Below are 52,517 nucleotides of genomic sequence, written 5' to 3' on the forward strand. Positions count from 1 at the left end.
GCAACTAATCCGTAGTTTGTTCGGAGAGCCCATTGTGAGCACACCACTGTATCCGGCACTTGGAAGAGTATAATGGAGAGAGAAGAAACACCCTCTCCCCTCAAGGGGCTCGCAAATCTCAGGGGACAATCCCAAGATGCCGGTTTGACACCCGGGTGGGGCATACGGAGAAGAGATGAGGAGCAGGAGATAAGGTGACCCCAGAGTTGCCAAGGTGAACTCTGAGGAGGGGGGCAGTATCACTTGGCCCCCATATTGTTTCTTCCTGACTACAATCACCGTTATATTACCTGACCCTCAGCTCTGGATTTGCATGAAGAAAAGTAGTCAAAATCAAATCCTCAAAGGAAAATTTTCTCTCAAAAAACTCATCTTTGGACAACAGTTTCATCAAGGACACACACACCACTGACTAGAAATATTTCCCGAAGCAAAACGATGTCAAAAGATTTTATTCTGGCTTCATTCTCAAGGCATGTTTTCCTCAAGATAGAAAAGGCAACTTTGCCGTGTTACAAAAATAGGAAAACAAGCGAAATAGACATTTCAAGTGTGAATATGGAGTGACACAAAGCCTAAATGAGTGTATTTTTGGAGGAGTTCAAGAAGCAATATTGGACATGATTTTTGAAAATGCAAATGATATAAGTGTAAGTGGTAAATGCATGGCAAAAGTATGGCTACCGATCGCAAGTCATACAATTCTCGATTAATTATCTTAATACGTGGTACACCAAACTTAGAAGAGTGCAATTTTCACAGCTAAACCACCAGAGACTCTAGTTACCGAATCCTTCAATATAAACAATTTCCTGGTTTGCCAGGTTTACCCCTTTTTGTTTCTAGTTAAGGTACCCTATGGATCCCATCAAAAAAAAAAAAACTTGGAAAAGGGCAAATCTTCATCAAGCAGAGTTGCAGTTCTACTAGCGGAGCGTCATTTCACACATCAGGGTGCCAAGTGAACTGCCTGATACCCCTTAAGAAGGGTTTCAGAGATAACACTACTTTAAGTGTCGCCACAGTAAATTTAATAATGTCAGGGATGACCCCCCAATTTTATAAACGAGAAATGGGAGGCCCCAAATCCAGGGACTGATAACAGGGCTGGAGAACCTCCAAGTCTGCTGACAATTTTAAGAGGATACAAACTCAGAAACCAAGGAGGTACCCAAGGAGGCAATCAAATCAAGATAAAGGGGGCATGAAGAGATTACGCACTTCAGTGGCCATTGGTGACAAGCCAGGAGAGTTACGGGGTCATCAGAAGGAAATGAGCCCATTAGTTCTCCAAATTCGGAGCGGGGGAGAGTAACTTCTCACCCCCGGAACGTTGGAGAGTGCAAAAGACGAGGACAATAACCTTTCATAACCACCCCATGGGAGGAGGAAAGGGTTTTGAAAAAAACCACCATTGATTCTAACAGCAAACAACCCTTTGTTCTAGCCTCCTTCACAGCCAGAAGAGTTTACCGAAGTGTCGGTTGGTGCTTTATTTCCCGGAACCTAATTCTTTCACGAACACACTTTCAGGGGTGGTGAACTGCGTCTATGAAACCGAAGAGCAATTTAAATTAGACCTTTGGGGTCAATCTTAAGAAAACGCCACGATAACGTGAATCTCGTTCCGGTGGGCCTCTTCACGGAACTGGAGTGTTCCGGCATTCGCTACAAGAGAAGCGGCAGCAGTTACTGGTAATATTTCTAAATCAAATAAGTCATCCGGACGGCCAGTCCCTCCCCGGGACAGGAAGAAGCACAGGGCGGAAAGGGCTAGTCTCCATACTGTATTTCTGCTTTAAGCTCGCGTGAGAGATAATTTACTACGACCGCTGCCAATTTCTGCTGAAGGGCGCTGTTGCCCATTACCAGGGCAGTCAACTGCACAGCGTCCATCCAGTCTAAGTTTCTGACAACGGCAAAGGCCTCGTTATAGAGCTTCTGTTGCTCCGAGGGGGGCAGTTCCATGATGATCTGAGGAATTGGCTTAAATTGTCCACTAGTCATCCAAGCACCAAGCAGGCCACCGACTGTCCCCCCTAGAAAACAAGTAAAGATTTCATTAGTCAAGTTCAGCTCATAAATACCATACACACGGAACAGCCGGGAGTTGTCAGAGTGAACATCTGCATTTTGCAGCCCAATTTCTACTTGATGCTTGACTTTCTATGCAAAAGAGGAGAGGGAAGCGTTTTTTTGTCTGTCTGTTTGATGATACTCGTGAGGTGCGTACCATCGGTCAAACGCTGTTCTAAGCCTTGGGGTAGGTATGAGTTAATTAGATCGGACACAGTCCCCGTCCCGCGTGGGGCTACGTACGAGAGAGAACAGGTATCGAATCCCCATTTTACAGTTGAGGAAACTGGGGCACAGAGAAGGGAAGTGACTCAAACAGCGAGCAACTGGCAGAGGAATCGGCAGAGCCGGGATTAGAACCCAGGTTCCCTGAATCCCAGGCCAGTGCTCTTTCCACTAGGTCACGCTGCTTCGCACACCGGGCTCAGGTCTCCTGTGTTTTAGTTGAAGAATCCACAGCTCTGCTCCTCTAGCCGTAGTTCCCTACTACTCTTATTTGTTTCTACCTCATGGCCTAGTGGAAAGAGCACGGGCTTGGAAGTCAGAGGGCGTGGGTTCTAATCCCGGCTCCGTCGCTTGTCGGCTGAGTGACTTTGGGTAAGTCACTTAATTTCTCTGGGCCTCATTTACCTCATCTGTAAAATGGGGCTTAAGACTGTGAGCCCCACGTGGGACAATCTGATAACTCTGTATTTACCCCAGTGCTTAGAACAGTGCTTGGCACGTAGTAAGTGCTTAACAAATACCATCGTTAGTATTATTATTATTTTTCTTGGTGCGTACTTGTCCTTGTCTTATATTGTTGTTGTGTTTTTATTAGATTGGAAGCTCCTTGAGGACCAAGGACCGTGTACACCCCCTAAGTACTCTTTCCCAGTGCTTAATGCAGTGTTTTGCACACAGAGGAAGCGGAGAGATCTTTACTACTACATTTAGTCCCCACTCTGCTAATGGCCTGAGCGAGTCCCTTAACTTTATTTGTGGTATTTATTAGGCGCTTACTATGTGCCAGGTACTGTTCTAAACACTGGGGCAGATACAAGGTAATGAGGTTGAACACAGTCTGCGTCCCACATGGGGTTTAGAGTCTTCAACCCCATTTTACAGTCGAGGTCACTGAGGCACCGAGAAGTTAAGTGACTCGTCGAAGGTCACCCAGCAGACATGTGGCGGAGCCAGGATTAGAACCTAGGTCCTTCTGACTCCCAACCCAGTGCTCTCTCCACTGGGTCACTCTGCAGCTCAATACTTGATTCTGTTTAGTTACCCTTGATTCTATTTAGTTACCATTGTTTTTACGAGACGTTCTTCCCCTTGACTCTATTTATTGCCATTGTTCTCGTCTGTCCGTCTCCCCCGATTAGACCGTAAGCCCGTCAAAGGGCAGGGACCGTCTCTATCTGTTGCCGACTTGTTCATTCCAAGCGCTTAGTACAGTGCTCTGCCCATAGTAAGCGCTCAATAAATACTATTGAATGAATGAATGAATGAATAATGTAGTCTGTAAAACGGGGATGACGATACCTGCCTCTCCTTACTTCACAGGGATGTCGGGAAGATAAAATCAGACAACGGATGTAAAAGTACTTTGAAAAAAATGAAAGCCCTCTAGTTTCAGTTTTTTATACAAGCTGAATTGACTCCTGAAAGGAAGTTTGGCTACAATTTTATGTACCTCCTTAAATCTGTACAATAACAAGAAACTCATTTACTAGTTGCCTTTTCCAGTCTCCTCCACCCTTTTCCCATTACTATGGAATATTTTAAGGGCAAAATATAATTGTCAAGCTGATATAAACGGTTTAGGGAATTCTAGGAATCTGAGGTGGAAAGACTATGTATATCAAAGGTGTAATTCAAGAAGGCTGGGGGAGGGAGGGGATGGATGAGGGGGGGGAGCGGGAAACTGAGTCAATTTGGGGTACACCACCGAACTGGGGACACCTTGCCATCTGCTCTCTGAGCCATGAGAGGAACCGCTCTCTTCAAACCTGGAGGGATACGGCATCCAAAGGCCACCTGCCGCTCCAGAGGGATAGGAGAGAGGCAGTGTGGTCTAGTGGATAGAGCCTGGGCCTGGGAGTCTGGGGATCTGGGTTCTAATCCTGGCTCTGCCACCTCTCTGCTGTGTGACCTTGGGCAAGTCACTTCACTTCTCTGTGCTTCGGTTTCCTCATCTGTAAAATGGGAATTAAATCTTACCGCCTCTTACCGAGGCTCTGGGACCCATGTGGGACAGGGACTGTGGCCTTCCTGATTACCTTGTATCTGAACCCGTGTTTATAGTGGTGCGTGGTACATATGAAGTGCTTAACAAAATATTATTTAAAAGAGAGAGGAGAGAATGAGTGAGTCATCCCCTCTTCACCCAACAGCATAACAGGCTAATTTACAAGGTTTACTGAACTTCTCCCCAGATGAAATATTTAAAGCTGACAAGAGTCGCCCTCCTCTGTATTAGACCTTCATGAGAACATCAGTATTTGATGTGGAGCAACACTTAATACAAAAAAGAGTAGAATTATTGATCAGTGAGTTGCTAGCTCTTTGAGGAAGAGAAAAATGCTTTTCTTTTCACATTCGAGTTAACCCCCTACCTGAAGTAGCTAATCCTTCCGCCGAGCATTTTACCGGTTTTCACCTATTCTCATCAGAGTTGCGAACAACCTTGGCTTTCCAAGGGAAATGTGAGCACAAGTCTGAAAAATTCACACTTTGGATGGACTTCAATAAAATAACAGGGATGAGGGCAGGCCGTTCCAGGATGTTATTTAGAAGAAAAGACCATTCCTCTTCACCCTTTATCAATGGCTACGTTTGGAAAGCAGCGAGTCAGAGTGTACCAGTAGGGAAGCGACGTGGAATAGGAACCAACAAGGACGACAAAATTCCCACCCGATATTTTCCTTTACTCTTTTTGACCGCTGCCCTCCAAATGAAAGCGAGTTTCGGAGACCAGCGTGATCCAACTCCACTTCTACTATGAATGTCCCGGGCAGCCTACTGGAAACCATTCTTCCTCACTCGACCTCAGTTTCTCCACCTGTAGAATGGGAGGAGAAACAACTAACATCTTCCTCAAAGGTTCGGGGACAATTCTGCAGCTAATTAAAGGGACTAAGTAGCCACGATAAATTCCACGAAAACGGATTGAAGAATGGAGAGCAAGAGTAGTGATGGTACCTCTTAGGGTGTCTTACCTAGGCCCACTCACTTACGTTTGCAATTGGAATCTGACTGGCATTTTGACTGCTTTTCTTATTTCCTCAGAGCCTGCGGTTTTGGCTCCAACTGAGTTTCCGACAAACCGACCTTCCACTGCCGCGGTATATCCTTCCACTGACTGGTATTTTCTCAAATCATCCATCTCCAAGCCTAAGAAATAAGCTCAGATTTGCCTTTAAGGAATGATGACAATTTCCAGCCGAGACTCGCCGTATCTATGAACGACTAGCCAAAGTAATATTAACTCACCACTCGATTCCTAGAAATCTTACCAATTCCCAAAAATGATGTGAAATACACGGAGGCGTGTGTGGCTTTCCCAAAATCGAAATCGAAACCCACATCAGACAATCCAGTTGCCCCAGGTTTACCCACGCTCTCTATGTGACCCAGAGGATCATTTTATTTTTTAAAGAAAGCCCCTTCACTAGAAGACTTTGGGGCCCAAGATGCAGTCAATTTTCACTCTTCTCCATGATAAAGGGAAGGAGATAAAGGCATTAACATATGTCCACTTTGGAGGTCAACTGGTAATAGCAGAGGGACAGACAACCCATGGAGGCTCTGATCCTGCTGGAAGCCATTTCTGTTGACCTCTGTTACTTGACAAAATACACCTCTGATCAATCAATCAATGGTGATATTTTTGAGCACTCACTCTTTGCAGAGTCAGTCGGCCAGTCGTACTGATTGAGCGCTTACTGTGTTCTTGGAAGAGTACAATATAACATTCCCTGCCCACAGAGAGTTTACAGTCTAGACGGGGAGACAGATGTTAATATACAGTGCTTGGCACATAGTAAGCGCTTAACAAATACCCTATTATTATTATTATAAATAAACCTACAGATATGGACATGAGTGCTGTGGGGCTGGGAGGGGGCTATGAATAAAGGGAGCAAGCCCGCCGCAGAAGGGAGTGGAAGGAGAGGAAATGAGCGTTTAGTCAGGGGAGGCCTCTTGGAGAAGATGTGCTTTCAAAAAGGCTTTGAAGGTGGGGAGAGTAATCGTCTGTCAGATATGAAGAGGGAGGGCGTTGCAGGCCAGAGGCAGGATGTGGCCGAGAGGTCGGCGGCGAGATAGAGGAGATGGGGTTACGGTGAGTAGATTAGCATCAGAGGAGCAAAGTGCACGGGCTGGGCCTCGGGAGGAGAATAGCAAAGTGAGGTAGGAGCGGGGCAGGTGACTTGAGTGCACTGAACTAGCACTTGGGAGAGTTCAATGCAACAGAATTAGCACACGCATTCCCCGCCCGTAAGGAGTTTATTCAGTGGAAGTCACAGAATACCAATCTTATCTCATAACCTCAAGACTAGACCTCTGTTACTTCCTACACAGTGGCATCTGTGGATTCAAATACGCTCACAGTGGGCAGGGAACGTGTCAACCGACTCTTTTATATTTTAGTCTCCCAAACGCTTAATGCAGGGCTCTGCACACAGTAAGCACTCAGTAAACACGATCGATTGATATGAACCAAGCATGGACAAAAAGGTATATTTTTTTCAAAAAAGATCTGCTTTGTTATCTTCTCAGTCTGAGTTACAAAGGGGCTATTCTGGCTTATCTCCTGCCAGAGTCTCGGTCTGAAGGGGAGAGGGGGATAGAAAGGACTCATTTACTTTCCTGGGGAAGAATCCATCAGGTTGGAAAATGAGACCAAAGCCTTCCCACCTTTCCCTGTTGCCCAGATTCTGATTCATTCAATAGTATCTATTGCACGCTTATTATGTGCAGAGTACTGTACTAAGCGCTTGGAATGTACAATTCGGCAACAGATAGAGACAATCCCTGCCCAGTGACGGGAAAGGTATGTTAAAAATACAAGCGCCAACTGGGGATGCCAATGCAACCTGGCCCAGTGGAAAGAACTAGGCCCTGGGTTCTAATTCTGGGTCGGCCACTTACTTGCTGTGTGTGATCTACATCTTTGCCCCTGTTCTCTCCCCCTCCCTTCAGGCTCATATCTCCTCCTGCCTCCAGGACGTCTCTACCTGGATGTCTGCCCGCCACCTAAAACTCAACATGTCCAAAACTGAGCTCCTTATCTTCCCTCCCAAGTCCTGTCCCCTCCCTGACGTCCCCGTCGCCGTGGACGGTACGACCGTCCTTCCCGTCTCTCAAGCCCACAACCTCGGTGTCGTCCTTGACTCGGCTCTCTCGTTCACCCCGCACGTCCGATACGTCGCCGAGGCCTGCCGGTCTCACCTTTATAATATCTCCAAGATCCGCCCTTTCTACCCCATCCAAACGGCTACCGTACTGGTACCGGCTCTCGTAATATCCCGGCTACATTATTGTGTCCGCCTTCTCTCCGATCTCCCTTCCTCCTGTCTCTCCCCGTTCCAGACTATTCTTCATTCCGCTGCCCGGCTCATCTTCCTGCAGAAACGCTCTGGGCATGTCACGCCCCTCCTTAAAAACGTCCAGTGGTTGCCTATCAACCTCCGCACGAAACAAAAACTTCTCACTCTAGGCTTCGAGGGTCTCCATCACCTTGCCCCCTCCTACCTCTCCTCCCTTCTCTCTTTCCACTGCCCACCCCTCACGATCCACTCCTCCGCCGCCCACCTCCTCACCGTCCCCCGTTCTCGCCTATCCCACCGCTGACCCCTGGCCCACGTCCTCCCGCGGTCCTGGAACGCCCTCCCTCCTCACCTCTGCCAAACTAACTCTCATTCGCTCTTCAAAGCCTTATTGAGAGCTCACCTCCTCCAAGAGGCCTTCCCAGACTGAGCTTCCCGTTTTCCCTCTGCTCCCTCTGCTGCCTCTCTGCCCCCCCCCACCTCCCCTCAGCTAAGTCCCCTTTGCCCCCCTTTCCCTCTGCTCCTCCCCCTCTCCCTTCCCCTCCCCTCAGCACTGTGCTCGTCCGCTCATTTGTATATATTTTTATTACCCTATTTATTTTGTTAATTAGATGTCCATCCTCTTGATTCCATTTATTGCTATTGTTTTTGTCCGTCTGTCTCCCCCGATTGGACTGTGAGCCCGTCATTGGGCAGGGATGGTCTCATCAAGGCTCAGTGGAAAGAGCCTGGGCTTCGGAGTCAGAGGTCATGGGTTCAACTCCGGGCTCTGCCACTCGTCAGCTGTGTGACTGTGGGCAAGTCACTTCACTTCTCTGTGCCTCAGTTACCTCATCTGTATCGCCAAGATCCGCCCTTTCCTCTCCACCCAAACGGCTACCTTACTATTACGGGCTCTCGTTATATCCCGGCTAGACTACTGTGTCAGCCCTTCCTCCTCTCTCGCCCCGCTCCGGTCTATTCTTCACTCCACTGCCCGGCTCATCTTCCTGCAGAAACGATCTGGGCATGTCACTCCCCTTCTTAAACAACTCCAGTGGTTGCCTATCGACCTCCGCTCCAGACAAAAACTCCTCACTCTAGGCTTCGAGGCTCTACATCACCTTGCCCCTTCCTACCTCTCCTCCCTTCTCTCTTTCTACCGCCCACCCCGCACGCTCCGCTCCTCCGCCGCCCACCTCCTCACCGTCCCTCGGTCTCGCCTATCCCGCTGTCGACCCCCGGGCCACGTCCTCCCGCGGTCCCGGAACGCCCTCCCTCCCTCCTCACCGCCGCCAAACTGATTCTCTTCCCCTCTTCGAAACCCTACTTAAAACTCACCTCCTCCAAGAGGCGTTCCCAGACCGAGCTCCTCTTCCCCCTCTACTCCCTCTGCCATCCCCCCTTTACCTCTCCGCAGCTAAAGCCTCATTTTCCCCTTTTCCCTCTGCTCCTCCCCCTCTCCCTTCCCATCCCCACAGCACTGTACTCGTCCGCTCGACTGTATATATTTTCGTTACCCTATTTATTTTGTTAATGAATTGTACATCGCCTTGATTCTATTTAGTTGCCATCGGTTTTTACGAGATGTTCTTCCCCTTGACGCTGTTTAGTGCCATCGTTCTCGTCTGTCCGTCTCCCCCGATTAGACCGTAAGCCCGTCAAACGGCAGGGACCGTCTCTATCTGTTGCCGACTTGTTCATCCCAAGCGCTTAGTACAGTGCTCTGCACATAGTAAGCGCTCAATAAATACTATTGAATGAATGAATGAATAAAATGGGGATTAACTGTGAGCCTCACGTGGGACAAGCTGATTACCCTGTATCTATCCCAGTGCTTAGAACAGTGCTCTGCACATAGTAAGCGCTTAACAAATACCAACATTATTATTATGATTATTATCTGTTGCCGAACTGTACATTCCAAGCGCTTAATACAGTGCTCTGCACATAGTAAGCACTCAATAAATACTACTGAATGAATGAATGAAAGTCACTGCGCCTCAGTTCCCTCTTCTGCAAAGTGAGGATTCAATACCTGTTCTCCCTCCTACTTAGACTATGAGCTCCATGTGGCACCTGATGGTTTTGTATCGACTTAAACGCTTGGCACATAGCAAGCGCTTAACGAATACCACGGTCGTTATCGTACCATTCCATCTCAAACACTGATATAGGAAATGTGTTGGGGGTTTTTTTAATGGACCTAGGATAAGCATTGCAGAATACTACAACTACCATTACTATTAATAATGATAATAACTGTGGCATTTTTTAGGCAGTTACTAGGTGCCAGGGACCCAACTAAGCCCTGGGGTAGGTACAAGGTAATCGGGTTAGACACTGCACGGGGCTCACGATCTTAATCCCCATTTTCCAGATGAGGGAACTGAGGCACCGGGAAGTGAGGTGGCTCGCCTGAGGTCACACAGCAGACAGGTGCCAGAGCCAGGATTAGAATCCAGGCCCGGGCTCTTTCCACCGGGCCACGCTCCTTCAAGAAGTGCCGCGAAGCTCCGTCAAGTCATTCCCGTCGGTCCATCTGTTCTCTCTCTCGCCTTAACGTCCACACGCCCCGAACGTGCCGGGTAAATGAAGAGAACTTACCTACGGCTATTCCGGGTGGACCTCCCACCAAACCACCAAGGAAAGCGGCCGCCCCGGCCATCACGGCACCTTTTCCAGAATGCTTCACTGCCGCTTTCATTTTCCTCTCCTCTGAAATACAGCACAGCAGGTTCATGATGTCCTCCACCATGACGGGCATTTTGACGAGTTGAGGGGGCCCCTGCAAACAATATTGTCAAGGGAGAGTTGTAGTGAATACCCAGTCTCTCTCCACCTGAAGGAACCAAACAGACCCTGAGGGGGATAAAGGCAGTTGCTGACGTTTGAACACAAGAGTCATCTCCTAGGAAAACAGCTCTTCCTCTTGAAACAGAGGAACAGAGTGTAGCCAAGAAACAAACAGAATAAGGGGAGAGGTTAAAAGTATTCCTTGCTCCCAAACAGGCTTTGGATTTATTTCCAGCCTAATGAAGCAGTTGCTGCCATAAGTTTCAGGATTTCATCATACAAATACCTAAACTCTGTCCTCTCTTGGATCATATTCTTTCCCACTGGCTCTGACAAACCTTTAGTTTTCCCCTACAACACATCAATCGTTCAACAGATCAAACTTCCTCTTGTGTGCACAGCACTGTGCTAAGAACATGACTAAGAGAATAATAAAATCCCAGGTCTGTAAATCTGTTTATTGAGTGCTTACTGTGTGCAGAGCCCCGAACTAAGCGTTTGGGAGAGTAAAATATAACAGAGTCGGTCGACACGTTCCCTGCCCACTGTGAGCGTATCTGAATACACAAATGCCACTGTGTAGGAAGTAACAGAGGTCAACACAAATGACTTTCATTTTTACGTGCTTTTACAGTTTGTCGGCTTATTGTCGTATTGTAGTCTCCCAAGCGCTCAGTACAGTGCTCTGCACACAGTAAACTCTCAACAGATAAGACTGACTCAACAAACACGACTGACAAATTCTTTAATGGGTTGGTTTATTTTTGAATGTTCTTTGACGACCCTGCCAGCTTGTTTCTTGACAGATGTCATAATAACCCCACTGTTAAAGATCCGGAAAGTCCAAAGGCATTGATAACTGAAATAGTTCTTTCTCTCCAGTGTTTTAAAAGTTATTTCAGAAGTGTATCAAAGACCACTTTGCTTCAGATGCCTTGAGGACCCCCCACACACACGGGCGGAAACGAAGAAAAACGGTCCATCCAATAACCTACACATTTTACTGCTCCTCTATTTAAAATTACCCTTACAAAAATTTTCTTTGCGGAAGATCCACTCAACGAATCGCTTAATTGTGGAATATGTTAAGCCCTTACTACGGGTCAAGCGCTATTAAGCCCCGGAGTACATACTTCCAGACTTTCAATTGACAGTAAGCTATATTACAAAATATCAATATTATTAACTATTTTAAAGAGCATTCTGAGGAATGAAACAATGAATCCAGTTGCACAAAGTTTTTAGTTAAACGTACTGCTGTATTTCTAGCATTGTTTGGTCCAAGCAGCGGCAGTTTTCAAGGTTTCCCACAGGTTCTCTTGACTCCCAGGCCTGTTAACCTTGTAAAAGGGAGATACGTTGGAAACCGGTACAGGAGAGCAACTGAGAAGAAATGCTTTGTTGTTTAGAAAAGGGTCCCAAATTGACAATCTAAGTAATCCTCCTTGAGGAGAAAGGTCGACAGATTCTGCAAGTCAAACCCCTAATTAAATCAAAGGTGCCTGCCTTCTCTAATAATTTTTTTTACAAGGCACCTACATCAAAATACCAGAAATATTATTCCTGAATATTCAGGGTATTGTCATTTATGTTTGTTTCCTTAAACAATTTATTTGCTACAGATATTCTGAGAAAGCTGAAGAGAAAATCTGCTTACTTCACTTCGAGGGTAGGGTCAACTTGGAAGTCAACCAAAGGCTTGGGAACACTGAAGAAGAAAAACTATCATCGACTGATTTAAAGCAAGTTGTTGTTTTTTCTTTTTAAATTGGCCTACGTACAGTACTCTTCCCTTCTCACCTTGGTTTCGACTCTAATCTAATGCTGAATCCATGGATGGTATTTAGGGAGAGCTTACGGACTTACAGTAGAGTTCGTAGACAAGATCAAGCGCTAAGTACAGTGCTGTGCACATAGTAAGTGCTCAATAAATATCGCTGATGATTGATGACGATCCCTTCCACAAGGCAATTACAGACTTTAACCTAAATGAAAGTGGGAATTTTGTAAAGCTGCTGAGAACGACAGGGTGGAGATGACGTGTATACTTCAAAACAGACTCATCTGTCGACAGACACTTCTCAATCAGTAAAATGAACCAGAGAACAATTCTTAACTTTTATCCCTGAAAATAATCTGCCCTATCCTTAACATCCCATTAATCTTCCCAGATCCACGCTGGGGTTTGGCTACTCCCAGACACAGAACAAGCTATTAATAGCAGCTAATTCTAACTGTGGCATTTGTTAAGCGCTTACTGTCGGTCAAAGCCCTGGGGTAGATACAACCTGATCGGACACAAACCCTGTCCCACGTGGGGCTCACGGTCTAAAAGGGAGGGCGAATTGGTATCTGATAGATATTTAATCCCCATTTTACAGACGACTAAACTGAAACGCAGAGAAGTAAAATGACCGCCTGAGATCACATGGCAGACAAGTGGCACGGCTGGGATTAAAACCCAGGTCTCCTGACTTCCAGCCCTGGGTTCTTTCCTCTAGGCTCCGAAGACGTTGCAGAAAAGGTTATTTCATCCTTCATTCAATCGTACTTCATTCAGTCCTATTTATTGAGTGCTTCCTATGTGCAGAGCACTGTATTAAGCGCTTGGGAGAGTACAACAATATAACAGACACAAACCCTGCCCACCACGAGCTTACAGTGGAGAGGGAGTTTTCGATACAATCCTGCCTAAATCTGGAAGGGGAAGATCCAGTAACAATAATAATAATTATTGTTATTCTAAGCGCTGGGGGGAGATACGGGGGTCATCAGGTGGTCCCACGTGAGGCTCACAGTTAATCCCCATTTTACAGACCAGGTCACTGAGGCACAGAGAGGTTAGGTGACTTGCCCATAGTCACACAGCTGACAAGTGGCAGAGCCGGGATTCGAACCCATAACTTCTGACTCCCAAGCTCGGGTTCTTTCCACTGAGCCACACTGCTTCTCTGACTGTATCCCACTCCTTAAGAAACTCTCCTTTCTTTCCCTTCTCTATCACAGGAGTGTTTGGAGTAAACAGCCCTTACATGCACACCTGTAATTTTATTTACTTGTATCGATGTCCGTCTCCTCGCCTCTAGACTGTGAGCTCGTTAGGAGCAGGGACCGTCTCTATTTATTGTTGTACTTTCCCAAGTGCTTAGCCCAGTGCTCTGCGCACAGTAAGTACTCAATAAATACGACTGAATGAATGAATGCTAACCGAAATAAGCCCCATCAATCCCGTCTCCGATCCCACCCTAGGATTCTGCTTAACAGGGCATATTTTTGACCCGGCCCAGACATTAGCCTCTGCTGGGAGTTCAGACCTTACTAATTATCCTCATGACGGGAAATTCAAGGAGACGACCCCATATCGAACACCTTCTCAGTTGATGAACTTCCCTCCGCCATTCCGCTGTGTCTACGCATAGATCTGCCTTCTTTTAGGCCCCCGGGCACAGGTGTGTCTGCCGGAAACCATATCCTAGCCAACCCTTCAAAAATCACCATCTGGCTAAAGGAACCTGGTCTACGAAGGCGGAAATGAGGCAAGTAACTAGTACAGACTCTGAGCTCCTGGTGGGCAGGGCACATGTCTACAACCCTGTTGTACTGGACTTTCCCAAGCGCTTAGCACGGTGCTCTGAAGACAGCAAGTGCTCAATAAATATGATCGATTAATCTCGCTCCAAAGTATGTGTCAAACGGCGTAGCCTGGTGGAAAGAGCGCGAGCCTGGGAAATAGAGGACCTGGCTTCGCCGCTAGTCTGCTGGGCGAACGTGAGCCAGTCCCTTTATTCTCTGTGCCTCAGTTCCCTCATCTGTCAGAAGGGGATTAAGACTGTAAACCCCACGGGGGACAGAGACTGCGGCCAACCCGACTGTCTTATATCTGCGCCGAGGCTTAGTACGTGCCTGACACATAGTAAGCACTTAATAAATACCATAAAAAAATTAAAAAACCAAAAAACCCTAATTTATGGTACCAACCTATGAATCCGACAGAACCATCGTGCCCTAAATAGGAACCTCTGTGCCTGACTCATCCCTACATGCCCGATAGTTTGACCCTCTAGGAAGCTGCATGGCCTAGTGGAAAGTGCAGGAGCCAAAAATCTGGATGCTAATCTTGGCTCTAACACTGGTCTGCTCTGTGACCTTGGGCAAGTCGCTTCACTTCTCTGGGCCTCAGTTTGCTCCTGTGTAAAATGGGGATTAGATCCTACTCCCTCCTACTTAGACTGTGAGCCCCTCAGGGACAGGGACTGTGCCCAACGTTAATTGTTATCAGTGCCACCACCTACCTCTCTGGCCTCACCATGTCCTTCCACCCACCCCCCCATCTGCCCCTCCCAATCCTCTCCTTCCCCTTTCCCTCTCTCGCCCAGCTCTTTCCCGCTCTCTCCTCTGCCTCCTCCCCTCCCCCGCCCTAGAACCCCACTTTACCAGTGCCACCCCTCTTCCCCCTCCCCCTACGCTCCTCTCCATCAGACCTCCCTCCTCCCATCCTCTCCCCTTTCCTCTTCCCCACCCACGCCCCATCCTTGTCCTCCTGTCCCACCACCACCCCTCCACCCCATCTCCCCGTCAAAGGCCCTGCCGCCTCGTTCCCATCCAAACCCTCCCCTCCCCTCGCTCTCCCCCTTCTCCCCCCCTTGCACCCACAGCTACTTTCAAGTGTGGCCTCTGGAACCCCCGCTCCATTACAGGTAAACTACCTCTCACCCTTGACTTTTTCCTTTCCAGCTCTCTACTCCTCCTCGCCCTTACGGAGACCTGGCTCACTCCCGAAGATACGGTCTCCGCCGCCGCTCTCTCCGGCGGAGGCCTCTCCTTCTCCCACTCCCCCAGACTCACCAGAAAGGGAGGAGGCGTCGGTTTCCTCCTCTCACCCCGCTGCCGCTTCCGCACTATCCCTCCTCCCCCTTCCCTCTCCTTCCCCCTTTGAAGCCCACATCATTCGCCTCTACCACCCCCTCCAGATACGTGTAGCCGTCATCTACCGCCCTCCCGGTCCCACCACCGACTTCTTCAACCACCTAGACCCCTTTCTCACCTTCCTTCTCTCCTTCTCTCTGCCTACTCTGATCCTCGGAGACTCCAACATCCACGTGGATGTACCCGGTGACTCCTCTGCCACCCGCCTGCTATCGCTCCTCGACTCTGCCGACCTGCTCCGCCATACCTCACCCACTCGCCGCCTCGGTCAAACCCTCGATCTCGTCATCTCCTACCGCTGCACTATCTCCTCCCTCACTGACTCTGAAATCCCTCTCTCAGACCATAACCTTCTCACCAGCCTCCTCTCTCACACTCTCTCTCCCTGAGAATCTATACTGCTCCCCGACAGAGAGCGCCGCTCTCTTGATGCCATCCATCTCTCCAAAAGCATCTCTCCCCACCTCGCCCCCATCCTCTCTTCCCACTCTCGATGATCCGGTTACCGCTCTCAACTCCACCCTCTCTACTCATCTCAACTCTCTTTCCCTCCACCGCTCTCGCTCCACTAACCCACAGCGCCGGGCCACCGCCTCTGTCCGCCTCCTACGCTTCTACGCTCGAGCTGCTGAGCGCCGCTGGAGAAGGTCCAAGAACCGAGCCGAACTTATCCATTGAAAGTTTATCCTTTCCTGCCTTAACTCTGCCCTCTCCTCCAACAGGCAAAACTTCTTTTTTCCGCTCATCGACACCCATGCCCGTCGCCCCCGCCGATTGTTCCGGACCTTTAATTCTCTTCTCAGGCTCCCCGTTCCTCCCCATCCCCCATCCCTCACCCCCAATGATCTGGCCACCTACTTCATCACAAAAATCAACACAATCAGGTCTGAGTTCCCCAAAGTCACCTCTCCCCCTCCTGCCTCGCCCCCCCCAACCCTCTCCCCTATTATCCAATCCTTCCCTGCGGTATCCTCAGAGGAGATCTCCTCCCTCCTCGCAGGTGTCACCCCGTCCACCTGGGCCTCGGACCCCATTCCCGCTCACCTTATAAAAACCATCGCCCCTGCCCTCCTCCCCTCCTTAACTTCTATCTTTAACCTCTCACTCTCCAATGGCTTCTTCCCCTCTGCCTTCAAACATGCCCACGTCTCCCCCATCCTAAAAAAACCCTCTCTCGACCCCACTTCCCCTTCTAGTTATCGCCCTATCTCCCTACTACCCTTCCTCTCCAAGTTCCTAGAATGAGTCGTCTACACTCGCCGCCTAGAATTCCTAAACTCCCATTCTCTCCTGGACCCCCTCCGATATGGCTTCCGTCTCCTCCGCTCTACCGAGACTGCTCTCTCTAAGGTCACCCACGACCACCTTCTTGCCAGATCCAATGGCTCATACTCTATCCTAATCCTCCTTGACCTCTCAGCTCCCTTTAACACTGTCGACCATCCCCTTCTCCTCCACACCTTATCTCACTTTGGTTTCACGGACTCCGTCCTCTCCCGGTTCTCCTCTCATCTCTCTGGCCGTTCATTCTCGGTTTCCTTCGCGGGCTCCTTCCCCCCCTCCCATCCTCTAACTGTTGGGGTTCCTCAAGGGTCAGTTCTTGGCCCTCTTCTGTTCTCCATCTACACTCACTCCCTCGGCGAACTCACCCGCTCTCACGGCTTCGACTATCATCTCTATGCAGATGACACACAGATCTACATCTCTGCCCCTGTCCTCTCCCCCTCCCTTCAGGCTCGTATCTCCTCCTGCCTCCAAGACGTCTCTACCCGGATGTCGGCCCCCCACCTAAAACTCAACATGTCCAAAACTGAGCTCCTCATCTTCCCTCCCAAGCCCTGTCCTCTTCCTGACTTCCCTATCACCGTGGATGGTACGACCATCCTTCCCGTCTCTCGGGCCCGCAATCTCGGTGTCATCTTGGACTCGGCTCTCTCGTTCACCCCACACATCCGATCCGTCACCGAGACCTGCCGGTCTCACCTTTATAATATAGCCAAGATCCGCCCTTTCCTCTCCACCCAGACGGCTACCTTACTGTTACAGGCTCTCGTAATATCCCGGCTAGACTACCGTGTCAGCCTGCTCTCTGATCTCCCTTCCTTCTGTCTCTCCCCGCTCCAATCTATTCTTCACTACGCTGCCCGGCTCATCTTCCTGCAGAAACGCTCTGGGCGTGTCACTCCCCTTCTTAAAAACCTCCAGGGGTTGCCTATCGACCCCCTCAGAAAACTTCTCACTCTAGGCTTCGAGGCTCTCCATCCCCTTGCCCCCTCCTGCCTCTCCTCCCTTCTCTCTTTCCACTGCCCACCCCGCACGCTCCGCTCCTCTGCCGCCCACCTCCTCACCGTCCCCCACTCTCGCCTATCTCACCGTCGACCCCTGGGCCACGTCCTCCCGTGGTCCCGAAACGCCCTCCCCCCTCACCTCCGCCAAACTCATTCTCTTCCCCTCTTCAAAACCCTACTTAAAGCTCACCTCCTCCAAGAGGCCTTCCCAGACTGAGCTCCCCTTTTCCCTCTGCTCCCCCTCTACCCACCCCTTCATGTCTCCTCAGCTAAGCCCTCTTCTCCCCCCTTTCCCTCTGCTCCTCCCCCTCTCCCTTCCCCTCCCCTCGGCACTGTACTCCTCTGCTCAACTGTCTATATTTTCATCACCCTATTCATTTTGTTAATGAGATGTACATCGCCTTGATTCTATTTATTTGCTATTGTTTTAATGAGATGTTCATCCCCTCGATTCTGTTTATTGCTATTGTTCTTGTCCGTCCGTCTCCCCCGATTAGACCGTAAGCCCATCAAAGGGCAGGGACCGTTTCTATCTGTTACCGATTTGTATATTCCAAGCGCTTAGTACAGTGCTCTGCACATAGTAAGCGCTCAATAAATACTATTGAATGAATGAATGAACTTGTACCTCTCCCAGCACTTGACTCTCGGTATGCCCATTCACAAGTACCATAACTACGATGACCTGGCCTCTGTAACTTGGCCCTTATCTGGCCATTGCCTGGATCACATGACCATCTTGACTATTTCAGTCACAGAAGGAGATGGCTCCAAAGACCAATTTACAGACCGTAAGATGGACAGAAGCAAAGGGTAGGAATCCTCAAAGTTGCGGGTAGCTTTCGAAAGGCATCCTATTCTGCCAGAGAAGGTGCTGTTTTCTACTGCCTTCGGGCAACTATCCCTAAGAGCCGAGGGAGTGTCCGATTCTAAGAATGGCAACTGTTTAGGGGATCAGTGACTTGAACAAACCCCACCTCAGACCAAAAGAATCCTCAGTGCTCTCACTTTCTTTTTTTAAAATGGTATTTGTTGAGCGCTTACCATATGCCAGGCACTGTATTAAACACGGGGGTAGATAGCAGATAATCAGGTTGGACACAGTCCACGTCTCCCATTTCCATCTTAATCCCCATCTTACAGATGAGGTAACTGAGGCTCAGTGAAGTTAAGTGTCTTGCCCAAGGTCACACAGCAGAAAGCGGCTAAGCCGGGACTAGAACCCAGGTCTTCTGACCTCCGGGTCCGTGCTCTACCCACTAGGACACCCCGTTTCTCCCTTCAGTTCTTATAGGAAACTATCAAAGTTAAGTCCCTTCACGTAAGCCAGGCTCATTGGAGGAGCTAAACACAATTAACACAACACTCCAGGTTTGTCTCCATGGTGGTCAAAGAGTGACCGCCCTTTTAATTCAAAACTGGTAAAATCTATGTAGGGCTAGAATTTTTTCTAGTGAATCTACTCAACAACATTGCCAGCCCCAATCAGAACAAGGCTCAAAGGCAGGGGGGCATCTAACCTTCTTAAGATGGTAACGTGAAAGCAAATTGACAATCAATCGATTGCATTTATTGAGCACTTACTGTGTGTATCTGGAAGAGTGCAATAAAACGGCGTAAGAGAGTAGGCAGGCATGTTTCCTGCCCACAGCGAGCTTAGAGTCTAGAGTCAGGCTTAAAGGTGACCTCATGCCAAATGCCAACAAGATGATACCGAAGGACAGTGGACACCAGATCGTTTCTCGGCGGTTTAGGACAGATTCATTAAGTGGCCCTCCAGGCCAAATAACTGTCCACTCTTATGGAAGAGATGTGGCGAAAGCCAAGTTGACTCGCGTCTAAGCAGCGCGGCCTGGGGGAGAGAGCGTGGCCCTGGGAGTCCGTAGGATGCGGGTTCTAATCCCAGCTCCATCACCTGTCTGCTGTGTGACCTCGGGAAAGTCGCTCGACTTCTCCGTGCCTCAGTTACCTCATCTGTAAAATGGGGAGTAAGACTGTGAGGCCGAGGTGGGATAGGGTCTGTGTCCAACCCGATTTGCTTGAATCTACCCCAGAGCCTAGTACAGTGGGTGACACAGAGTAAGCGCTTATAACAAATACCACAATGATTATTATGATCAAGAATGCTGTAGATGAATTAGTTGAGTACCTGCGAGGGGCTGAACACTCTGAAGAGCTCGCGTGAATACAAAAGGATTCATAGACGTGATGCCTAACTGTTGCACAGTGGCCACGGCCTCCAGTTTAGGGGAAATCACGGGTTCCAATCCCAGCTCCACCACTTGGCTGCTGTGTGACCTCGGGCAAGTCACTTCACTTCTCTGGGCCTCAGTGACCTCAACTGTAAAATGGGGATTGAGACCGTGAGCCCCACAGGGGCCAGGGACTGTATCCAACTCGATTTGTTTGTATTCACTCCAGCGCTCAGAACAGCGCCTGGCACATAGTAAGCGCTTAACAAATACCATCATTCATTTATCAGAGTATTCACTCAGTGCCTACCCCAGGACACATACAACCTGGAAATATGGCCATTAAGTCAATGCCGAGCTACAGCCCCTCGATATCGATACATATACAACCCAGAGAGACAGCCGTTATCGCTCGGCACCTCGGCGATCCAACGTGTCGCTACGAGACGCCAAAACAAACTACGTACTCTCAGCAAACATTCCGGATTCAAAAGTCACCTCAATTTTACAGAAAGCAGACGGATTTATAGAAAAGACGGAAGACCCTGAAGGAGAGAGGAGCTCAACGGCGGCAAAAGGGGTTCGGAGGAAATCGGCCCGCTACGAGCCATCGTGTGAGAGACAAAAGGACTGCTCAACGCACAAATAATAATAATAATGTTGATATTTGTTAAGCGCTTACTATGTGCAGAGCACTGTTCTAAGCACTGGGGTAGATACAGGGTAATCGGGTTGTCCCACGTCAGGCTCACAGTCTTAATCCCCATTTTACAGATGAGGTAATTGAGGCTCAGAGAAGTTAAGTGACTCGCCCACGGTCACACGGCTGACAAGTGGCAGAGCCGGGATTCGAACCCATGACCTCTGGCACCCAAGCCCGGGCTCTTTCCACCGAGCCACGCTGATGTCTTACCAATGGTGAAAACCACTACCTCGGTCAGCAGAGCCAGCTTCTAGTTTGGAACCCTTCTCCAGCGTTGCACCTCTTCATTTACTAATGTTGTAAAGTTATGCTTCGAATTAACTTATCTAAGTTTATGCAGCCTGGTGACCTTCAACGCAACGCTGTAGGACGCAAAAAGAAACTGTGTGTTTTTCTGGAAGTTTTAGAATGAATATCAATTAATAGCGTAGCAAGTAGTCTTGGGGAAAATGCACCTCATGATCCATCTGTTCATGGAGCATTTTGAGGAATATATAATAATAATAGTAGTAGTAATAATTATTCTGGTATTTGTTAAGTGCTTACAATGTGCCAAGCCCTGTTCGGCGCTGGGGTAGATCGAAGGCAGTCCGGTGGAACACGGTCCCTGTCCCACATGGGGCTCACGGTCTCAATCCCCATTTTACAGATGAGGTACCTGAGGCACAGAGAAGTTTAGCGACTTGCCCAAGGTCACACGGCCGACAAGCGGCAGACTCGGGATTAGAACCCGTGACCTCTGACTCCCAAGCCCGCGCTGGTGCCATAAGGCCACGCTGCTTCTCAACCTGTCACAAAACATATATTGCTACCATATCATATAACGTATCACAGCGGTAGACTAAGGTCCTCGCGGGCAGGTAATGCTGTCTACCAACTCTGCGGTATTAAACTTCGCCATGAGCTGAGTACAGTGTTCTGCACATAGTAAGTGTGCGGTAAATACGCTGGCCGTAGCTTGTATCTCGATTCTATTTATTGCTATTGTTCTCGTCCGTCCGTCTCCCCCGATTAGACCGTAAACCCGTCAAAGGGCAGGGACCGTCTCTATCTGTTACCGATTTGTCCGTTCCGAGCGCTTGGTACAGTGCTCTGCACGTAGTAAGCGCTCGATAAATACTATTGAATGGACGAACGAACGTAGCGCGGGGCACGCCTCCGTGTCCTCAGCACTGCGGAACACACCCGGGCGAGTCATTTAACTTCTCTAGGCCTCAGTCCGCCCATCTGCAAAACGGGGGCTCGAAATCTGTTCTCCCTCCTATTTAGACCGCGAGCCCCACGCGGGAGCCGACTGTCTTGTCTCTACCCCAGTGCTTAGCACCCGCTAAGCGCTTCAGAAATACCACAGAATAAGTATCGCTATACGACAGAGGTGAATCACATGAGCTCCGCGGAGCCGGGGACCGCGGCCGACCCGGATCGTCTCCCATCTACCCCAACGCTCGATACGGTGCTCGGCACGAGGCGCTCAAAAAATGCCAGTCGTCGCGACGTCGGTATCACGGCCTGAGTCCCCCGCGACCCGAACGGAGTTTTTACGGACTAATTCTGTCACGGAATTAGACCGCGAGCCCACGAGGGACGGGGGCCTCGTCCGGACCGACGGCCCGGAGAAGCAGCCTGGTCTGGCGGCTAGAGCCCGGGCCCGGGAACCAGAAGGTCGTGGGTTCTAATCCCGACTCCGCCCCTGGTCCGATGCGTGGCCCTGGGCAAGTCGCTTCTCCGTGCCCCAGCTCCTTCATCTGTAAAATGGGGAACTGAGACCGCGAGCCCCTCGTGGGACGACCCGATTACCTCGTATCTGCCCCGGCGCTTAGAGCAGATAGCTTGGCACATAGTGAGGGCTTAACAGATACCATCGTTATTATAGTAAGCGATTAACGGATGCTTATTTTTTTATCCTACCCTAGCGCTTAGGTCAGGGGGATGTGAGCCCATCGTCAGGCAGGGATCGACTCTATCTGTCGGCGAACTGTACGCTCCGAGCGCTTAGTTCAGTGCTCTGCACATAGCAAGTGCTCGATGGACACGATCGAACGAATGAGGCGGGGGGGTGGAGGAGAAGGGAGAACGAGAAGGACTTCGGGGGGAGGGGAAGGGAGGGAGAGGAGAAAGAGGAGACAAAAGGAGAGAAAGGCAAGGGAGGGAAGGAGAGAGAGGAGGAGCCGGAGGGAGAGGTGAGGGATGGGGAGCGTTGGAGGATGGATGGCGAGAGGGATGGGGACGGTGGTGAAAGGGGCAAGGATGGAGAGAAAGGGGGAGTACGGGGAGAGAAAGAGGAGGGATGGAAAGGATGACGGGAAGCGGCGTGGCTCAGTGGAAAGAGCACGGGCTCGGGAGTCAGAAGTCCTGGGTTCGAATCCCGACTCCGCCACCCGTCAGCCGTGCGACCGTGGGCGAGTCGCTTCACTTCCCCGTGCCTCAGTTCCCTCATCTGGAAAATGGGGGATGAAGACCGTGCGTCTCACGCGGGACGACCCGATGACCCCGTATCTCCCCCAGCGCTTAGAACGGTGCTCCGCACATAGTAAGCGCTTAACAAACACCGACGTTTATTTCTATTTACGGGAGGGCGGAGAGAAAGATGGGGGGGGGGGGTGGAAAGAAGGGTGGGAGGATGGAGGGGAAGATGGGGGATGGAGAGAACGGTGGGAGGATGGGGAGGGGGGATGGAGAGAAAGGCGGGGGAAGGGGATGGGGAGACGAAGGCTTTAGAGGAGGGAGAAGGCCCGGCCCCGCTTTCCTTTTCGCCTCCTCCTGCCTCCTTTGTCCTTGCCCTCCGAGCCGGTCCCCCGAGGCCCGGGGCGGCTCCCGGCAGGCAGGCAGGCAGGCAGGCAGGCAGGCCGGCCGGCTGGCCCCCAGGTTGGCCCCTAGACTGTCCGGCTGTCCCCCAGGCTGTCCGTCCGGCTGTCCCCCTAGGCTGTCCGTCCCGCTGTCCCCCAGGGCTGTGTGTCCCGCTGTCCCCTAGGCTTGTCCGGCTGTCCCCGGGCCCGTTCCCTAGGCTCCCCCCGGGCCCGTCCCCCCGGGCCCGTCCCCCCGGGCCCTTACCTGGGCCCGTCCCGTCCGGTCGCGCCCCGCGGGCCGCAGGGGGGGGGAGTCCGGGCCTGCGGGGCGGAGCGGGGGGCGGAGGAGGCGGGGCCGGGCCGGGCCGAGGGAAGGAAGGGCCCGGCAAAATCCGGGCGTCATCCATTCCCTCATTCATTCGTGCATTCATTCATCCATCCACTCGTGCGCTCACGCCATCGTCCGCCTGGCCTCCCCTCCTTCAAAACCTCCAGTGCGTGCCTGCGGGGCACCGCGCCGTCCACCGTCCCCTAGCCTATCCTACCGCTCAGGCAGCCGGGTGACCGTGGGCGAGTCACTTCACTTCTCCGGGCCTCCGTTCCCTCGGCTGTCAAATGGGGATTCACCGTGAGCCTCACGTGGGACCACCCGATGACCCCGGATCTCCCCCGGCGCTCAGAACGGTGCTCCGCCCAGAGTAAGCGCCTAGTAGACACCGACGTGATTATTCTCTGGGCCTCGGTCCCCTCATCTGTCAGATGGGGATGAAGGATGCGAGCCCCACGTGGGCCAGACCGATGACCCCGGATGTCCCCCGGCGCCCGGAACGGTGCCCCGCACGGAGTAAGCGCTCAACGGATACCGACATCGCTGTGGACGACGCCCTATCTCGCCTTGGCTTCGCCGACTCCGGCCTCTCCCGGTTCTCCTCTTATAATCATCGTCATGTGGGGATCTGTTAAGCGCTTACTATGTGCCGAGCGCCGCTCTGAGCGCCGGGGGGGGGACGCGGGGTCATCGGGTCGTCCCACGTGAGGCTCACGGTCTTCATCCCCATTCTGCAGATGAGGTCACTGAGGCCCAGGGAAGTGAAGCGACTCGGCCGCAGTCGCGCGGCTGACGGGTGGCGGGGTCGGGATGCGAACCCGTGACCCCTGACTCCCGAGCCCGGGCTCTTTCCACTGAGCCACGCTGCTGCTCTAATCTCTCTGGCCGTTCGTTCTCGGTCCCCTTCGCGGGCTCCTCCTCCCCCTCCAATCCTCTAACCGTCGGGGTTCCTCGAGGGTCGGTTCTCGGCCCTCTTCCGTTCTCCATCTACACTCGCTCCCCGGGTGAACTCATCCGCTCCCACGGCTTCGACTACCGTCTCTACGCAGACGACGCGCGGATCTACATCTCCGTCCCCGTCCTCTCCCCCTCCCTTCGGGCTCGCGTCTCCTCCCGCCTCCGGGACGCCTCCGCCCGGATGTCGGCCCGCCGCCTAAAACTCGACATGTCCGAGACCGAGCTCCTCATCTTCCCTCCCACGCCCGGTCCTCTCCCTGACCTCCCCGTCACCGTGGACGGTACGACCGTCCTTCCCGTCTCTCGGGCCCTCGACCTCGGTGTCGTCCTCGACTCGTCCCTCTCGTTCGCCCCGCACGTGCGATCCGTCGCCGAGGCCTGCCGGTCTCACCTTTACAGTATCGCCAAGATCCGCCCTTTCCTCTCCATCCAAACGGCTACCGTGCTGGTCCGGGCTCTCGTAATATCCCGGCTGGATTACCGTGTCGGCCTTCTCTCCGACCACCCTTCCTCCTGCCTCTCCCCGCTCCGGTCTATTCTTCATTCCGCTGCCCGGCTCATCTTCCCGCAGAAACGTTCTGGGCCTGTCACTCCCCTCCTTAAAAACCTCCGGTGGTTGCCCACCGACCTCCGCACGAAACAAAAACTCCCCACTCTGGGCTTCGAGGCTCTCCGTCCCCCCGCCCCCTCCTACCTCACCTCCCTTCTCTCTTTCCACCGCCCGCCCCGCCCGCTCCGCTCCTCCGCCGCCCGCCTCCTCGCCGTCCCCCGTTCTCGCCTATCCCGCCGTCGACCTCTGGCCCGCGTCTTACCGCTGCCCTGGAACGCCCTCCCTCCTCACACCCGCCAAACTAACTCTCTTCCCCTCTTCAGAGCCCTACTGAGAGCTCACCTCCTCCAAGAGGCCCTCCCAGACGGAGCTTCCCCTTTTCCCTCTGCTCCCTCTCTGCTCCCCCTCCGCCCTCTGTTCCTTCTCCCTTCCCCCCTTCCCCTCCCCTCAGCTAAGCCCCCTTTCCCTCTGCTCCTCCCACTTCCCTTCCCCTCCCCTCAGCCCTGTGCTCACTTATATATATCTTTATTACCCTATTTATTTTGTCAATGAGGTGTGCATCCCCTTGATTCTATTTATCGTGATTATGTCTTGTCTTTGTCCGTCCGTCTCCCCCGATTAGACTGTGAGCCCATCATTGGGCAGGGCCTGTCTCTATCTGTTGCCCAATTGTACATTCCAAGCGCTTAGTACAGTGCTCTGCACAGAGTAAGCGCTCAGTAGATACTTTTGAATGAATGAATGGAAGTACGACACGATACAACCGTAAACGGTGACGATCCCTGCCCGCGAGAGGCTCGCGGTCTAGAAGGGGGGGAGACGGGCACCAAAAGGAGTAGAGAGGCATCAGTAGCAGCAATATCAATAAAGAGAATTGGAGATTTCTAGACGCATCATGAATAGAAATAAATAGAAGTAGAGAGAAGCAGCGGGGCTGAGTGGTAAGAGCCCGGGCTTGGGAGTCAGAGGTGGTGGGCCCTAATCCCGGCTCCGCCCCTCGTCAGGCGGGTGACTTTGGGCAACTCACTTGACTTCTGTGGGCCTCAGTTCCCTCATCTGTAAAATGGGGATGAGGACTGTGAGTCTCACGTGGGACAACCCGATTACCTTGTATCTACCCCAGCGCTGAGAACACGGCTTGCCACGTAGTAAGCGCCTAACAGATATCAAAATTATTATTAATTATTATTATTCCTTGGGTCTCAGTTCCCTCATCTGTGAGATGGGGATGAAGACTGTGAGTCCCACGTGGGACAACCTGTTTACCTTGTATCTACCCCAGGGCTTAGAACAGTGCTCGGCACATAGTAAGCGCTTAACAAATACCAACATTATTATTATTATTACCTAGTAAGCGCTTAACAAATACCGTCACTAGGATTATCATTAATATTATACATACATACATACATAGATAGCCAAGTGCTGTGGGGCGGGGAGGGGGTTAGAGCAGAGGGAGCCAACTGGGACGATGGGGAGGGGGGCAGGGGAGCAGAGGAAGACCCAGTCTCGACGGTGACCAAAGGACTTGGGGCCCAGCCGCTGCCCAGGCCACGGGTTCTAATCCCGCCTCTGCCCCTCATCCGCTGGATGACCTGGGGCAAGTCACTTCACTTCCCTGCACCTCGGTTCCCTCATTTGTAAAACGGGGATGCGGCCTGCGAGCCCCAGCTGGGACAGGAACCGGGTCCGACCCTTTGCCTGTATCCACCCCAGCGGCTTAGTACAGTGCTTGGCACAGAGTAAGCACTTAACAAACAGCACAATTATCATTACTATTGTTCCTATTATTCTTAATTAATAGGATCCTCCAAGGGACAGTTTCCAAACTCGGGTTTTCTAAACTTGCGCACCGATGCAAGCTGCAAAGTGCTTCCTCTAGATGGTAAAGTCTGTAGATAGAGATCGTCGTTACCACCTCTAATGCGTAGTATTTTCCCAGGTACTCGGTACAATGCTCGGCACACAGCGAGTGCTCAGTAAATAGCACCGATTGATGGAAAATGCAAAACAAAAGCATCGTGGCAGCGTATCCTATAAACAAAGCTCTAGTTAGCTCAAAGGATTTTTCTTTAAGGGTATCTGTTATTAAGTATTTAGTATGTGCCGGGCACGGTACTAAAGCGCTGGCGTGAATACAAGTTAATCAGGTTGGACACAATCCCTGTCCCCCCCAGGACTCACAGTTTTAATCCCCGTTTTTACAGCTGAGGTCACCGAGGCACCGAGAAGTGAGGTGACTTGTTCGAGGTCACGCAGCCGACAGGTGGGAGAGCTGGGATTAGAACCCAGGTCCTTCAGGATCCCAGGCCCGGGCTCTGGCCCGCTATCCCAGCTCTGCCACTTGTCAGCTGTGTGACTGTGGGCAAGTCACTTCACTTCCCTGTGCCTCAGTTACCTTATCTGGAAAATGGGGATGAAGACTGTGAGCCCCCACGTGGGACAACCTGATTCCTCTGTGTCTACCCCAGCGCTTAGAACAGTGCTCTGCACGTAGTAAGCGCTTAACAAATACCAACATTAAGCCTTACTGATTTCAATTGCATCTGTCTTTTCAACTCCCCCTCCTGCCTCTTCTTTCTCCCCCCACCTTCTCTCTTTTTCTCTCTTCCTCTTCTCTCCCCCTTTTCTCTTTTCCTCTCTTCCTCTTCTTCCCCCCGCCACTTTCTCAATCGATCGTATCCACTGAGCGCTTACTACGTGCGGAGCACTGTAGTAAGCACGGGAGAGTGTACAGTACAACAGCATTAGCAGACACGTTCCCTGCCCATTATGAGCGTACGGTCTAGAGGGGGAGACGGACGGTAATAGGAATGAATAAGTACTTTCTAATGTATAGTTTAAAGTTTAAATTCTCCGCCTTCCGCTCTTCTTCTTTTCTCTCCATCTCCCTCTCTCCCTTCTCCTGAAGGACCTGGCGTTAATCCAGCCGACTTCGGCACAGGGAGCCAAAACCCACAATCCCATCCCTCTCCCATCTTCTCCGGGATGTCCCTCAGGCCCCCAGGAAGACTCAGCTTGCTCATGCCCCGTTATGTAATTTTGCCCACTGGCCCAAGTCCATCCACGGGGCCAGTGTTATTAGAGAGACTCTACTGCACTGGTACACGTCCTTAGGGAAAATGCGTGAAGCTACCTGGAAGTGTTGCCTCCCTGCCCCGGGGAAGCTGGATCAGGCCCCAGTGTGTCCATCGATCAATCAGTAGGTCGATCGATCAGTCGTCTTTACTGAGCACTTACTGAGTGCAGAATACGGCACTAAGCGCTTGGGAGAGCACGATACGATACTTGCGTATATATCTGTAATTCCACTTATCTATTTTGATGCTACTGATGCCTGTCTACTTGTTTCGTTTTGTTGTCTGCCTCCTCCTTCTCGAGTGTGAGCCCGTTGTTGGGTAGGGATCGTCTCTATCTGTTGCCAAATTGTACTTTCCAAGCGCTTAGTACCGTGCTCTGCACGCAGAGTGCGCTCAATAAATACAATTGAATGATGAATAAATGAACTATAACAGATACACTTGCCTGCCCACAGTGAGCTTACTGCCTAGAGGGAGGGGTCAGACATTAATATAAATGAATAAGTTACAGATATGGACCTGGGTTCTGTTGGGCTGGGGGTGGGGGGGGAGCGTGAATAAAGGAAGCAAGTCAGGGTGATGCCGAAGCGAGTGGGAGAAAAGGAAAAGAGGGCTTAGTCGGGGAAGGCCTCTTGGAGGAGACATGCCTTCAGTAAGGCTTTGAAGGAGGGGAGGGTAATCGTCTGTCAGATACGAAGAGGGAGGGTGTTCCGGGCCAGAGGCAGGATGTGGGCGAGAGGTCGGCGGTGAGGTAGTCGAGATGGAGGTACAGTGAGTTGGCGTTGGAGGAGAGAATTGGGCGGACTGGGCCGTAGGAGGAGGAGAGTAGCGAGGTGAGGTAGGAGGGGGCCGGCTACCTGAGTGCTTTAAAGCCGAGGGACCAAAGGGACTGAAACTTTACAGGTCCCTCCCGGCCGGCTGCCAGAGGGATCACTCGGTGGGTTCAAGATGGGCCTGACGGCAGGCAGTGAGGCCTAGTGGGAGACGGGGCAGAATGTGGCAGTCGGAGGTTGGCGTTGCCGCATGGCTGGAGTCGCCGGCGAAGCTTCCGTCTCCCAGAATCTGGCCAGCGGGCAACCACCGCCACGGGCCGGCGGCAGCGGGGGCTCGGGCGGTCCAGATCCCAGGGACCCACCGCCCCGGCCTGCCTTGCTTTGGGATCCACAGGCCCAGCCGTACTGATCAACGGTCGACTGGGACTGATCGATTGATTCCCTCCCCCTTGCTATGGGCTCGCTCCTGTGAAGCGGTGTGGTCTTGCGGGGAGAGCACAGGCCTGGGAGTCAGAAGGACCTGCGTTCTGATCCCCGCTCCGCCACTCGTCTGCTGTGTGACGCGAGGCAGGTCGCTTCACCTCTCTGGGCCTCAGCGACCTCATCCGTGAAATGGGGATGAAGACTGTGAAATGGGGGCAGGAACTGGGTCTAACCTGATTAGCCTGCATCTACCCAGGGCTTAAAACAGTGCTCGTCATATAGTAAGCGCTGAGCAAGTACCGGGATTATTATTATTGTTGTTATTATAATAATAATGTTGGTATTTGTTAAGCGCTTACTATGTGCAGAGCACCGTTCTAAGCGCTGGGGTAGACACGGGGGAATCAGGTTGTCCCACGTGGGGAACACGGTCTTCATCCCCATTTTCCAGATGAGGTCACTGAGGCCCAGAGAAGGGAAGTGACCTGCCCACAGTCACACAGCTGACAAGCGGCAGAGCGGGGATTAGAACCCATGACCTCTGACGCCCCAGCCCGGCCTCTTGCCACTGAGCCACGCTGCTTCTCTTATCTACCCCAGCGCTTAGTACAGTGCCTGGCACGTAGTAAGCGCTTAACCAATACCTTACTGAAATGTGCATGTATCTCAGTCAATCATTTTTTCTCTCTTTGATCTGATCAGGACTTGAGTGACCGCCTAGAACCTACAGCCGGAGGTAGAAGGAAGACTCCAAATTTCAAGGCTTTCCTGAGGAAATCGAAAGCTCTGGTCACCTTTAGATAATGCTAGGCTGGGCCCTTGGGTTTCGACCTTCGTAGAACTTTAATCTGTGGGCCGTCCCTGTAGGAAGTGAGGCACAATGCCCGTGAAAACACAGCAGTGTGGAATTATAGTGTGACTTTTTCTACAAAGAGAGTGAATAGGGTATTTCCCCAGTACAAATCTTTTACGGTATTCATGAAGTACTTACTGTGGACTAAGCGCCGGGGGAGATACACTAATAATAATAATGATGTTGGTATCTGTTAAGCGCTTACTATGTGCAGAGCACTGTTCTAAGCGCTGGGGTAGATACAGGGTCATCGGGTTGTCCCACGTGAGGCTCACCGTCTTCATCCCCATTTTACCGATGAGGTAACCGAGGCACAGAGAAGTGAAGTGACTCGTCCACAGTCACGCAGCTGACAAGTGACGGAGCCGGGATTCGAACCCATGACCTCCGACTCCCAAGTCCGGGCTCTTTCCTCTGAGCCACGCTGCTTCTCAAGCTACAGTTACGCGATCATCGGTTTGGACACCGTCTCTATCCCACATGGGGCTCACAGCTTTAATCCCCATTTTACAGACGAGGTGACAGGCCCAGAGAAGTGAAGTGACTTGTTCAAGGTCACACGGCAGACAGATGGCAGAACTGGGACTGTGACCCAAATTCTCTGACTCCCAGGCTCAAGCTCTATCTATTAGACCACTGTGATAGTATTCAATAAATATTACTATTGAATGAATGAATTCCTGCATTCATTCCATTTTAGTTACTGAGCACTTACTGTGTGCAGAGCACTGTACTAAGCACTTGGAAAGTACAATTTGGCAACAGATAGAGCCAATCCCTACCCAACAACGGGCTCAGAGTCTAGAAGCGGGGAGACAGACAACAAGGAAAACAGAACAACTAGACAGGCATCAGTAAAAACAGTATGAATAAATAGAATTCTCAATTATTGGAAACAAACAGGCAAATTAGTGCAAGTCTACGTCTACACAGCCTGAAAGGAAATTCAGCGTCAAGTTTAAAAGAGAGTGAATAAAGCGGTTTCTCCTTTTTCTTCTTAATTTTTTGTGACAGTTGTTTATTAACTTCCCTGTAGTTAAAGGAAGTGGGCCACTGAAAATTTGGGGTGACCTTTTGTGGCCCAAAGAATTTTCGATAAAGAACCGTGAGCAAAACTAGTCTGGATTACGTGAAAATTTACCGTTTGATCGCTTACTGGGTAAAAGTTGTCAAAAGGCTCCGCCGCTTGTCTGTCGTGTGACCGTGGACAAGTCACTTAACTTCTCTGTGCCTCGATTACCTCATCTGTAAAACAGGGATTAAGACTGTGAGCGCCATGCGGGACATGGACTGTGTCCAATCCGCTCAGTTTGTATCTACCCCAGCCTTAGTACAGTGCCTGGCACACAGTGAGCACTCAACAAATACCGAAAAAAAACCCCAAAAACAAATTCTTCACTGAACAGTAGTAAAAAGTGATTGTTACTTTTCCTCGGGCAGTCATCAAGACTTTGAATTTCAAAGCTTTCAGAAATCTCTCATTCCTTAAGAGCTGGATCAAATCCGCCTCTCCACGTTCATGCCACGAACGTTCGACGGAAGCGCTTCTCAGAATTGCATTTCTGCTTTTGTTAGTTTATAAATCCATTGGAAAAGGTGAACTCTGCGTCTAGAGAGAGAACTGACCAGAAGGCAGACTTTGCTCAGTGGAGCCCGGGCTGTTGAACAGCTGGCTTAGAACTGGGTCGGTAGAACAGGTATCTGGTGGTCTTTTAGGTGCGGCCCCCACAGTCCAATAGATCGATCCTTCAATCGATCATATTTTTTGAGTGCTTACTGTCTGCAGAACACTGTACTAAGCGCTGGCTTTAAAACACTCAATCACCTTGCGTCCTCCTACCTCACCTCCCCGCCTTCCTACTACAACCCAGCTGGCACGCTTTGCTCCTCTAATGCCAACCTGCCCTCAATCTCAACTATCTCTCCGCCGCCCCCTCACCCAAGTCCCGTCTCTGGCCTGGGACCCCCTCCCTCTTCATACCTGACAGACGATCACTCTCCCCACCCTCGAAGCCTTATTAAAAGCACATCCGTTCCAAGAGGGCTCCCCTGACTAAACTCCCATTTCCTCTTCTCCAACTCCTTTCTGTGTCCCTCCTCCATGTAGATCTGCACCCCACCCTCGGCCCCACGGCACCTGTGTACATATCTGTAATTTATTTATATTACTATCCGTCTCCTGCCCAGGCCGTAAGCTCTTTGTGGGCGGGGAACAGATGTCCTAACTCCGTTGTACTGGACTCACCTAAATGCTTAGTTCAGTGCCCTATACACAGTGAGTGCTCGATAGATACAATCGACCGATCGATGGATTACAGTAACCATAAACCCGGTGGCAATTAATGAGGTGGGAGGTAGCTGCTTTGAGAAACCTCCATGACCCTCTGACATTTTTAATATAAAATCCTGTAGAACTGGCGTGTACATCCTTAACACAATTCATGCATTCATTCAATAGTATTTATTTAGTGCTTACTATGTGCACAGTACTATATTAAGCCCTTGGAATGGACGATTCGGCAACAGATGGAGACAATCCTTGCCCAGGGACGGGCTCACAGTCTTAAAGAGATGTTTTACGTCCTCAATACTCATTGTGATTTTACCTTATTAAATACCGCTAAGTAGGAAAAGCACAAAGAAGCACAAAGCCGAAGAGACTGGGAAACAGAGTAATTAATAATAATAATAACAATAGTGTTGGTATTTGTTAAGCGCTTAATATGTGCAGAGCACTGTTCTAAGCGCTGGGGTAGATACGGGGTCATCAGGTTGTCCCAAGTGAGGCTCGCGGTTAATCCCCATTTTACAGACGAGGTAACTGAGGCACAGAGAAGTGAAGCGACTCGCCCACGGTCACACAGCTGACGAGTGGCAGAGCCGGGAGTCGAACCCATGACCTCTGACTCCGAAGCCCAGGCTCTTTCCACTGCGCCACGCTGCTTCCCCTATGTATATTTATATTATTATGTATTATTATATGTATTATGCATATATCTGTTATTTATTTATTCACCTATTTATTTATATTAATGTCTGTCTCCCTCTCTAGATCGTGAGCTCGTTGTAGGCAGGAATGTATCTGATGTTATATCGCCTTCTCCTAAGCGCTTAGAACAGTGCTTTGCACACACTAAGCGCCCAATAAGTATGATTGAATAAATGAAGTTCCACACCTTAATAATTGTGGTATTCGGTAAACGCTTCATATAAATATATATAGTGTTTGTTAAGTGCTGTATTAAGCGCTGGGGTCTTGTCTTGTCTTATGCTCTGGCGTCATTTCTGACCCATGATGACTTCACGGACACATCTCTCCCAGAACGCCCCACCTCCATCTGCAGTCGTTCTGGTAGTGGATAATAATGTTGGTATTTGTTAAGTGCTTACTATGTGCAGAGCGCCGTTCTAAGCGCTGGGGGAGATACAGGGTCATCGGGTCGTCCCGCGTGAGGCTCACAGTTAATCCCCGTTTTACAGACGAGGTAACTGAGGCCCAGAGAAGTGAAGCGACTCGCCCACGGTCACACAGCTGAAGAGTGGCGGAGCCGGGAGTCGAACCCATGTCCTCCGACTCCGAAGCCGAGGCTCTTGCCACTGAGCCACGCCGCTTCCCCGGACCCAGGGAGTTTTCTTGGTCAAAATACGGAAGTGGTTTACCACTGCTCTCTTCCACGCGGTAAAGTTGAGTCTCCGCCCTCGACTCCCTCCCGTGCCGCCGCTGCCCAGCACGGGTGAGTTTTGACGTGTAGCGGATGGCCTGCCACTCGCTAGCCACTGCCCAGGCTAGGAATGGAACGGACAGGCCTCTGCTCGACTCTCCCTCCTGTAGCAGAGACTGGTAGAGGACTGGAAACTCTCCAGGTGCCATCCTGAGAGGGGAGCACTGGGATAGGCATAAGATAATCAGGTTGGACACGGTCTATGTCCCACACTGGGCTCACAGTCAAATCCCGTTGTACAGATAAGGTAATAGGGGACGTCCTGAGGGAGGTGCGTCCCCGGGTCTGAACCAACTCAACGGCATTTGAAGGGTATGAGGCACGGAGAGGTTAAGTGACTCACCCAAGGACACGCAGAAGACAAGTGACGGAGCCACGATTAGCACCCAGGACCTTCTGACTTCCAGGCTCGTGCTCTCTCCACCAGGCCACGCTGCTTCTCGTGCCGAGTACCGTTCCAAGCCCTGGGTAGACACGAGTTTATCGGGTCTCGCGTGGGGCTCGCAGTCTAAGTAGGAAGCAGAATAGATATTGAGTCTCCATTTTGAGATGAGGGAGCTGAGGCACAGAGGAACGAAATGACTGGCTCGAGGTCACACGGCAGGTTTGTGGTGGAACAGGGATCAGACCGCCCAGGCCCATACTCTTTCTACCAGGCCACACTCCTTCTTGGTTAACACTCCTTCTTGGTTAACATCACCCCTATACGCACGACCATTTCTTCCTCCACTGGATCTACCTGTACCAATTTGCGAGTCGTGTTATTCTGGTGGGAAAATTCCCACGTCTTCCATAATGTTACGTCTAAACCGAGGACCCAAAACACCCGATGTGACAACACTGAGAAAACTGCCTTATCGGTTCTGGTTACGTGGCATTATTATTGTTTTCGATAAACAACTGGGGCTCGCGCGGATGATGTTAAAAAAAAAAAAAAAGACAGAAACGAATGAAAACAGGAAGAACTAACCCACCCCCCCCCCCCGGTTCTGCCAAAACTTTTCATCGTTTCGGTAGGTGCGATGAAGTCTGCGGAACAAAAGTCAAAGCAACCATATGAACTTAGTCCAGAGCTTTGCCTGCAAAGAGGCACTCGCTAAATAGCATCGATTGACTGATTGATTATCAAAACGTGCTGATCCTCGTGAAATAGAATTCAATAAACGACCGCTTATTTTATCACCTATATAGACGGCTCCCTCTGCTGGCTTTTTCAAAGCGCCAGAACCCTGAACTATTACCGAAAGTTCTTCTTTCAGTTGGTTACGCGGCCGGGCGGATACAAGAAGCGGTAATAAAAAATAAAAACTGCTCCAACCGAGAGCAAATACAGAACATGAGATGCTAAAGGCTCGGCACGTACGTTTTACCCAGCAACGGTCCACAGCCTCTGCGGTGTTTGTGTGTGTGCGCGGTCACCGGGCGATTGAGTGGAAATCAAATACGGATCCATCAGTCGTATTTATGGAGCGCTTATCGTGTGCAGGACACCGTGCTTGGGAGAGTACAATATCACAATAAGCAGACGCGTTCCCTGCCCACAGTGAGCTTACCGTCTAGGGGACTGGATTACAGCGCCGCATTTTCCAGAAAGGACGGCAGCCCCTCTTAAAATATGGCACCCACCTCCATGAAACCGGATCAACGCACCTTTCCCAGTTGTGTCTTTGCTATGCTGCCTCCTGGTTTTTGCACGGCACGGTTGTGGTGACTTATCGGCATCAGCGCAGCGCACACGTCAATCCATCGGCGGGATTTATGGCGCCTTACTGTGTGCAGGGCACTTTACCAAGGGCTTGGGAAAGTCCAAAAAAACCAGAGCTGATAGACACGATCCCTGCCCTCAAAGAGTTTACAGTCTACAGGGTGAGGCAGGCATTAAAGTAAATTACAGAAAGGGGAAGTAGGAAAGTACGAGGATGCGGATAGAATGCTGTGGAGCTGATGCTTAGGGAATACGACCGAACCAAGGAAGAAGTATACGAACAAAGGCGTTGTCGGCACAGGCGGGAAGGGTATGATGTTCTTTTTCCTCAGGTGACCTGCAGAAAACAAAACGGACCAGCTGCATCCTAGATCTTGAAGAAGGAACTTCTACGGTTTGTGTTTTGCCTAGCTACGATGTCGAATTTCCCATTCCGGGTCCTGGGAGAATTTAATTCTGAAAGGGGTTTAGCCAAAGAATGGATGTCTTGAGAACCGGGAATGAGCTCTAGCCCCTTGTATCCCTATTCCGCTAAATTATTCATCTTCCTTTTTGGTGTTTACACCCTTCAAATATTTGTAGATGGTTATCCTGTCCCCTTTAGTCATCATTTAGTCAAGTTACACATATTTGCGGTAGTGTTGTGCGGTTTTGGCGGGGGGGGGTTTGTCTTCCCTCCTTCCCCTGGCTGCTTAGTCTAAGTTATTGTTATCGTTGCTTTGCACTGAATTCCCTCCACATCTTCTGGCATTATGATGTTCTGAGCAGAAAACATCACCCTGCAGGGAAGTTTTTGCCAACCGCACCGATTTCTCTGTTGCTGAGTAGCAGTACGGCTTCGGGGAAAGAGCACAGGCCTGGGAGTCAGACGATCTGGGTTCTAATCCCGGCTCCGCCTCTTGCCTGCTGGGTGACCTGGGGTGAGTCACTTAACGTCTCTATGCCTCAGTTGCCTCATCTGAAAAATGGGGAATACTACACCCGTTCCCCCTCCTACTTAGACGGTGAGCTTCCTGATTATCTCGTACCTCTCCAGCGTTCCGCATGGTCCTTGGCGCTTAACAAACAAATACAATGTTATTTGTAGTGACTCCTCCAATGCCAGCCTACTCACTATACCTCGAACTCATCTATCTCGCCACTGACCTCTCACCCACGCCCTGCCTCTGGCCTGGAAATCCCTCCTTCTTCAGATCTGACAATGGCTCTCCCCACCTTCGAAGGCTTATTAAAGGCACATTTCCTCCAAGAGGCCTTCCCTGACTGAGCCCTCACTTCCTCTTATCTCACACTCTTCTCTGTTGCCCAGATTTGCGCTCTTTTTTCACCCCTCCCTCAGGATTCACGAACCTATGCATCATTTATTTATTCCTATTAATGTCTGTCTTCCCCTTTAAATTCCAAGTTCATCGTGGGCAGGGACCGTGTCTACCAGCAGCGTGGCTTGGTGGAAAGAGCCCGGGCTTGGGAGTCGTGGGTTCTAATCCCGGCTCCACCACTTGTCAGCTGTGTGACTCTGGGCAAGTCACTTCACTTCTCTGGGCCTCAGTGACCTCATCTGTAAAATGAGGATTAAGACTGTGAGCCCCACGTGGGACAACCTGATGACCTTGTGTCTATCCCAGCGCTTAGAAAAATGCTTTGCACATAGTAAGCGCTTAACAGATGCCATTATTATTACCAACTCTGTTGTATTGTTACATCGTAGTCTCCCAAGCGCCTAGTACAGTGGTCTGCACACAGTAAGTGCTCGATAAATACGACTGATCGATTGATTGTTACTAGTAGCAATCCCCTGCTTCATGATGCTTGCACAGTGACCATGTCATTTAGTTTAGTCTTCCCTTTACTTTCTCAAAGGTTTCTGGCATATCTCCTCCCCAGAAGAGACTGGTGAAACAAACTGATGCAGGCATCTTGTGCAATTTACATTATGTATGATGTGCATTCTGATAATAATAATAATAATGTTGGTATTTGTTAAGCGCTTACTATGTGCCAAGCACTGTTCTAGGCGCTGGGGTAGATACACGGTAATCAGGTTGTCCCAAGTAGGGCTCACAGTCTTAATCCTCATTTTACAGTGGAGGTAACTGAGGCACAGAGAAGTTAAGTGACTTGCCCAAGGTAATAATAATGTTGGTATTTGTTGAGCGCTTACTATGTGCCGAGCACTGTTCTAGGCGTGGGGGGAGATAGAGGGTCATCAGGTTGTCCCACGTGAGGCTCACAGTTGATCCCCATTTCACAGATGAGGCAACTGAGGCACAGAGAAGTGAAGTGACTTGCCCACAGTCACACAGCTGACAAGTGGCGGAGCCGGGATTAGAACTCATGAGCTCTGACTCCCAAGCCTGGGCTCTCGGCACTGAGCCACGCTACACGCTGCTAGGGATGGCTGTGAGATCGAAATGAAGAACACTTCACGGACACCTGATTGGATTTCGGAGAAAGTAGAGATCTGGGAGAGGGACCGCAGAACTGAACTGAAATTCGTAAACTAAATGGAGTTCAGGCTCACAGCAAAACTGATCCCGATGAGAAACTATGCAGGACTCTCATTCTCTTTGACTCTTTCCGTTGGATTTTAGTGTTCCAAATACAGTTCTGGCCTCCTGACCTGGTGGGCCCAAGGACACGCATTTCACGAATTGTCCTTCCGACAGTTCAGAAAGTGAAGCGGCTGTAAAATGTATATTTTTTAAATCCCCCTTGCTCTTCCATCGAAACCTCACCGAGGAATTCAGCTGCATGAGTAGAGACCCAAAAGACCTATTTTCAGGCTGAGAAGACTGATTTTCGCCGGTTCCGTTGAACACGCAATTCTCCTGCAAGTCTTTCTGTAATTATCCTGTTCGGTTATTATACGGTTTCTGGAACAATAGGACTTTCATTGTATTGCCGTATCTATTACGATAGATGTTTTATTACAGAAAATTATGGCAGAGTCACTATTATTATACGAGAGTTTTTATTTCAAATTACTTGTAGAATGGAAATTCTTTCTCCCCATTGGGTCTCATTTTAATGGTGCTGTGGTGTTTCTTCTGGAATAGCTTTAAATGGTGGCGGATTCTATTATAAAAGCAGAATGTTTTCTTTCATTCAGGCTTATGCTATTTCTGATTAGAATGCTACTCATAATTTTTATGCGGTGTCGCTTGACTTAGGGTACACAGACCTGGAAACTCTTCTGTGGGGTTCTTCACACTAATGAACGATCGAGATACATTTTTGGAAAACATTTCTCTTCTTGAAAAAAATTCCAAGGTAGGTGAAAAATCCAATACGCTGGAATGTTTTTTCTAGCAAATAAATATTTCTCGTCTCTTTCCTTTTTTTAAATGGTATTTGTTAAAAGTGCTTACCTTCCCCCTTGGGTTTCTCCATCCGTCAACGGAATTTTTGGTTGTTCTGCGGAAGATCAGCTTAGGTTTTTTTGGCTTTCTGGTATTTGTTACGAGCTTTCAATGTGCCAGGCACTATACTGAGAAATGGGGTAGATATAAGATAATCGGGTTGGACACAGCCCGTGTCTCACATAAGGCTCACGGTCTTAATCCCCATTTTATAGATGAGGGAACTGAGGCCCAGAGAAGTGAAGTGACTTGCCCAAAGTCCCAGAGCAGATAAGTGGCAGAGCTGAGATTAGAACCCAGGCCCTCCTCACACAGGCCTGTGCTCTATCTACGAGGCCAAACCACTCTAGTTCTCCCTAACTAACTGTGTTACTAGGTCCTGAAAGGCAGCGTGGCCTCAGGAAAACAAACCCCTGGGCTTTTCCGTGTCCTTGAATGATTGTGAGATTTTGATGGAATGACTCTATTTCCCGGTGCCAAGTTCCTTTGATTTGCACCTTTTCACTTTACTATGACTTAAGTAATTCACGCTATGTGAACTTGAAGGGATCATTCATTCATTCAATAGCATTGATTGAGCGCTTACTATGGGCAGAGCACTGTACCAAGCGCTTGGAATGTACACTTCGGCAACAGAGAGAGACAATCCCCGCCCACTGACGGGCTCACGGTCTAATCATCCCGGGAAGGGACGCTGTATTGTTCCGAGCGCTCGGTACAGTGCTCCGCACAGGGTAAGCGCTCAATAAAGTCCAATGGCGTTGATGATGATGCAGAATCTCCAAGGCGGCACTCAGCACTCCGGAGCAGATACGTTAAGGGGATCGGCACTAAACGGTAGGTGTCTCCCTCATCCCTTCGATGAAACTCAACAAATACGCAGCCAGCTGACCCCCCGCTTTACACCGGTTACAAATCCAGACCGCGAAGGGCTTGAAAAATGTATTCATTCGACTTTACTTGGCTAACGTCCCCCCCCCGGGGTGGGACCGGTCAACCCGCGAAGGCGAGAAAGATAACCCAGGCCCCAACTCTGCGACTGGGGGGGCACTCGGGGCAGAGAAAATAATCAACTCCACGGAAGAGATTTTCTTCCGGAGGATCAGCGGTTCCACGCTTTAGGCTCGGTCGCTCCTCCGCCGGCAGGTTTGGAGACGGCGATCTGTGAGAGCCAAGTGATTTCTTTCAAGTCGGCGTCTCGGAATAAATACAGAAACCTAGAGGATTACGCTACCCAGACAATAAGAGGAAAAGCCGCTTCAAATAATGCCCACGGACGATAGCGCTGCAGCGGAGCTAGAACTGCCGGATATGAAAGGGGATTTAAATGAAACGAGCGATACTCGTGAACCTCCGCGGATTCGCGTGTCGCGAATTTGGCAGCGCTCGTGTTTATATATCTTGTTGCTCCACCCCTAAAACAAAGGACCTAAACCCCACACGTACAGAAGCGGGAAGAGCACGAGCACTCGGCTGATCGTAGCGCACGCAAAACGGGAAAGACAAAGGAAACTGGTAATGCCCACGTGAACGTCGGGGAAATAATTAAGCATGAATGAAATATCGTATGCGGATTTGGAATCGATGTAAAGCTACCCCCCGGACGATGGGCCTTGTTTTAACTGGGCCTTCTCGCTAAGTTTCCCGGAGAAATTTGCATGCCATTTAAATAAAAGAAATGAATTATTGCAGAGTATTGGTTTTATTTACCTAAAATAAAGGGTTTGTTTCCATTATTATTGAGATAACTATACCCTAGCCAAGACGCGCAGTGGGCGAAAGGAATAGTCTCTTTCTCTCTCGAAATCCCAGCTTCAGTTCTGCCGCGTAGGATAGCTTGGCCCCGTACGACTTGGCAAACTCAAGACTCATCTCCATTTACCCTTGCGTAGGGGGCGAAGACCCTGAAACTTTAGTACATTCTCTTCCCTGCGTCTCCCCTGGTGCTTTATCTCTCCATTCGATGCCAAACTAAAGTCTCCAAACCCCTGGGAGCGTCCAGGAGATCCACGGCCTGGCGGACGGAGCCCGTGCCTGGGAGTCGGAAGGATCTGGGTTCAAGTCCCCTCTTCTCCTGTGTGACCTCGGGCAAGTCACTTCACTTCTCCGGGCCTCAGTTCCCTCATCTGTCCAACGGGGTTGAAGACTGGGAGCCCCACGTGGGACGGGGACTGTGTCCAACCCGATTTGCTTGTATCCACCCCAGGGTTTAGTCCAGTGCCTGGCACGTAGTGAGCGCTTAAGAGACACCACAATCATCATTACTATCAGCCCTGGCACCAGGGGAGACCGGCACCCGCGAGAAGGGCACTGGAACCTTAGAAACTTCCAGGAGGGGTCCTGACGGGGTGGTCTGCCGCAAGGCTGGACTTCCCGGAGCCTCCGCTGTTAATGGTATTTGTTACGTGCTTACCGTGCGCCAGGCGCCGTTCTGGGGAACTACTGGGGAGGCAGCGTGGCTCAGTGGAAAGAGCCCCGGCGTGGGAGTCAGAGGTCATGGGTTCTAATCCCTGCTCCTCCGCTCGTCAGCTGTGTGACTTTGGGCAAGTCTTGGAACTTCTCTGTGCCTCAGTTCCCTCATCTGTAAAACGGGGATGAAGACCGCGAGCCCCACGGGGGACAATCCGATCACCTTGTCTCCCCCCCAGCGCTTAGAACAGTGCTTTGCACATAGTAAGCTCTATTGTTCTTGTCTGTCCGTCTCCCCCGATTAGACCGCAAGCCCGTCAAAGGGCGGGGACCGTCTCCATCTGTTACCGATTTGTCCATTCCGAGCGCTTGGTACAGTGCTCTGCACATAGTAAGCGCTCAATAAATACTATTGAATGAATGAATGTACAAATGCCATTATTAATTAATTAATTAACTAATCGGGTTGGACTCGGTCCCTGTCCCACACGGGATTCACCATCTTCACTCCCAGGGTACGGATGAGGGAACTGAGGCCCAGAGAAGTGAAGCGGCTCGTCCAAGGTCACGCAGCAGACGAGAGGCGGGGAGGGGGATTAGAACCCACGACTTTCTGACTCCCAGGCTCGTGTTCCATCCACCGGGCCAGAGAGCGGGAGCTGGGAGGTCTCGGGGAGAATTAGGCAGTGGCTCAAACGCTCCCTATTCCCTGTCTCCCGGGGTCTCGAAGGTCCCGAGTGAAGGATGCTGGCAGAAGTGACAGGTGGCCAGTTTTCATCGCCTGGTTCATTCATTCATTCAGTGGTATTCGTTGAGCGCTCACTCTGTGCAGAGCACTGTACTAAGCGCTCGGAACGAACGAGTCGGCAACAGAGAGAGACGGCCCCTGCCGTTTGACGGGCTCACGGTCTGATCGGGACTTTACAGTCTACCCTGGTCCGGCCAGAGAGGTCACGGATGACCACGGATGGTTGTTTGTCAGAAGCTCCTGCTCATAGATCAGGGTCGATGAAGCAGCGAGGCCTCGCAGAGAGAGCTCGGGCCCGAGGGTCGGGGGACCTGGGTTCTAATCCCGGCTCCGTCCCTTGTCCGCTGCGTCCCCTCGGGCCAGTCTGCTTTGCTTTTCGGTGCCTCGGTCTCCTCATCTGTAAAATGGGGGTGAGGACTGCGAGCCCCACGTGGGCCGGGGATAGCGTCTGATCTGTCATATGCCGTATCTCTCACGGTGCTTGGCACGTAGCAAGAGCTCAGCAGATATTATTCCCATCATCACCGACCGGCACTTAATCCGGCTTAATCAATCGGCACTCTGGGAGAACAAAGAGAGGAGCCATAAAGGAACGGTGGAGAAGCAAGTCTCCTGGTTAAGTCATCTTGATGATTTCAAGATCCAGGATCTTTTCAGGCCCAACCTGTTCTGCTCCGGAAATCCCTAAGGCAAACTGCTAACTCAGCCCAGCGGAACGGAGGAGGGCGAGTTCTACAGCTTGTCTGGCCCCAGTCTGAAATCCTCTAAGGAGGAAGCTTCAAGAGGTAAGGAATTTCTACGGGAGGAGATAAGGCACAATTGGCTGGCTGAAATAATCATGACAATAATAACGACGATACCGATAACCGTGGTATTCTTAAGCGCTTACTACATGCCAAACGCTGTTCTAAGTGCTGAGGTACACATAAGGTTGAACAAAATCCCTGTCCCACGTGGGGCTCGCGGTCTTAATCCCCATTTTACAGATGAGGTAACCGAGGCACAGAGATATTAAACGACCTGCCCGAGCTCACCCAGCAGACACAATAATGTCGGTATTTGTTAAGCGCTTACTATGTGCCGAGCACCGTTCTAAGCGCTGGGGTAGATACAGAGTAATCGGGTCGTCCCACGTGAGGCTCACGGTTAATCCCCATTTTCCAGATGAGGTGACTGAGGCACAGAGAAGTGAAGCGACTCGCCCACGGTCACACGGCTGACGAGCGGCAGAGCCGGCAGTCGAACCCGTGACCTCTGACTCCGAAGCCCAGGCCCTTTCCACTGAGCCACGCTGCTGGCCTCGATTAGAAGCCACGTCCCCTGACTCCCTGGCCTGTGCTGAATCACTTTCAACTGTTAGAAAAGTGGTATGAACTGAACATATATTATTGTCATCATTATGATTATCGTCATCGTCATCTCTGTTACACTGTACTCTCCCAAGCACTCGAACAGCGCTCTGCACAGAGCAGGGGCTCAATGAATACGATCGATTGCTCGATTAAATGCAACTCGCTTAGCGAGGTAAGAAAACCTAGGAAACCTCCAGAGCCACTGCTTCAGGATGCGCCATCGAACTACTTAAGCAGTGATACAGAGCGCTCGGCGCAGTGCTCTGCCCACGGTAAGCGCTCAAGAAATACGACTGAATGAATGCTACAGGGATTGGGTCTCCCAACTCAACTGTAGTCTCCCAGGCACTGCACACAATAAGCGCTCAATAAAAACCACTGACCCACTGAGACACTCCGCTCAGCACTTTCTATTAGTTCTGTGAAGATAGATTCTTCGGCGAAAGGTCTTCATTCCAAACGGAGTTGCTTGAAGGAAATCACCCCAAGTGCATTAATGCTTCCTCAAGATCCCCCAACCGTACCCAGAGAATAGAAATATATTTGTCATAGACATAAAATATCGTCACCCTCTTTATTTTGTCTAATGAGAGGTACATCGCCCTGATTCTATTTATTTGCTATCGCTCTAATGAGATGTTCTTCCCCTCGACTCTATTTACTGCCATTGTTCTCGTCTGCCCCGATTAGACCGGAAGCCCGTCAGAGGGCAGGGACCGTCTCTATCTGTTGCCGATTCGTCCATTCCAAGCGCTTAGTACGGGGCTCTGCGCATAGTCAGCGCTCAATAGATACTATTGAATAAATATTATTGAATGAATGAATAAAATCATAATTATGTCCGTACCTTTAAACGACATATTATAAATTGCTCATTTATATTTGTCTGTCTCCCCCTCTAGACTGTAAGCTCGTTGTGGGAAGGGAATGGGTCTGCCAATTCTGTTGTGCTGTACTCTCCCAAGTGATCAGTACAGTGCTCTGCACATAGTAAACGCTCAATGAATGCCACTGACTGATGCCGATTTTTTTTAACGGCACCCGTTAAGCGCTTCCTATGTCGGGTTGGACAGTCCCCGTCCTGTGTGGGGTTCACGGTCTCAATCCCCATTTCACAGATGAGGCAACTGAGGCACAGAGAAGTGAAGCGACTTGCCCATGGGCGTGCGGCAGACAGGTGGCCGAACCGGGATGAGAACTCATGACCGTCTGGCTCCCAGACCCGTGCTCTATCCATTACGTCCTGCTGCTTCCCTAGAAATCCACAGTCGGCAGTGATGTACCGTACCTATGAGAGGGGTAACTTCATTCGATCGTATTTATTGAGCGCTTACTGTGTGCAGAACACTGTACTAGGCGCTCGGGAGAGTAAAATATAACGATAAATGGACACATTCTCCGCCCATAACGAGCTAAATGCAAGCAGCTGTGCGCCCCTTCGTGTGTGGTGATGGAAGGACAAGCCCAAGTTTGCCAACCCTCAGAAACCACACACAAACACACAACCACACAAACGCTCTCTCTCTCTCTCTTTCTCCTCCTAGCACACTTCAGGGCCATGAGAGCACTGTAACAAACCCCGCTATTAAAAATATCTAAGATTTATGCCCCAAAACACTAACGAACGAGCTTCATCACGGGAAGCCTTGGGCAACGCCGAACATTTTTGTATTTAATTCTCTCACTGCAGGGTTTACTGGATGGTCGTCTCGATTCTCACCTTTCACGGGGGCGGTAACGAAGAGCGCCACAACAAATCAAGTTCCAGCCATTTCTTGGGTAGGTTAGGTACAATAACTCTATCGCTCCGTGCTCTGCCGAGCGCTCGGTACAGTGCACTGCACACAGACAGTGCTCAGTAAATATCACTGATTGAGCGACTGATCACATCGAGGGAAAAAAGACCCAAGAGAAACTCTAACGATGTGCAAAACTTCCCTCCGGTTGCTAACGAAACAGCGGGAGCCTCTGGGAAGCAGCGTGGCTCTGGTGGAAAGAGTCCGGGCTTGGGTGTCAGAGATCACGAGTTCGAATCCCGCCTCTGCCACCTGTCAGCTGGGCGACCGTGGGCAGGTCACTTCACATCACTGTGCCTCAGTGACCTCATCTGTCAAATGGGGATGAAGACCGTGAGCCGCACGTGGGACAACCTGATGGCCCTGTATCTACCCCAGCGCTTAGAACAGTGCTCTGCGCACAGTAAGCGCTTAACAAATACCAACAATATAACGACCAGGTAGGTCTGCACGCGAATCCAAAACACATCTGGATTCAGATTCGCATTCTGCACGCACCACTTAAACCCATTCACAAACTACAAAACCCCATCCAGGGACGTGCACGGGTAGATTAAACCTCTCTGGAGATGTAAGCAGCGTGGGTGAGTGGAAAGGGGCCGGGCCTGGGAGTAAGAGGTCGTGGGTTCTAATCCCGGCTCTCTGCTTGCCTGCTGTGTGACTTTGGGCGAGTCCTTTCACCTCTCTGGGCCTCAGTTCCCTCATCTGTAAAATGGGGATTAAGACTTTGAGCCCCGTGTGGGACAACCTGATCACCTCGTATCCCCCCCAGCGCTTAGAACAGCGTTTTGCACGTAGTAAGCGCTTAACAAATACTGCCGTTATTATTATCTTGAATGGACAGATTTAAAGTTCTTCAATTTAGTGCTGAGGCAACGGTGGGCGGTATTTTACTGGCACCGTACGTTTCAAAGCAGTCCATCCGGCCAGATACAATGGCTTAAATATAAGAGACAACGCTCTATAAAGTGAAACCACGACCCAGTTAACGGGGTTTGAACAGGAATGAACAGGTAATGAAGGTTCACGAGGGGATGGCACGGAAGGCAGGCAGTCGAACTATTTCTCCAACTGTTCTTTGGTGTCTTAGAAGTAAAGAAGCAGCGCTGCCTAGTGGGTTCTAATCCCGGCTCTGCCACTTGTCTGCTGTGTGATCTCGGGCGAGTCACTTCACTTCAGCGGGGCGCCGTGGAAAGAGCCCGGGCTTGGGAGTCAGCGGTCATGGGTTCGTATCCCGGCCCTGCCACCTGTCAGCTGTGCGACCGTGGGCGGGTCACTTCACTTCTCTGGGCCTCAGTTCCCTCATCTGTAAAATGGGGATTAACTGTGAGCCTCGCGTGGGACGACCCGATGACCCCGTATCTCCTCCAGCGCTTAGAACGGTGCTCCGCACACAGTAAGCGCTTAACGAATACCAACATCATTATTCTCTGTGCCTCAGTTACCTCCTCTGGAAAATGGAGATCACGACTTGTGAGCCCCACGCGGGGCATCTACCGAGTCCAACCGGATCATCTTGTTTCGAAGGAAAAGTTGCGACCAGGCTTCCAAGCCTGATACTTCTCTCCGTCGATGTGAAGGATTTAAAATAGACATTAAGTGAGGCATTAAAGCACGAAGAGAAGCGGCTTGGCCTAGAGGACAGAGCCCGGGCCCGGGAGTCAGGAGGGACTGGGTTCTAATCCCCATCTCCACCACTTCTCTGCCGCGGACAAGTCACTTCACTTCTCTGTGCCTCAGGGACCTCATCTTTAAAATGGGGATAAAGGGCGCGAGCCCCACGTGGGACAGGGATCTGCGTCCAACCTGATTATCTCGTATCTACCCGGCTGTTTAGAACGGTGCCTGGCGTATAGCGAGTGCCTAACAAATGCCATAAAAAATAAGGCAGGGGTGAGGGATTCCCCTCTTCAAAGCTTTCAGAAAGGTAGGGTTTAAGTTTTACCACAAAGACGTGTCGCTCTGCTCTGCGAATGCAAAATACCACAAGGGTGTGCTGCGGATCACAGAATCTCAGCCAAGCAGCGCGAAATGCCGCACCGAATAATTGGAATCTGTTGACTTCGCTCCAAAATTCCACTGTCTATTTCACACAGACAATCCCACATTCTCGTGCTCTGTTAATGAAATCATTCCAAATATCTCAAAGTTCAGGCCACTCTGCCTTTAGGTAGAAACTTCTAATAATAAGAGTGGTATTCGGGGCCGGAGGTCATGGGTTCGACTGCCGGCTCTGCCACTTGTCAGCTGTGTGACTGTGGGCAAGTCACTTCGCTGTGCCTCAGTGACCTCATCTGTGAAATGGGGATTAACCGTGAGCCTCCCGTGGGGCGACCCGATTACCCTGTATCTCCCCCAGCGCTTAGAACGGTGCTCTGCACATAGTAAGCGCTTAACAAATGTTCTCGTCTGTCCGTCTCCCCCGCTTAGACCGTGAGCCCGTCCAACGGCAGGGACCGTCTCTATCTGTTGCCGGCTTGTTCATTCCAAGGGCTTAGTACAGTGCCCTGCACATAGTAAGCGCTCAATAAATACTATCGAACGAATGAATGAATGAACAGATAACATTACTATTACCCGTCAAGCATTAAAATAAGCGCCAGAGTAGAGAGAAGATAATCGGGTCCCATTTGGGGCTCAGAGTCTAAGTAGGAGGGAGAGGAGGAATTGAATCCCCATTGTGCGGATGAGGAAACCGAGGCAAAGAGAAGTGACGTGACTTCCCGGGCTCGCGCAGCTTGGCAAGTGGAGGAGCCAGGAATAGAACCCGGAACCTCTGACTCCCAGACCCAGGCTCTTTCCACGCTGCTTCTCAAAGTTAAACGGGTGATCACCAAATGGAAGACGGTCATCGATTAACAAAAAGCATGAAGGGGAACTAAATACCTAGTTAAAAGACGTAGATAGCAAATCCGGTTGAAATCCAATCAATTTAATCGTATTTATCGAGTCCTTACCGCGTGCAGAGCGCTTGGGAGAGTATACTACAGCAGAGTCGGCGGACACGTTCCCTGCCCGCAGTGATCTTATAGCCGAGAGATGCGACTGAATCAACCGAGGTCATTTTAAAGAAAGAAACGGTGTCCTCCAAGTCGGTAGCTGCAAGAGTTATTTTCAAGCTCCATGCTTATTTTATGGTTGTAAACACATAAAACACATACAAGCACAACAGACCTGTGGAATTTTAGACAATGGAGAAGTCTGTGATAAAACAACCCACATCAGTTCCCGTTCTGAACAGTTATAAAGACCGGACTGGGAGCTCGTTAGGGGAGGAGAACGTGACTACCGACTCCACTGAATTATACTCCCCCGAGGGCTTAGTACAGTGCTCTGTACACAAGAAGTGCTCCATGAATACGACCGATGGATTGACTGTTACATAAACCTACGCATTAGGAGTGCAGAGGACTGTACTTCTTGATATTAACCTGTCAGCTGTGTGACTGTGGGCGAGTCACTTCGCTTCTCTGGGCCTCAGTTCCCTCATCCGTAAAATGGGGATTCACTTGGGACAACCTGATCACCCTGTCTCTCCCCCAGCGCTCAGAACAGTGCTCTGCACATAGTAAGCGCTCGACAAATACCGACATTATTATATTAACAAAAGTTGGATGCTGGATTTTGATACCTGGCTTCTGACCTCTACATTCTTCTAGGCTAATCCAATTTGAAGATATTCGCCAGGCTCTGCCGAGGAGCGATATTTGCGGCTTAAATGATGATAACCCTTACCCGAACGAGTGCAGCGGTAGCCTTCGGACCCTGAAAAGGTGTTCGGAAGACGTCGGGAAGCAGCGTGGCTCAGTGGAAAGAGCCCGGGCTTCGGAGTCAGAGGTCATGGGTTCGAATCCAGGCTCGGCCACTCGTCAGCTGTGTGACTTTGGGCGAGTCACTTAACTTCTCTGTGCCTCGGTTCCCTCATCTGTAAAATGGGGATTAAGACTGTGAGCCCCACGTGGGACAACCTGAGTCCCCTGTCTCTACCCCAGCGCTTAGAACGGTGCTCGGCACATAGTAAGCGCTTAACAAACACCAACATCATTATTATTATTATGTTCTCGTCGCTAGCAAGACAAACCGACACGGCCGGTTGGAAACCTTAAATCGGTGGCAAATTAATAATATTTTTCTCCCTCAGTTCAGTGCAGTCCCCTCTACACCGTAAGCTTGTTGTGGGCAGGGAACGGATCTACCAAATCCGCTGTACTCTCCCAGGCGCTTAGAACGGTAGTTGTTCAAAAAATACGACTGGTTGAAAGCGTGGCCCAAAGTTTCTCACGGAGCATTTTGTATTAGGCACGCAATCGTGAAGCTTAGGCTATATCACTCTTTCTGTTTTCTGGCCATTTCTCCATCCTGTTGCAGGCGAGAACAGAAAGAAACACAACGGCAAAAGAAGCAGTGTGGCCTGCTGGATAGAGCACGGGCTTGCGAGTCAGAAGGACCTAGGTTCTAATCCTGCCTCCCTCACTTGCCTGCTCTGTGACCTTGGGTGAGTCACTTCACTTCTCTGTGCCTCAGTTACCTCATCCGTAAAATGGGGATTCAGTCTGTGATCCCCGTGTGGGGTAGGGACTGTGTTCAACCTGATTAGCTTGTATCTACCCCAGCGCTTAAGTGCTCAGTGCCTGGCATATCGTAAGCACTTGGCAAATAGCATTAAAAACAAAACAAAAAAAGGCAACAGCGGATGATCCGGGGAAACCAGACGGCCGCAGCCGAACTGCAGCGAAACAACCTGCTCACACAGAGGTAAGTTCTCCGGACAAACTGGTTCACTGGCGTGAATGAAGCAGCCGAAATGGTCTATTTGAGGGTACGCTCACTTTGCTCTGTCGGGCCTTCTTTCTGACCAGCCAGAAGTATGAGAATTGTTTCATTCTCAACTGACAACCGCCACTCAGTAAAGCAACAAACAGATCGCTTCAGGGCGTGAAAAAATCCATGGCCCGAAGGGGTTTAAACAAGGATTTGGGTGATGGGGTGGGGCTAGTCCGGGCGGTAAAATGGCTTCACAAGACGATTCGATCAGTCGATCGTATTTATTGAGCACGTACTGTGTGCAGAGCACTGTACTTGGAAGGGTACGATATGAGAGCTGGAAGACACAATCGCAGCCCAAGAAGCTTACGGTCAAGAAGGGAAGACAGACATTAGTGTAATTAAATGAAGTATGGATATGGACCTGAGTGTTGTGGGGCTGAGGGAGGGTGAATAAAAGTTGCCAATCCAAGGACAAAGGAGATTCAGAAGGGAGTGGGAAAAGAGGAAATGGAGGCTTAGTGGGGGAAGCCTTCTTGGAGGGGATGCGCCTTCGGGAATAGCGATTACGTTCTTGGCCGGCATTGTGTTTGCTGCCGATCCTGTAGGCAATCAAAACTGAGCCCAGAAGAGACAGGTTTCCTTCACAAAACCCCACGTAGGTGGCATCCCACAGTCTCGATGAGCATTTCGAGAATGAAATGCAAATTCTTGGAGCGTTTCATGTTCTCTCCGAACTGTAACTCTGCTGCGGGCCGGGAGCATGTCTACCATTTCTGTTAGCATTATACTCTCCCAAGTGCTTAGTACAGAGCTCTGTCCTCATTTGTTCTTTTGCTTTCTGTCCTTTAATGGTATCTGTTCATTGCTTACTATGTGCCAGGCACCGTACTTCACAGTAAGCGCTCGATAAATACCGCTGATGGTGATGATAATGAAGTTCTTTCCTTCCTTTCAACACGATGCAAGGGACTTTGGTAGCCTTTTTTCAACAGGAAATGTCTCACACACCTCTTTTTCATGCTTCCGAGTAATGCAGAAGGTGAAATGGAAACGGCCTTTGGTGCCTGATATAATAAAATAATGATAATTACGGTACTTCTAAAGCTCTTCCTACGTCCCAGGCACTGTCCTAAGCTGGGGTGGATACGTGCAGATCACTGGAACACCACCCTGGTCCCACTAGGAGCTGCCAGTCTCACTTCCATTTCACAGATGAGGTAACTGAGGTAACTGAGGCTCAGAGAAGTGAAGTGATTTCCCTAAGGTTACACAGCCGACAAGTGGCGGAGCCGGGATTAGAACCCACGGACCTCTGACTCCCGGGCCCGTGCTCTAGCCACTACGCAGTGCTGCTCTGCAGCAGCAGCATGAAGCAGATATCTAGATATCCGGATGATGGAAACCAAAGGGAAATGTTACCTGATTTTTACGTAGAAGCCTTTCTTTTGCCCTGATTTAACTGGATAATTGGTTCAACTCTCCATTTGACTGCTAGTGAAGGCCTGGCCCGAGTTTCCATCTCTTTCCTGTCACCTTTTAGGTCGTTCATTCATTCGACTGTATTCATCGAGCGCTTACTGTGTGCAAAGCACTAGGAGAGTACGCTATTACAATAAACAGACACATTCCTTGCCCGAAATGCACTGTCTGCCTCTTCTTTCCCGTTTATAACATCTACAGTGTCACTGGTCCTGTCAATGGATAGGAAAAAAGAATGAATCTAATCAGAGAATCTCCGTGGTGATTCTTCCCCTCTTCCAGCCCCACAGCACCCATGGACGTATCTGCAACTGATTTAATTGAATTAATGTCTGTTTCCCCCGCCTCTAGACAGTAAACTCGTTGTGGGCAGCGAATGTGTCTGTTTATTGTTGTATTGTACTCTTCCCAAGCACTTAAGTACGGTGCTCTGTACACGGTAAGCACTCAATAAATAGGATTGAATGAATGAATGAAATCTTTGAAAATGATAGAAGGCTGGGGAAACCGACGATCTTGATAAAATCACGACCTATTCATGGAACGAATTCATTTTCTTGTTGCCCCAAACCTTGGAAAAAGCACTTCGGTATCACTGATTTTAATCCTAGCTCTTAAGAAAAACCCTCAAACTACTACTGATAATAATAATAATCACTGTGGTATATGTTCGACGTGCTGGGGTAAATATAATAGGGGTTGGACACAGTCCCTGTTCCACATATCGCTCCCAGTCTCAATCCCCATTTTACAGATGAGGAAACTGAGGCACAGAGAAGCAAAGTGACTTGACCAAGGTCACTCAGCAGATAAGCAGAGGAGCTGGGCTTAGGACCCAGGTCCTTCTGATTCCCAGGCCCGTACTCTTCCCTTCAGAGGCTCTCACATGACTTTTCTCGACCCTTTCCAGTAGGCTCCCGAAGAAAACACAAAACCACA

General features: G+C 50.3%; 1 protein-coding gene and 1 non-coding gene across 12 annotated transcripts; both read right to left on the reverse strand.

Moving 5' to 3' along the window:
- Positions 1-421: 421 nt before the first annotated feature.
- Positions 422-31,418, reverse strand: C11H19orf12 (chromosome 11 C19orf12 homolog). 11 transcript variants are annotated; one of them, XM_029075915.2, is made up of 4 exons: positions 23,543-23,590; positions 20,721-20,853; positions 10,194-10,374; positions 422-2,039 (listed from the first exon to the last, which is right to left on the reverse strand). In XM_029075915.2, the coding sequence occupies exons 3-4, from the start codon at positions 10,351-10,353 to the stop codon at positions 1,774-1,776; spliced, it is 426 nt and encodes a 141-aa protein (XP_028931748.1). In that variant the 5' UTR covers positions 10,354-10,374; positions 20,721-20,853; positions 23,543-23,590; the 3' UTR covers positions 422-1,773. The 11 variants fall into 11 exon arrangements, with proteins under 11 accessions (XP_028931748.1, XP_028931747.1, XP_028931753.1 ...); XM_029075914.2 differs by having other exon boundaries at positions 20,702-20,853; positions 23,543-23,589; XM_039913549.1 differs by lacking the exons at positions 422-2,039; positions 20,721-20,853 and adding exons at positions 4,972-5,119; positions 5,295-5,451 and having other exon boundaries at positions 23,543-23,816.
- A 2,567-nt stretch (positions 31,419-33,985) lies between these two features.
- Positions 33,986-34,123, reverse strand: LOC114815349. The gene has a single exon (XR_003763112.1). It is a non-coding gene; the product is annotated as a small nucleolar RNA SNORA7 (small nucleolar RNA).
- Positions 34,124-52,517: the final 18,394 nt, after the last annotated feature.

The sequence above is a fragment of the Ornithorhynchus anatinus genome, chromosome 11 (genome assembly GCF_004115215.2).
Source record: "Ornithorhynchus anatinus isolate Pmale09 chromosome 11, mOrnAna1.pri.v4, whole genome shotgun sequence".
NCBI classification, from domain to species: Eukaryota; Metazoa; Chordata; class Mammalia; order Monotremata; family Ornithorhynchidae; genus Ornithorhynchus; species Ornithorhynchus anatinus.

Bases quoted from the DNA above. Each gene is read 5' to 3' on its own strand.
- C11H19orf12 (XM_039913549.1), bottom strand. From the start codon at position 23,692: ATGAGGGAATGGATGACGCCCGGATTTTGCCGGGCCCTTCCTTCCCTC. The intron at 10,375-23,542 runs GTAAGGGCCCGG...TATTGTTTGCAG, and splicing joins ACCGGACGGGACGGGCCCAG to GGGCCCCCTCAACTCGTCAA. The intron at 5,452-10,193 runs GTAAGTTCTCTT...CTTATTTCTTAG, and splicing joins TCCACCCGGAATAGCCGTAG to GCTTGGAGATGGATGATTTG.